At 37.5% G+C, this 72089-nt stretch overlaps 3 protein-coding genes and 1 long non-coding RNA gene across 5 annotated transcripts; 3 read left to right on the top strand and 1 right to left on the bottom strand.

Annotated features, from left to right (window-relative positions):
• The first annotated feature begins 19955 nt into the window (after nt 1-19955).
• LOC143735580 (uncharacterized) lies at nt 19956-21513 on the top strand. The gene is made up of 3 exons (XR_013203237.1): nt 19956-20104; nt 21100-21147; nt 21359-21513. It is a non-coding gene; the product is annotated as an uncharacterized LOC143735580 (long non-coding RNA).
• Nucleotides 21514-25018: 3505 nt separating this feature from the next.
• On the top strand, nt 25019-57485 carry shisa10.1 (shisa family member 10, tandem duplicate 1). The gene is made up of 10 exons (XM_077227078.1): nt 25019-25109; nt 25261-25275; nt 40940-41096; nt 42074-42216; nt 42317-42526; nt 44906-45067; nt 52195-52354; nt 52634-52758; nt 54776-54988; nt 56309-57485. The coding sequence occupies exons 1-10, from the start codon at nt 25055-25057 to the stop codon at nt 56485-56487; spliced, it is 1419 nt and encodes a 472-aa protein (XP_077083193.1). The 5' UTR covers nt 25019-25054; the 3' UTR covers nt 56488-57485.
• LOC143735798 (uncharacterized) lies at nt 26715-46419 on the top strand. Its single transcript, XM_077226054.1, has 4 exons — nt 26715-26917; nt 28679-28753; nt 34593-37647; nt 45785-46419. The coding sequence occupies exons 1-3, from the start codon at nt 26785-26787 to the stop codon at nt 34778-34780; spliced, it is 396 nt and encodes a 131-aa protein (XP_077082169.1). The 5' UTR covers nt 26715-26784; the 3' UTR covers nt 34781-37647; nt 45785-46419.
• Nucleotides 57486-58732: 1247 nt separating the features above from the next.
• On the bottom strand, nt 58733-71877 carry atrip (ATR interacting protein). 2 transcript variants are annotated; one of them, XM_077226051.1, is made up of 14 exons: nt 71635-71877; nt 70847-71159; nt 69464-69540; nt 69108-69278; nt 68917-69032; nt 64745-64845; nt 64571-64654; nt 64359-64485; nt 61985-62635; nt 60106-60248; nt 59746-59837; nt 59578-59664; nt 59126-59384; nt 58733-58947 (listed from the first exon to the last, which is right to left on the bottom strand). In XM_077226051.1, the coding sequence occupies exons 2-14, from the start codon at nt 71145-71147 to the stop codon at nt 58874-58876; spliced, it is 2283 nt and encodes a 760-aa protein (XP_077082166.1). In that variant the 5' UTR covers nt 71148-71159; nt 71635-71877; the 3' UTR covers nt 58733-58873. The 2 variants fall into 2 exon arrangements, with proteins under 2 accessions (XP_077082166.1, XP_077082165.1); XM_077226050.1 differs by having other exon boundaries at nt 69464-69543; nt 71635-71876.
• Nucleotides 71878-72089: the final 212 nt, after the last annotated feature.

Here is a 72089-nt window from a genome sequence, read left to right as displayed (position 1 = left end):
TTCAGATTGACAAGAGTGTGGAGGGCACAGTGTCAGTGGAAGAAATTACAGAATCGGCTTTTGCTATGAGTGAGGTTTTAACTGATGCTCAAACAAATACCAGAGCTTCACACGAAAGGGTTAGGCAACAAACAAAACAAAAGAAAGCCCTGAACAAATTCAAAGTGGGGGACAGAGTGTGGAGGCAAAATATAAGGACCCAACAAAGAAAGGGTGGCAAACTGGAGGCAAACTTTCTTGGCCTCTATACAATCCCTTATTGGAAGGGAAAAGTGCAGACCTGGAAGATGACGGGTGGGGGGGTGAAATTCCCAAGAATAAATGTAGATCATTTGAGGCTACATGTTGAGGAACAACCCTGCATCCCACATAAAATAAAGTCTTCATCACCATCAGTTTCAGTTCCTGTGGTCTTTGCATCCCCCTTCTCACCAGCATCTCCACTACCAGTACCACCACCCCCATCTCCACCACCAGTGCCACCACCACAATCTCCACCACCAGTGCCACCACCACAATCTCCACCACCAGTGCCATCACCACAATCTCTGCCACCAGTCCATGTGGTCTTGTCAGCCCTCTCCTCACCGGCATCTCCACCACCAGTGCCATCACCACAATCTCCACCACCAGCATCTCTACTACCAGTGCCATTACCACAATCTCCACCACCAGTGCCATCACCAGCATCTCCACCACCAGTGCCATCACCAGCATCTCCACCACCAGTGCCATCACCACAATCTCTTCCACCAGTCCATGTGGTCTTGTCAGCCCTCTCCTCACCGGCATCTCCACCACCAGTGCCATCACCACAATCTCTGCCACTAGTGCCATCACCAGCATCTCCACCACCAGTGCCATCACCACAATCTCCACCCCCAGTGCCATCACCAGCATCTCCACCACCAGTGCTATCACCACAATCTCCACCACTAGTCCATGTGGTCTCGTCAGGCCCCTCCTCACCGGCATCTCCACCACCAGTGCTATGACCACAATCTCTGCCACTAGTGCCATCACCAGCATCTCCACTACCAGTGCCATCACCACAATCTTCACCACCAGTGCCATTACCAGCATCTCCACCACCAGTGCTATCACCACAATCTCCACCACTAGTCCATGTGGTCTCGTCAGGCCCCTCCTCACCGGCATCTACACCACCAGTCCATGCCACAGCATCCTCAGGAGTTGTGATTTTATCAGGGTCCAGCTCTTCAGTTATAGAATCACGTATGTACTTAAACAACAATTTAGACAGTTATAATAATAATAATAATAATAATACATATTACAGTAGTAACACATGGATTCACCAGTTGTGAGTAACACCATTGCATAATTTAAGACAGACATGTAACCTCAATTGCGAGTTTTTTTATTTTTATAGTTTCATATTCTGTCTTGTCAGGACTTTGCAGTTTTGCTTGTTTTTGACATTTTACAGGTGTCAAAGAAGCCTGGGAAGGAAAAAGCTTGTATGTGCTGGTCTCAAAAATAGGGCCTTTCAAATTGTTTTACTCAGACATTCATCAGACTGCACCCACACGATATTTTGAAAGTGAGGTGAGTTGATCCTTTTAGACGCACCAACTCACTAGGAAATTGTTATCTTGCGGAGTTCTAATTTCTATGAAATATTTTCCATGAAACTAATATTATGTGATTTATATGCCTATCCAGTTATATCTTTCATAACTAAATACTTCAGTAATATATATGTCACAGCTTGGCAGATGAAACAGACAGATGAAGGTATATTTCCAAAGGAGATAAGTTTTAATGTTCGTAATTACAATGAAATAATTATTTTATTTTTACCCCATAATCATAAATATTACAGGTACTTCATGATACAGAAGGGCTAAAACGTGCCCAAATGGGCATGTGACACATTACCACATTCATGCCAACAGGATGGCAGTTCCTGTGGGCCTTTTGTCTTGAAAGTAAGTTAAATGGATAATTATGCCATATATGACATTCTTTCCTTAGTGTAACACCAGAGGTAAATATTAATGGATGGTCATCCTGGATGGTAAATGGATGACAATGATAAATATTGAAATGAAAGGTGACTTCCATTGAAAAGCAACACAAGGAGATATTAGTTAGAGTGTTACTGTTGACAATAGAAGTTAAGGGGGACTTTCTTGTAGTTATCATTCTAGTTGTGACATCATTCTTTAGAATTCCCTCACTTCTATTTTATGAAAGAAGGACAGTCTTGCAGCCTTAAAACATCAAGAAAAAATTAAATAGATAACATATAATTCTTAATCACTTTTTTTTTTTAGTTTGCAGAATGTTTCTTAAACAATGAGTCGCTTCACTTTTCCACATCTGGGGAAAGTGTGGCTGCCTTGAGATTTATTATTGCTGCTTCAAATTTCAAATTTCAAATTTCCAATATTCATTAATTCTTTGGTACCCTAACCATTTGACAGTATTGGTAAAAATGTGATTATTAATTTGCTTGTAAAAACTTGTGATGTTTTAAGAACTTGTTTTATAATAACATTGTTTATTCTGCCGCGGCATGATCCTCAACTAGCTAACCTTAAGGACCTTTGCCATCTATGTGGGGACAAAAACAGTGGCAAAAAAGTGACTAACTGGGTAAGTATTCCAAGAAAGTATATTGGCCCTCATTTATCATTCTTGCGTAGAAACGGGCGTATATGTTGGGGTAAGATTATGCTTACACTCCTCTCACCGCCTGATTTATGAAGCTGTGCGTACCTTTGAAATCCAGATGTACGCAATACCTGCCCTTGATAAATGCCGCGGCTGAAAACGATCGTCATTAGAATAACACGCCCCTATATATTCAAGTATCCGCTTCCCACACACCCTCATTTTACGCCATGGACACACGGAAGACGGCAAAGAGGAGACACTTCTCTGGAGATCGAGAATATCACCATCATGAAAAATTATTATTAAATCAAACAACAATATTGTTGATGATAAATTCAAAGTTAATTGTATTTTTTTTCAAAACGCTATAAATCCATCCATTTTTTGTCTAAAAAAAAAAAAAACAAATATAGCTGCAAGCAGCCATTCCGGGGCCAAGCGCAAACGCAGACGACAAGACATGCCAACATGGCTGGAAGTTTCAGACCGACAGCAGCAAGGAGCAATTAAAGACATTTAAAGATGAATTTAGGCAAATGGCTAAAAAATCATATATACAGTAATTTTTAAGATGATTTAATGGATTATCACTTTCGACCAATAGGCGGCGCAGTTACGAAATCGATGTGATGTGGTCAGAGTGAGGTGACAATGACACATACAAAGTTTGGTGTCAAAATATCAAGGCATTGCAGAGATAAAGACTTAATAGTCATTTTGGCAGCATGTCTCAACTTTGCTGCTGCGGTATACGAAAACGGTTTCGTCTATCGTCACGAAATCCATAACTTTTAGTCGGCACGGTATGGAGATGACACGATTCGATTTTGGTGAAAATCGGACGAATGGTCTAGGAGAAGTTCGAAAAAGAAGGTTTTGAAAGTAAATAAAGATGGCGGACAGGAAGTTCGTCCAAACACGTCAAACTTGGTATCTATGTTCTCGGCATGACCCAAGGAATCTATTAAGACCAGTGTCATTACAATAAGCACATTTAAAAAAAAGTTATTAGCATTTTTGGAAATGTAATTTTAACTTTTGACCAACAGGTGGCGCTGTCTTGAAATCTTTTGAGTACCTTCAAGGCAAGGTGCTGGTAACAAATTCTGAGTTTCATAATGTTACAGCAATGTGTTCATTAAGTATAGCATTTCACATCACAAAACTGCATTGAAATCAATGGGATTTTCATGTTTTGTTCTATTATAGCGCCACCAAGAGGCAAAATCCCACAATTTTTTTCATGTGTCCTCAGAGTGAGCCCCTACATATGTGTGTCAATTTTGGTGAAGATATCTCAATTTGCTTCGGAGTTTTAGACATTTATATGAAAAAAAGCATCAAAAATGACTGACACGTGACTTTGATTTGATTTTACTACCCCTTACCATCAATATTTTGGCATTTGGGCTCTCACACATAGTTAACAAGCTATGGTTCCAAACTTCTGACGGTGGTTTCGTCTCGATCGGACTAGCGGTTTCGAAGATATCGGCAAATGTTTTTTAAGCGCTAAATCACAACGCTACACAAACCGTAAGTCGGAACCTAGCATGTTTGGTATCTCTGGACTCGGCTAGGATTCAGGACCTCAACGAGATGACTCCCGTGAAAATAAGTCAACCACAGCCAGAGTTATAAGCATTTGAAAAATACATTTTACCACTAGGTGGCGCTGTTTCGAAACTTCTCAGGCTCCTTCAGGGCATCGTACTGATGACCCATACCGAGTTTCGTAACAATTCGTCCATGCGTTCAAAAAATACAGCATTTTAGCACATAATTCAAAATGGCCGACAGCCAAAATGGCCGATCTGGGAAAATTCGATATCAGTCGACTCGGCATGACGCCCTGAATCTACAGAGACCACTTTTATGATTTTTGGACAAACCGTTCAGAAGTTATGAGCGAAAATAGCCGTTTTTCATATCTCCGGACCAGTAGGTGGCGCTTCGCCGAAACGCAGCATGTAGCCTCAGGTCATGCTTGTGATGACATGTACCAAGTTTGGTCTGAATACGATTAAGCGTTGCGGAGATACAGCCTTACGTCTGTTTTTGCAAGCGCTACGTAAAATTTGTTTGCGTGTTTATCGAAAGTGGTTTGACGAATCGACTTGAATTCCATAACTTTTTGTCGGCACTGCCTGGAGATGATCTGGTGCAATTTTGGTGAGAATCGGACAAACCGTCTAGGACGAGTTCGCAAAAGTAGGTTTTTTGGACAATTCAAAATGGCGGCCATATTTTTATGACGGAAAATGACGTCATAGGGTGCGATCGAATCGTCATGAGCTCAGGAATCAGAGGAAAAAAGAATTTTGTTGATAGGCCTAACGGTTCAAAAGTTATTAGCATAATAAAAGTGAAACTTTGGACAGGTGGTGGCGCTAGAGGCAATGAGTTAGAGACACCAAAATTGGTGCAATTACTGTTGGGACTGTCCTCTATCAGAATGTCAAACCGGAACAACTTTCCCGGACACGGTTCTAGGGGCTGCCATAGACGCCCAGTCGGAAGAAGAAGAAGAAGAAGAAGAAGAAGAAGAATAAATATAGCTGCAAGCAGCCATTCCGGGGCCAAGCGCAAGAAGCGGAAACAGATGCCATCATGGGTGGGATTGGCAGACCAACTGCAGCAAGGAGCAATTAAAGACATTTAAAGATGAATTTAGGCAAATGGTTAAAAAATCATATATACAGTAACTTTTAAGATGATTTAATGGATTATCACTTTCGACCAATAGGTGGCGCAGTTACGAAATCGATGTGATGTGGTCAGAGTGAGGTGACAATGACACATACAAAGTTTGGTGTCAAAATATCAAGACATTGCAGAGATAAAGACTTAATAGTCATTTTGGCAGCATGTCTCAACTTTGCTGCTGCGGTATACGAAAACGGTTTCGTCTATCGTCACGAAATCCATAACTTTTAGTCGGCACGGTATGGAGATGACACGATTCGATTTTGGTGAAAATCGGACGAATGGTCTAGGAGAAGTTCGAAAAAGAAGGTTTTGAAAGTAAATAAAGATGGCGGACAGGAAGTTCGTCCAAATACGTCAAACTTGGTATCTATGTTCTCGGCATGACCCAAGGAATCTATTAAGACCAGTGTCATTACAATAAGCACATTTTAAAAAAAGTTATTAGCATTTTTGGAAATGTAATTTTAACTTTTGACCAACAGGTGGCGCTGTCTTGAAATCTTTTGAGTACCTTCAAGGCAAGGTGCTGGTAACAAATTCTGAGTTTCATAATGTTACAGCAATGTGTTCATTAAGTATAGCATTTCACATCACAAAACTGCATTGAAATCAATGGGATTTTCATGTTTTGTTCTATTATAGCGCCACCAAGAGGCAAAATCTCACAATTTTTTTTCATGTGTCCTTGGAATGAGCCCATACATGTGTGTGCCAAATTTGGTGAAAATATCTCAATTCGCTTCGGAGTTTTAGACATTTATATGAAAAAAAACATAAAAAATGACTGACACGTGACTTTGATTTGATTTTACTACCCCTTACCATCAATATTTTGGCATTTGGGCTCTCACATATAGTTAACAAGCTATGGTTCCAAACTTCTGACGGTGGTTTCGTCTCGATCGGACTAGCGGTTTCGAAGATATCGGCAAATGTTTTTTAAGCGCTAAATCACAACGCTACACAAACCGTAAGTTGAAACCTAGCATGTTTGGTATCTGTGGACTCGGCAAGGATTCAGGACCTCAACGAGATGACTCCCGTGAAAATAAGTCAACCACAGCCAGAGTTATAAGCATTTGAAAAATAAATTTTACCACTAGGTGGCGCTGTTTCGAAACTTCTCAGGCTCCTTCAGGGCATCGTACCGATGACCCATACCGAGTTTCGTAACAATTCGTTCATGCGTTCAAAAAATACAGCATTTTAGCACATAATTCAAAATGGCCGACAGCCAAAATGGCTGATCTGGGAACATTCGATATCAGTCGACTCGGCATGACGCCCTGAATCTACAGAGACCACTTTTATGATTTTTGGATAAACCGTTCAGAAGTTATGAGCGAAAATAGCCGTTTTTCATATCTCCGGACCAGTAGGTGGCGCTGCGCCGAAACGCAGCATGTAGCCTCAGGTCATGCTTGTGATGACATGTACCAAGTTTGGTCTGAATACGATTAAGCGTTGCGGAGATACAGCCTTACGTCTGTTTTCGCAAGCGCTACGTAAAATTTGTTTGCGCGTTTATCAAAAGCGGTTTGACTAATCGACTTGAATTCCATAACATTTTGTCGCCAATGCCTGGAGATGATCTGGTGCGATTTTGGTGAGAATCGGACAAACCGTCTAGGACGAGTTCGCAAAATTAGGTTTTTTGGACAATTCAAAATGGCGGCCATATTTTTATGACGGAAAATTACGTCATAGGGTGCGATCGAATCGTCATGAGCTCAGGAATCAGAGGAAAAAATAATTTTGTTGATAGGCCAAACGGTTCAAAAGTTATTAGCATAATAAAAGTGAAACTTTGGACAGGTGGTGGCGCTAGAGGCAATGAGTTAGAGACACCAAAATTGGTGCAATTGATGTTGGGACTGTCCTCTATCAGAATGTCAAACCAAAACAACTTTCCCGGACACGGTTCTATGGGCTGCCATAGACGCCCAGTCGGAAGAAGAAGAAGAAGAAGAAGAAGAAGAATAATAATAATAATAAGAACCCGAACAGATACAATAGGTGCCTCCGCACCTTCGGTGCTTGGCCCCTAATATAGCTGCAAGCAGCCATTACCGGGGCCAAGCGCAAGAAGCGGAAACAGATGCCATCATGGGTGGGATTGGCAGACCAACTGCAGCAAGGAGCAATTAAAGACATTTTAAGAGAATTTTTGCAAAATGGCTGAAAAATCATATATAAAGTAACTTATAAGATGATTTAATGGTTTATCACTTTCAACAAATAGGTGGCGCAGTTACGAAATCGATTTGATGTGGTCAGAGTGAGGTGACAATGACACATACAAAGTTTGGTGTCAAAATGTCAAGGCATTGCAGAGATAAAGCCTGAATAGTCATTTTGGCAGCATGTCTCAACTTTGATGCTGTGGTATACGAAAAAAAGGGTTCGTCTATCAACACGAAATCCATAACTTTTAATCGGCACGGTATGGAGATGACACGATTCGATTTTGGTGAAAATCGGACGAATGGTCTAGGAGAAGTTCGAAAAAGAAGGTTTTGAAAGTAAATAAAGATGGCGGACAGGAAGTTCGTCCAAATACGTCAAACTTGGTATATATGTTCTCGGCATGACCCAAGGAATCTATTAAGACCAGTGTCATTACAATAAGCACATTTAAAAAAAAGTTATTAGCATTTTTGGAAATGTAATTTTAACTTTTGACCAACAGGTGGCGCTGTCTTGAAATCTTTTGAGTACCTTCAAGGCAAGGTGCTGGTAACAAATTCTGAGTGTCATAATGTTACAGCAATGTGTTCATTAAGTATAGCATTTCACATCACAAAACTGCATTGAAATCAATGGGATTTTCATGTTTTGTTCTATTATAGCGCCACCAAGAGGCAAAATCTCACAATTTTTTTTCATGTGTCCTTGGAATGAGCCCATACATGTGTGTGCCAAATTTGGTGAAAATATCTCAATTCGCTTCGGAGTTTTAGACATTTATATGAAAAAAAGCATCAAAAATGACTGACACGTGACTTTGATTTGATTTTACTACCCCTTACCATCAATATTTTGGCATTTGGGCTCTCACATATAGTTAACAAGCTATGGTTCCAAACTTCTGACGGTGGTTTCGTCTCGATCGGACTAGCGGTTTCGAAGATATCGGCAAATGTTTTTTAAGCGCTAAATCACAACGCTACACAAACCGTAAGTTGAAACCTAGCATGTTTGGTATCTGTGGACTCGGCAAGGATTCAGGACCTCAACGAGATGACTCCCGTGAAAATAAGTCAACCACAGCCAGAGTTATAAGCATTTGAAAAATAAATTTTACCACTAGGTGGCGCTGTTTCGAAACTTCTCAGGCTCCTTCAGGGCATCGTACCGATGACCCATACCGAGTTTCGTAACAATTCGTTCATGCGTTCAAAAAATACAGCATTTTAGCACATAATTCAAAATGGCCGACAGCCAAAATGGCCGATCTGGGAAAATTCGATATCAGTCGACTCGGCATGACGCCCTGAATCTACAGAGACCACTCTTATGATTTTTGGACAAACCGTTCAGAAGTTATGAGCAAAAATAGCCGTTTTTCATATCTCCGGACCAGTAGGTGGCGCTGCGCCGAAACGCAGCATGTAGCCTCAGGTCATGCTTGTGATGACATGTACCAAGTTTGGTCTGAATACGATTAAGCGTTGCGGAGATACAGCCTTACGTCTGTTTTCGCAAGCGCTACGTAAAATTTGTTTGCGCGTTTATCGAAAGCGGTTTGACGAATCGACTTGAATTCCATAACTTTTTGTCGGCACTGCCTGGAGATGATCTGGTGCAATTTTGGTGAGAATCGGACAAACCGTCTAGGACGAGTTCGCAAAAGTAGGTTTTTTGGACAATTCAAAATGGCGGCCATATTTTTATGACGGAAAATGACGTCATAGGGTGCGATCGAATCGTCATGAGCTCAGGAATCAGAGGAAAAAAGAATTTTGTTGATAGGCCTAACGGTTCAAAAGTTATTAGCATAATAAAAGTGAAACTTTGGACAGGTGGTGGCGCTAGAGGCAATGAGTTAGAGACACCAAAATTGGTGCAATTACTGTTGGGACTGTCCTCTATCAGAATGTCAAACCGGAACAACTTTCCCGGACACGGTTCTAGGGGCTGCCATAGACGCCCAGTCGGAAGAAGAAGAAGAAGAAGAAGAAGAAGAATAATAATAAATATAGCTGCAAGCAGCCATTCCGGGGCCAAGCGCAAACGCAGACGACAAGACATGCCAACATGGCTGGAAGTTTCAGACCGACAGCAGCAAGGAGCAATTAAAGACATTTAAAGATGAATTTAGGCAAATGGCTAAAAAATCATATATACAGTAACTTTTAAGATGATTTAATGGATTATCACTTTCGACCAATAGGTGGCGCAGTTACGAAATCGATGTGATGTGGTCAGAGTGAGGTGACAATGACACATACAAAGTTTGGTGTCAAAATATCAAGGCATTGCAGAGATAAAGACTAAATAGTCATTTTGGCAGCATGTCTCAACTTTGCTGCTGCGGTATACGAAAACGGTTTCGTCTATCGTCACGAAATCCATAACTTTTAGTCGGCATGGTATGGAGATGACACGATTCGATTTTGGTGAAAATCGGACGAATGGTCTAGGAGAAGTTCGAAAAAGAAGGTTTTGAAAGTAAATAAAGATGGCTGACAGGAAGTTCGTCCAAATACGTCAAACTTGGTATCTATGTTCTCGGCATGACCCAAGGAATCTATTAAGACCAGTGTCATTACAATAAGCACATTTAAAAAAAAGTTATTAGCATTTTTGGAAATGTAATTTTAACTTTTGACCAACAGGTGGCGCTGTCTTGAAATCTTTTGAGTACCTTCAAGGCAAGGTGCTGGTAACAAATTATGAGTTTCATAATGTTACATCAATGTGTTCATTAAGTATAGCATTTCACATCACAAAACTGCATTGAAATCAATGGGATTTTCATGTTTTGTTCTATTATAGCGCCACCAAGAGGCAAAATCCCACAATTTTTTTCTTGTGTCCTTGGAATGAGGCCATACATGTGTGTGCCAAATTTGGTGAAAATATCTCAATTCGCTTCGGAGTTTTAGACATTTATATGAAAAAAAGCATCAAAAATGACTGACACGTGACTTTGATTTGATTTTACTACCCCTTACCATCAATATTTTGGCATTTGGGCTCTCACATTTAGTTAACAAGCTATGGTTGCAAACTTCTGACGGTGGTTTCGTCTCGATCGGACTAGCGGTTTCCAAGATATCGGCAAATGTTTTTTAAGCGCTAAATCACAACGCTACACAAACCGTAAGTCGAAACCTAGCATGTTTGGTATTTGTGGACTCGGCAAGGATTCAGGACCTCAACGAGATGACTCCCGTGAAAATAAGTCAACCACAGCCAGAGTTATAAGCATTTGAAAAATAAATTTTACCACTAGGTGGCGCTGTTTCGAAACTTCTCAGGCTCCTTCAGGGCATCGTACCGATGACCTATACCGAGGTTCGTAACAATTCGTTCATGCGTTCAAAAAATACAGCATTTTAGCACATAATTCAAAATGGCCGACAGCCAAAATGGCCGATCTGGGAAAATTCGATATCAGTCGACTCGGCATGACGCCCTGAATCTACAGAGACCACTTTTATGATTTTTGGACAAACCGTTCAGAAGTTATGAGCGAAAATAGCCGTTTTTCATATCTCCGGACCAGTAGGTGGCGCTGCGCCGAAACGCAGCATGTAGCCTCAGGTCATGCTTGTGATGACATGTACCAAGTTTGGTCTGAATACGATTAAGCGTTGCGGAGATACAGCCTTACGTCTGTTTTTGCAAGCGCTACGTAAAATTTGTTTGCGCGTTTATCGAAAGCGGTTTGACAAATCGACTTGAATTCCATAACTTTTTGTCAGCACTGCCTGGAGATGATCTGGTGCGATTTTGGTGAGAATCGGACAAACCGTCTAGGACGAGTTCGCAAAAGTAGGTTTTTTGGACAATTCAAAATGGCGGCCATATTTTTGTGACGGAAAATGACGTCATAGGGTGCGATCGAATCGTCATGAGCTCAGGAATCAGAGGAAAAAAGAATTTTGTTGATAGGCCAAACGGTTCAAAAGTTATTAGCATAATAAAAGTGAAACTTTGGACAGGTGGTGGCGCTAGAGGCAATGAGTTAGAGACACCAAAATTGGTGCAATTACTGTTGGGACTGTCCTCTATCAGAATGTCAAACCGGAACAACTTTCCCGGACACGGTTCTAGGGGCTGCCATAGACGCCCAGTCGGAAGAAGAAGAAGAATAATAATAAATATAGCTGCAAGCAGCCATTCCGGGGCCAAGCGCAAACGCAGACGACAAGACATGCCAACATGGCTGGAAGTTTCAGACCGACAGCAGCAAGGAGCAATTAAAGACATTTAAAGATGAATTTAGGCAAATGGCTAAAAAAGCATATATACAGTAACTTTTAAGATGATTTAATGGATTATGACTTTCGACCAATAGGTGGCGCAGTTACGAAATCGATGTGATGTGGTCAGAGTGAGGTGACAATGACACATACAAAGTTTGGTGTCAAAATATCAAGGCATTGCAGAGATAAAGACTTAATAGTCATTTTGGCAGCATGTCTCAACTTTGCTGCTGCGGTATACGAAAACGGTTTCGTCTATCGTCACGAAATCCATAACTTTTAGTCGGCACGGAATGGAGATGACACGATTCGATTTTGGTGAAAATCGGACGAATGGTCTAGGAGAAGTTCGAAAAAGAAGGTTTTGAAAGTAAATAAAGATGGCGGACAGGAAGTTCGTCCAAATACGTCAAACTTGGTATCTATGTTCTCGGCATGACCCAAGGAATCTATTAAGACCAGTGTCAATACAATAAGCACATTTAAAAAAAAGTTATTAGCATTTTTGGAAATGTAATTTTAACTTTTGACCAACAGGTGGCGCTGTCTTGAAATCTTTTGAGTACCTTCAAGCAAAGGTGCTGGTAACAAATTCTGAGTTTCATAATGTTACAGCAATGTGTTCATTAAGTATAGCATTTCACATCACAAAACTGCATTGAAATCAATGGGATTTTCATGTTTTGTTCTATTATAGCGCCACCAAGAGGCAAAATCCCACAATTTTTTTCTTGTGTCCTTGGAATGAGCCCATACATGTGTGTGCCAAATTTGGTGAAAATATCTCAATTCGCTTAGGAGTTTTAGACATTTATATGAAAAAAAGCATCAAAAATGACTGACACGTGACTTTGATTTGATTTTAATACCCCTTACCATCAATATTTTGGCATTTGGGCTCTCACATATAGTTAACAAGCTATGGTTCCAAACTTCTGACGGTGGTTTCGTCTCGATCGGACTAGCGGTTTCGAAGATATCGGCAAATGTTTTTTAAGCGCTAAATCACAACGCTACACAAACCGTAAGTTGAAACCTAGCATGTTTGGTATCTGTGGACTCGGCAAGGATTCAGGACCTCAACGAGATGACTCCCGTGAAAATAAGTCAACCACAGCCAGAGTTATAAGCATTTGAAAAATAAATTTTACCACTAGGTGGCGCTGTTTCGAAACTTCTCAGGCTCCTTCAGGGCATCGTACCGATGACCCATACCGAGTTTCGTAACAATTCGTTCATGCGTTCAAAAAATACAGCATTTTAGCACATAATTCAAAATGGCCGACAGCCAAAATGGCCGATCTGGGAAAATTCGATATCAGTCGACTCGGCATGACGCCCTGAATCTACAGAGACCACTTTTATGATTTTTGGACAAACCGTTCAGAAGTTATGAGCGAAAATAGCCGTTTTTCATATCTCCGGACCAGTAGGTGGCGCTGCGCCGAAACGCAGCATGTAGCCTCAGGTCATGCTTGTGATGACATGTACCAAGTTTGGTCTGAATACGATTAAGCGTTGCGGAGATACAGCCTTACGTCTGTTTTCGCAAGCGCTACGTAAAATTTGTTTGCGCGTTTATCGAAAGCGGTTTGACGAATCGACTTGAATTCCATAACTTTTTGTCGCCAATGCCTGGAGATGATCTGGTGCGATTTTGGTGAGAATCGGACAAACCGTCTAGGACGAGTTCGCAAAAGTAGGTTTTTTGGACAATTCAAAATGGCGGCCATATTTTTATGACGGAAAATGACGTCATAGGGTGCGATCGAATCGTCATGAGCTCAGGAATCAGAGGAAAAAATAATTTTGTTGATAGGCCAAACGGTTCAAAAGTTATTAGCATAATAAAAGTGAAACTTTGGACAGGTGGTGGCGCTAGAGGCAATGAGTTAGAGACACCAAAATGGGTGCAATTGATGTTGGGACTGTCCTCTATCAGAATGTCAAACCAAAACAACTTTCCCGGACACGGTTCTAGGGGCTGCCATAGACGCCCAGTCGGAAGAAGAAGAAGAATAATAATAATAATAATAAGAACCGGAACAGATACAATAGGTGCCTCCGCACCTTCGGTGCTTGGCCCCTAATAATAATAAGAACCGGAACAGATACAATAGGTGCCTCCGCACCTTCGGTGCTTGGCCCCTAATAATAAGAACCGGAACAGATACAATAGGTGCCTCCGCACCTTCGGTGCTTGGCCCCTAATAATAAGAACCGGAACAGATACAATAGGTGCCTCCGCACCTTCGGTGCTTGGCCCCTAATAAGAACCGGAACAGATACAATAGGTGCCTCCGCACCTTCGGTGCTTGGCCCCTAATAATAAGAACCGGAACAGATACAATAGGTGCCTCCGCACCTTCGGTGCTTGGCCCCTAACAAGAGAACATGCAACATATAATCAGGGACTCATACTATAAATGAATATAAATTAGATAAGTGCAACTGCATCAAATAAATAAAAGCCAAACAAAATAAATAGTAAAATAAATTAATTAGTAAAAATAAAATAAATATTTCCAATGTCACGTTCCAATATTGTCCACCACATAAAACAAATAATTTAAAAATAACACACAAATACAGTCCTTAAATACAACAATGTTAAAAATACATTCAAATCATTTAGTAACACATTTAGGCTAATAGTAATTCGTGCCGAACTTGAAAAAAGTAATGATAACAATATTCAGGCCTACTATTAGGCTATGTGTTGTAGCCATTAACTAAGTGCATTTAGTTTCATATTTGTTAAAAAATAATAATGTTATTTTTTCCCCATCTATGTTGATTATGAAAAGTGAACATAGGCTAAGATAGGATGCACAATATATCGGGATTCGGGAGACATGCTCAGACATGATTTTGGCCACTTAATTAAGTTTAGTTTTGTAGAAAGCCTTTCTTTAAAGTGAATTTCGTTTTGTATAAATTGTATCTCAATTTTAATATTTTTTTCATCAACCAATTGCCTGGATTTAATAAATAAGAAGCAAATAGCTGACAATATAATCATGAGTCATGGCATGGAGGCGCGGACGCGGTCCCTTGCATTGCACGTGAACTGGGGCGCATCTCATCACAAATTAACCGAAACTCAGTATATGCCTCACAGACATGAGAAATATATCTATAAAGAAAGCTTGAAATGTCTTTAAACGAAACAATTATAAACGAAAATAAATAGGCTAATCTCTCTATAGGCGCGTTCACTACGGAGATGGTGATCATCAATTTCATCTTTGCAGACACAACACTAGTTTATTTGTGGTGTTAGGAATTGTTTTTCTGCGCATTTCCGCACTAACTCAAAACGTGCGTACATGTACACCACCTCCTGGGCTGGCGTAGGATTTGAGCGTGCCGTGCGCCAACGTCCATATTGATAAATATCAAAGTCACCGTGGTTTAGGGTGTACGCCAGGGGTACGCTGGAAATTTGGTCTACGCACTTTTGATAAATGAGGGCCATTGTCTTTTATCAAACCTTTATTGAATTTGCCATATGAACTGAAGGTGATATAATAATGTTCATGTAGGTATTGTTTGATATGGATTACAGAAATACCTATGCTTGACTTCCAAATTTGTTTGTCAACATGTTTAGATTGGCTGTGATGTGTGCCCACGTTGGTTTCACTGTAAATGTGTTCAACGTTCAAGGAAAAAAAAAACTACATCTGACCAGTTTGTCAACCTTGAAGAGTACACTCAATGATTTATTGTGACCATTCAGTTTATTTAATCAGGGCCGGCCCTGGCCAATTTGCTGCCCTAGGCAAGATTTTACCTGGTGCCCCATGCATAACAGCCCATTTCACCCTGTCATTGTGTTCATGATTATTTATCTTATATATATATATATATATATATATATATATATATATACACACACACACACACACACATTACAGCCTAAACACAAATAGCAAGAGCATTAAACCTAGCATCCAAGTCAAGTACCATTTATTTTTATAGCGCTTTTTACAATATAGATTATTTCAAGGCAGATTTACAGCTTTACAGTTTTGTTGCGTTTATAATTTTGTTCAGTACATATAGCCGCTCTGGATAAAACAGTGATGTCATCGTCCAAATGTCATTCATGCACAAACTATTCATTGAGCGCTAGCAAAAGTGTTTGTTTTGCAGTTGGTGGCAGCAATCTTCCACTAAACTATGGCACGTTTCATGTTTTCACCATGAATGAAACTGCGAAATGTCTTCTTTAATGTTAATTTCACATAAAACGTTGCTACTTTTAATAAACCTGTAGCCTATACAAATATCATTAATAATTTTGGCAAATAAATTTAAAAAATGAAATATCCCCCTCAAAACTGCACAACTGTAGAGTAAAACATTAAAGCTCCAGTAGGTAGCTTTTGTAAACAAATATTTGTTAAAACTCTCATTATGTCCTGAAAGTAGAATATGAGACAGATAATCTGTGAAAAAAATCAAGCTCCTCTGGCTCCTCCCTGTGGTCCTACTGCCATTTGCAGAAATACACCGCTCCCGGTCAGAAACAACCAATCAGAGCCAGGAGGAATGTCTTAGCAGTGTCAATCACGCTCGTGTACGCGCTGATCACCCCTCTCTTGCACAGCGCGAGCGCGTACCGTCGTTCGTGACTCTCCTGTTCAAACTCGTTCATCCAAATGAACGAATCTTTTTTCGAGTCATTTCGTTCATTCAACGAACGAAATGACTCGAAAAAAGATTTGTTCATTTTGAACAAGTCTTTTTCGGAGTCATTTCGTTCATTCAACGAACAGGATTCGTTCGAACAGGATTACGAACGTGCATCACAGAACAGAGCAAGGCAAGCATTTGTGCTTATAAAACTTAAAGTTTTTTATTTATTTTTGAAATGACCGATCGTTTCACTAGATAAGACCCTTATTCATCGTCTGGTATCGTTTAAAACCCTTTGAAGCTGCGCTGAAACTGTCATTTGGTCCTCGAAACGTTTGTGTCCTATTGAAGTCCATTATATGGAGAAAAAGCCTGAAATGTTTTCATCAAAAAACTTAATTTCTTTTCGACTGAAGAAAGAAAGACATGGACATCTTGGATGACATGGGGGTGAGTAAATTATCAGCAAAAGTTTTTTTTTTAAGTGAACTAATCCTTTAACGTTATCTTAGTAGCTATAACTTATAGAAAGAGTGCAACCTTATAAAGTTACATGTATTGCAAAATACATAATGATTTGAGGACCAAGTTTGTAGTCAAAGTATGGGCAGGCCATAGTCAATGTAAAGCATATTGTTGATGTTTCGTCCCTATTAGTGAATGTTCCATAACTGTTTATAATCCGCCGTCATCGGTGGTCCTGCTTACTAGGCTGCGCGTTTACGGCGGGCTCCGCTGTGGGGGAGGAGCTGTGAGGGAGGAGCTGTGGAGGGAGGAGCTGTGAGGGAGGAGCTGTGGAGGGAGGAGCTGTGGGGGAGGAGCTGTGGGGGAGGAGCTGTGGAGGGAGGGCTGTAGCGCAGCAGAGAGCAAGGGGGTTGGACCTGTAAGTTGTGCTTGTTCAAATTTTCAGGCTAAGTCAACATTTTCTCAAAACTCCCTACTGCAGCTTTAATTAATAAAAGTGATAGTGAATGCATCTAAAAAAACTGACGTGATTGTTACAAATCACACTGTCTGAGGCCTCTGGAGAACAATTGTTAGCTTAAAGTTTAAGGTAAAAATAACTGCCATTAAATTATATATCTTACTACTATGCAATTAGATAAACTGTTCATTCATTACATTACCTCTGTCTTTATCCCCTTTTATCCTCTTCTCTTCCGTTTGGCACTGTATCTATTGCAGACTATAATGCCAATCTAAACATGTCATGTAAATTTGGCCATCCGTCACAATCAGGTAACTTTCACCATGTCTAAACCTGGCGCGAGCTGCCAGGCCCGTTTCTACGGGATGCTTGAGTGTGTTAAGTGCCCTCAAACGAAAGAAATGCTGTCTACATTGGATGCAGCGAGGGGCGACGCTACACAACAAATTAACAAAAGTAAACTGATTGCGCGCTCTGTTTCTGACGCACTTCAAGCACTCGCTGGGCGGGGGAAGATTGATGTGCCGGACCGGAGTCGGGGACTTGGTTAAGTTTTTGTGGAGTTTTTTACTTTATTTTGTAGTATTTTGAATTAATGTTTTTAAAATAGTATTAGTAAAAAAAAAAATCTAAAAAAAAATTCACTCGTTCACTCATTTTGGCACCCCTATTGACTGGCGCCTCTAGCATTTGCCTAGTCCGCCTATGCCACGGGCCGGCCCTGTATTTAATGTAAGGTTTAAGTTAATTTTTCTTTTTTTTTCCTGAAATCTACATTGTACATTTCTTAACCTATACAATTTGTTTGCCAGGTGATTTAAAGATCTTTATTGTAAGTAATCTCATCCTAAAGACTACCTGCAAAAAAGCACAAGTGTTCAGATTCATTCATAAGTATTTTACATAAGGGAGTATGATGTTGGCAGCACTGTTGTTATAAAGAAAATGTGCAGGCAGTAAAGTCAAATGACAAATTTTTCTACATCCCTTTAGTAATGATGTTCATGTTTAGGTGTAGGCTACCCTTACGAAACTAAACCATTGTTTTACTACAAAAAACACTGTAGTGTTTCAAAAACACTGTTTTAATACTGTAGTAAAAACACAATACAAGCGAAAAGTCACAGCTAGACAGTCCAAGTTATAAATCATAAGAGTTTGGTCAAATACATGATCAAAGACAAATAACTAATAAATATATGATCAAAGATCAACACACAAATATTGCTATCATGTAAAATTTCTTACGTCGTCTGATGTGTGTGTGTGTTTTCGCAACTGGCGGTACGAATTGACGTCATGCGCGTGCTCGCGAGGGCAGTCAGATTCTGGCAGGGAGTCGGAATTCGGCACAACACGTGTTCGGCCGGGTCTGAGTCTTTCGTTCTTCCTGTCAGTCCAATAGAGGCTATGCTGTTAGTACCGGAAAGAGAAATGATTAGTTCATTTTTTTCGAGTCTTCGAGTTTGAGTCCTTTGTTCTTTTGTCACGTCACGTGACTTGTCACCGTATTGAATAGCCTACTTATTCACAACCTTTTTACAAACACGCACGTAGTAATGTATAATAGTTAATTAATGTATGATATAATAAAACACACCATGATGCACAAGAAACATTCAGAAAAGAGACAGATAGGGACAATAGGCTAAGATGGAACTTTTATTTGTCAGATAATGTTTATTGCACATATTTTGTATTTTAATTCCTAAATATAAAACAATATACATTCAGACGCAGTCAATAATACGAATCTAATGTTGTATTTGATGCGAGATACCAGCGGTCACGTGAAAAGAGAATGAAGATTTAAAACCCGAACTCGAGACTCGAAGAAAATGAACTAATCATTTTTCTTTCCAGTACTGACAGCATAGCCTGTATGGACTGACAGGAAGAACGAAAGACTCGAACCCATCCGAAGCGAACCCGAACTCGAGACTCGAAAGATGAACTAATCATTTCTCTTTCCGGTACTGACAGCAGCCTCTATGGACTGACAGGAAAAACGAAAGACTCGGACCCGGCCGAACCCGAACTCGAGACTCGAAAGATGAACTAATCATTTCTCTTTCCGGTAGGCTACTGACAGCATAGACTCTATGGACTGACAGGAAGAACGAAAGACTCGGACCTGGCCGAACTCGAACTCGAGACTCGAAAGATGAACTAATCATTTCTCTTTCCGGTAGGCTACTGACAGCATAGCCTCTATGGACTGACAGGAAGAACGAAAGACTCGGACCTGGCCGAACCCGAACTCGAGACTCGAGAGATGAACTAATCATTTCTCTTTCCGGCCCTGCTGTATCACACACGGCACGGTCGGCCCAGCAGACAGATCAGAGTCAGACACTGGCGAGTCGACAACTAACGTCTCGAGACACGAGAGGAGAACTAACGTGATAAACAGGGGCGTCACTACACTGTTAACTGTCGCTGTAGATGTAGCAGCACAGTACTGTAAAAACCTACAGTACAATACTGCATTTCTATAGTACAGTAAAATACTGTAATTTGCCTTGCATTCTGGGCAATTTTGTTTGAGCGGGAACATTTTACAGTAGGCTACATTTTAGTGTTGCTGTAAGTGTAACCTAGGTGTAACCTGGCTGTAATATGCCAGGCAAAAATACAGGGTTGCTGTAAACAGAGAGCGCGCGCGCCGCCTGACTGACGTCAGAGCACAACTGCGGCAGGTCACTCACTGGATGGATATCTTACTCTGTGGATATCTGGAAATTTGGTAAGTTAATTTTTACTTTTATAATAAGGTTTTAGGATTTTACGCTATAGTGTACATGGCTTTTAATGTGAAATGACAGTGGAAGTTTAGCCAGCGACGGTTGCAAAAACACAATCAATCTGCTCTTTTACCCCGCTGCTTGTTCTGACATTTTCAAATCTAACTCTGGGAATTAACATTACCTTACGGTTTATTTCGACCAAAACAGACTTGATGATTGTTGTAAGGGTGGAAAGACAAATCGAAGGGGTCTTTTGTGAGTTTTATTTAGTTTCTATTGAGTTTTAATTAAATGTGTTTTACGATGGTCTGCGAGATAACATTGCTGCATTTGACATAGCCTATACGGAGGACATACAAACAAGGTTTGAAGGATCTTATAATAACAAAAAATATCTAACTGTTATCTCTGTAGGGATGCTTTCCATAACATCCGAGCCTGTCAGTGGTAAAAACAAGCACTTATAATAGACATAACGTTATTTTGCTCAATCTGCGTTGCAGTCCGTTTCCCGGATGACGAACTTGATGATTTTAGGATTTTACGAACATGATCAATACTGGACCAAATTGAATAAGTCGTTTAGACACAAAAACGCGTGAAAATAAGGCTTAAAAATACTGCACTTTCCTTTGCAACGCAAAATGGGCGATTTGGGCTTAGAGAGATTGGCTATTGGTACCAGTTTAGCCTTTTACTTCATTTCTATTTAGGCGGGAGGCACAGTTATAATGATTATTATAATAGGGCCTAATTAAAAATATGAATAAAGGTGTAAATTGTTGAAAAAGTTTATCAGAGTTAATGATCTGTTAGGCGACAAAGACAAGTAAAATGCATGCCAAAAGTGCAAGTTAGAATATATAGAGAGGTCAAGTGAAGCTTATTTTTTATTAACCTACCTTAGATGTATTGTAAGCAGATTTATGAGATATATGTCCTCAACAAACAACACAGCAGGTAACTGAATAATATTTATTTTGATTTCTTACAGCTCTACAGTGTGGGGCAATTTTATTTGCAGCCTGGAAAGGAGTTTTCTGTAAGTATTAGCCATGTTATTACAATGTTTTAAACTTAAAGTTTTAAAATCTAAAGGTTAATTTTTTTTATTATTATTGAATTGTCTGTTTTTGTTATTTCTACAGATTTTTCTTTTACAATTTCTCTCTTCAACTGTCTGTCTGCTCATCTTTGGTGCTGTGGCTAACAGGCTTTGTCATATGTGTTTTTGTGTGTCATGTCTTTTTCAGTTTTGGTCATCAGTCCAATTTTCGCCAGGTTCCAGTACCACCTCAAAGTCCCAGCTAACCCTTGCACTTTTCAGATTTTTCAAACTTTTAAGTCACATATGTATCGACACCATGGCAAGGCAAGACTAATTTATTTGTCTAAACCAATCCTGAAGTTCACACAAAAATGAAATTTGTCAACACAACTCACCCTCATGTTGTTCCAAACCTGTATGAGTTTCTTTCTTCTGCTGAACACAAAAAAAGATATTTTGAAGAATGTTGGTATCAAACAGTTGATAGTAGTCGTTGACTTCCATAGTATTTTTTTTCCTACTATGGAAGTCAATAGCTATTTTCAACTGTTTGATAACCTATTTTCTTTAAAATATCTTCTTTAAAGGATTAGTTCACCTCAAAACGAAAATTTCCTAATAATTTACTCACCCCAATGCCATCCAAGATATCCATGTCTTTCTTTCCTCAGTGGAAGAGAAATTAAGTTTTTTGAGGAAAACATTTCTGGATTTTTCTTCAAATTATGGACTTCAATGACAACCAAAGGTCTTCAAAAAAATTTATTTGCCTGTAAAAAACAATGAGAAGAACAACATCCAACCTTTGTTAGAGTGCTTGAGTGATCTCAAAATTTGGTTAGATCAGAATTTTCTATGTCTTAATGAAAAAAAAAAAACGATATTGTTGTGTTTGGTCGTGCGGGAGATTTATGTGAATGTGCAGATGCTCTTGGTACTCTATGTTCCCATATTCGACCTTTTACCAGGAATCTGGGTGTAATTTTTGACAGTGCTTTTAAATTTGAAAGACAAATTAGTTTAGTTGTTAAAACTAGCTTCTTCCATTTGAGACTTCTGGCGAAGGTCAAGCCATACATGCTACGTAAAGACTTTGAAAGAGTCATACATGCTTTTATTACGTCGCGATTAGACTACTGTAACTCTTTGTATGCCGGATTGGAGCAATCATCACTTCGACGGCTACAGTTAGTGCAGAACGCAGCAGCTCGACTTTTAACCGGGACCAAAAAATGTGAACATATTACACCCGTATTGGCCTCATTACATTGGCTTCCTGTTTGTTTTAGAATTAAATTTAAAATTGCATGAATTGTTTTTAAAAATCTAAGTGGGTTGTCGCCTTCATATTTAATGGAGCTTTTACATGTCCACACACCTGTCAAAGTACTGAGATCTTCCGACCAGATGCTTCTCGATGTGCCTAGATCTAGGCAAAAAAACAGAGGTGACAGAGCGTTTGCAGTGGCTGCTCCTAATATTTGGAATAGTCTGCCAATTTATGTAAGAAAAGCGCAGACTATTGAAATATTCAAGTCCTTGCTTAAGACGCATTATTATACTTTGGCTTTCAATCCTAGCTGAGCTCTGATATCTTGACCTGTGGGTTATTTCTGTTTGTACTTTGTGTGATATTGTTTGTTTAATAATTTGTTTTTGTTTCTTTGTTGGATCTTGTGAAGCACTTTGGTCAATTATGATTGTTTTTAAATGTGCTATATAAATAAAATTGAACTGAACTGAACTGAAAGCTCTTTGAAGTGCTTGAAACAGCTGTGCACGATCGCAGCTGAGGAGGGGGGTCTTATCTCGCGAAACAATAGGTAATTTTCAAGAAAAGAAAAAAATATATATACTTTTTAACTACAATTGTTCGGATTGAGCTGATCTGCAACACGCCGGGAACTACGTCATCACGTTGAAAGGTCACTGTTGATGTCACGGACAATTGATGCTCAATCCGAACAATTGTAGTTAAAAAGTATGTATATATATATATATTTTTTTTTTTTTAAATAACCTATCGTTTCGCTAGATAAGCCCCTCCTCCTTAGCTGCGATCGTGCACAGCTGTTTCAAGCACTTCAAATACCTTTGAAACTGCATTGATTTGGACTTCAAAACGCTGCTTGTCATTGAAGTCCATTATTCAAAGAAAAATCCAGAAATGTTTTCCTCCAAAACGTATTTTCTCTTCCACTGAGGAAAGAAAGACATAGATATTTTGGATGGCATTGGGGTGAGTAAATTATTAGGAAATTTTTATTTTGAGGTGAACTAATCCTTGAACTATCCCTTTAAAAGCTGTTTATACCTGTAAACTGCTGGTGTACTGGACATGCAATGTTCTTAAATGGTTTTAATAGGGTAATTTATGAATAATTGTTTTTTTTGACAAGAACATTGTTTGGATTGTCTTTTGATCTGCAGTTATAATAAAAAAAGACAGGGCTTTATAATCAAAGAGGTCCTAAATTTGAGGTTGGTAGGGGAATCAACAATTTTTTTTCTCTGATATGTGCATTTCAAGTCGTTTTTAAGACCAAAAAAGGATAAGAAAAAGCTTTAAAACCATGTCAGTGGGCAGTAGATTATTTGTCAATACCTGCTCTCTACTCATCTCCATCACTCTTTCTTTTTTTCTCAGTCTCTTCATCCCTTTCTCTTTCCATCCTAAAGCTGAGCTTTTTTAATTTACTAAAGGCTACAATTTGTATATATTCTTAATATGTACACATTCATTATTAATTTTGTACCTAACATGATGAAAACGGCTTTGTTAATGTTTCTTGTCCCCTCACAATGACAGTGAACTAATTATTACATTAGCCTACATGTCACGTTACATAGGTCTATTTTCAGTTCAAAATGGCGAAATTAGACAAAACTATATTAGTTTGCCTGATTTTTTTTTAAATGTCACATATGAAATGTTAAGTTTAGCTACTTATCTCGCACTTGACCGTACGCCTCGACTCGCACTGTTAAAATTCGCGCTCAGCATCGTCTGTGAACATAAAGGCCGCCTACTTTGATTTGATTGGTCATCTCAAATATTCTGACATTGACGATCAGTGACAGACCAATGAGGATCAGATGAACACACACACACACACACACCCTGTCCTCTGTTTCTGACGTGCTCTCTGCTCAGTGCCGCTGCGGATTGAAGATGAAGAACGCCCTGAATCTGATTATAATAAGACTGAAGCGTACACGAATTTGTGTAGCCTACATTAATCACAAATTTTTAGGGGGGCTAGGCAGAAGTTTAGGGCCTAAAAAGGGCCCAGCGACGCCCCTGCTGATAAATATGAAGTTGCAAAGGAAAGAACGTCTTGGATCAGGAGGTGAGGTGGTGAACTAACAGCTAGCCTGAACTTGACCCAACAACTAATCAATTAATAAAACATTTCGGTTTCTTATAATTTGGCTTTGGCTGCATTACCCTATAGTTTATTTTTATTCTTTTTACAAATGTAACCAACATTTTCGTAAGTAGGCTACTAGATGTGTTGGGATATTTAACATGCCATTTTAATTAGCCTATATTATGCTGAAATGAACGAAATGACTCGAAAAAAGATTCGTTCATTTTGCTGAACGAGACTCAAAGATCCGAGTCAGTAAAATGATCCGAACTTCCCACTCCTAAATCAGACACTGGATGACATAAGGCCACATCAGACGTATTAATTCGAACCCTAATTCATGTAACATTTCTGTTCTTAAATGTGAACAACAACAAAAAAGATTCATTTAAAATCTTTGTGATTTTTAGATTTACACATTCAGATAATACGTTTTTTCTTCTTCTTTCGCTTTCGGTTCCTTTTTCACCTACTTACTATACACGAGTCTCAGTTAGGGTAATACTGCAGGTTTCATCAGAAGAAGAGCTATGGCCTCCACCGTCGCGTTTCTTCTGCTCGTGTCTGCGGGTTTATTCACAGTCGGTAAGTTAGACGGGGTGTTACAAAATTCTAAAGAAACACTTTAAACTTGTTTTTGGGCGGTTTACAGACAATAAATAGATACATTCTGATACTTTAGAAGTTATCGGTTGTTTGTTTTGTATAAAATGTGTCATTTCCCCTGTTCTTTAAGGTTTTGGGGATGACTGTAGAAGCTACACCACCAGAAGAAACGAGTTCAAGTCCTTTAAAAAATGCGATTATGGGCAGCACTGCTGTGGGACCTGCAATGACAGATACTGCTGCTCCAGTGCTTCTTCGAAGATAACCGATCAAACCTTGTGCAAGTTGTAAGACATTTTAAATCGATTCTGTCTTAATTCAAATGCCTTTTAGACCCCAAATTCCTTTTCCACAAAAGGAGAACAAATTTGAAGTCTTTAAAATTAGAACTACAAACACGAGTGAAAAGTGTTTTAAAAAACTACAGACATGGAGGACGCGCAAGTCTGGCGTTTATGTAGAGAGGTTTAGATAAAGGGGTTTGAGTGATTAATTATCAGTATCTAGCCTGACGACATTATATTGCATCTGCAGCAGCATTGTGAACTTTTGTTAAGATACGTTAAGTCATTACACCTTTTAAATGCATCATAATATTCAAATTGCAAACACATGAGGAGAGTCTCCGCATGAAAGACACACGATTGGCAGATGCACGTGCTCTCTGAAACGGTAGGAAATCAAATTAGATTGAATGGAGGATTTTAACTGAGACAAGATGATTGACAGGGCAGTTTACGGTGACAGGATGCACGCAACAGATCTGGCCATTAAAGATGACGATATTATGTCCCAAAGTTTTCCTACTCTTTTGCTACACACTCAAAAGTATGTAGGCTACTTTTGGGGAGGGCTTGCGCTTCAAGAGGCACACGCAAGGTCTCTCGCTCTCTCACAGTTCTCCGCACAACCATGACGGTAGACGTAGGATCCACTTGTAGATCAATGAGTACAGAATCCCTATGATTACAATGACCGTCATTTGAAGTGTCTCAAAATTCAGAAATTATCGTACATTATGGGATTTTTATCATTATTTATCTACATCGTAAAGAGGTCAAAATGATTGTACAAATACGATAATTATCGTACGTCTGGCAACACTGACTGAAAGACAAATGAAAGAAGAGAGGAGGAGCATGACGCAACATTAAACAATTTTTGTTGAAGGGATTACCAGACAGTCCAAGGCAAGAAAAGGCGGGACCAAAGAAAATTTGTTCATATAAAAGTTTGTTATTAATGATATAAATTTAAATAAACAAAATGATCATTAAAAATAAAAGGATTATATATAAATACAATTTTAGAGATTTATAATGCTTGTTGCTTCATATTTTGTCATAGTCTGTCCATCAGCCGAATCAGTGATGGCTCCACCATTGTTTCAGGAATAATAGGGACTGTGGTCACATGCGTTGTGATCATCATCATCTGCTGCTGCCGCTGCTGCCGGATGTGTTATATGTGCAGAGACCCCAGACGTAAGTGTTTAAGTGTCAATAGAATGTTACAATGTTACATTATTAAGGCTGGTAGTAAAATAAGAATTTTATATGTTTCTTTCTGTCTTGTTTTTCCCACAGCTGTGGCAGGACCGAATATAACCACAGTCTTGAATACACAATCCATTCAGCAGCAGCAGCAGCCGGTCATGCAGCCAGCTCAGTATCCAGCATACCAGCCTGTGCCGACTCAACCGGGCTACGGCGTTCAGTCTATGCAGACGGGACCATATCATGGACAGCCATACGCACCAGGACCCCCACCCTCATATAACATGGCCGGTAAGAAGACCTAGCACTAGATCAGGGGAGAAAAACTGTTTTTGGTTTTGTTTCAGTTTAGATCCAACACTAGTTTTCAAATTAAGCCTAAAGGGTTGAAGCTAAAGGTGCGTTCACGCTATGTCGTAATAACTGTAATGATTCTGAACTGTAAAAAGCCTTCACGTACATGTAGAACCTGTAATTACAACGTGTAAACTGGTAATTTTCTCAGAGCTACGACTTGTAGCATGTGGCCGCTGTACCACCTGACCACTGCAGATTTAAGGTGTGTTCGACTTGAAGTGGCGCTGTGCAGACCAGGGGCGGCGCCAGCCGATTTTGCCTGAGGTTCAGCCCCGAATGTTTTGAGTCAAGCCCCGAATGTAATGACTGTCACTGAGCAAATATGAAACTGGACAATAGCCTATGTGGTAAACACCCGAAATCATAAGTTGCTTTATTGCTCATTGCGCTTTGGCTTTGCATATACTGCATACAGCCTGTAAAAATAGACCTTAAAAATAATCTAGCCTATAGAATACATTTCTTTGCTGTCGGTAGCCTATGGGCTACTCCATTTCGTCCTCTCTGTTGAATATGCAGCAGCAGCAGGAGGAGGAGCTAGCACAGTCAACCGCAAGAGTGCGAGTTAACAACTGAGACAGTCAGCGAGCAGGAAAGAAAAAAATTAAGAAAAATTAAGCAAACGAGACTTCGGGGATTTTTCGGAAAGAAGTCAGTGGGTAAGAATTCAGTTTTTTTATCCTTAAAGTCTGAAGATAGATCATCATCTGGCTGGCTTTCACTGTAGGCCTATTTGTTTAACTAGCTAGTTATTACCATAGGCTAATGTTATACGTTAGCACTTTACTGACATTTTCTAGTACAGAATCTCCTCCGGATAAAAATAAAGGAGAAGAAGAAGCTGAAACAAGTGATAGAAGATTTCTCACTCTCTCAAATATAAAATAACGTGATCATCATCAAACATTAAACCCGCTTAATATTATCAAAGTGGGACCATCTGTCCCGCATTTTTTGAAGCTGTGAAGAATGTGAAGCTGTGTCCCGCGTCACGCAAGCCATAAGCAGTGTGCCGCATTTTAATTTTGTCTGCATCATTTTATTGAATCGTCATTTAAATTACAATTCTAATATTGCCTTTCTTTATGAAACTTACCAACATTCAAGTGTTGATAAAAAAAGAATGTATGAAGCTAATGAAATGTCTTTAAAATTAAAGTACAGTTAAAGGTATTTTTAATAAAAATTATCTACATTTGAACATAATAGTATACTGCACGTGCAAAAATAATACATAGTGAACTATAACAAGTATAAGTTTGTGTTCACTTAAAGAAAACTTGCAAGTATACTTAACTAGTAGTTTACTGAGAGTATACTTCAGTGTGTACTTTCATAAACTAAAAAAATACTAATTGTATTAAAATTGTAAACTACTACTAGTATACTTATAAGTTCACTTGTAGTACAGATGCATTACAAATGAGAAACCTAGTTGTGTACTTAAAGTTTACTACTCTTACACTTATAATACATTTAAACGAATAATACTTCTTCTTAAAATGAACTTTTTCATAAGGGTAGCCAGAAACATTAGTTTTATCCCACCACTGCACTGAATATTTTCCTTGTTTATCAGGTGTTGTTTTCTCTAAGGATAACCAATAAGCATTCACATAACATGTATGTGTGACTTGTTTTGTGTTATTAGTCTGTAGTAAATATACACTTTGATTTGATTAAATGGTTTTTTAGAGGGTAGCAAAGATGAGCTTCAGACTGGGGACGAGCCAACAGCAGCAGCTGTGCCAGGATCAGACATGGAAACTGGTAACAATTAATCATTCATTTTACTTTGGAGAAAGTTAAAAGTGAAACATTGTTTATCCCAATGCTCCTAATCTGAAAAGTTTTTGACAGATGTACATTGAGAATTATATACAGTTCCATGCCATGGTGTGTCAATGAACGTAGACTAAAGTCATTCATGTATTGCTTTAACTTAGGATCTCATACATCATTTTGAATATTTATGTCAAAAAAATAAAAATAATTTATATTAAAGGGCCCCTATTATGGCATTTAAAATGTTCCTAATATTGTTTTGGGAGTCCCCAACAACAGTTTCAGACCTGCGAACCTTGAAAATATTTTTTGCGTAGCATCAGCAGGGGTATCCACTACTATTGAAAACTAGTCTAAAATTAGGAAACCCCTAGAAAACAGTAAAAAACAACAACAAATAGATGAGTACATTTAAGATAGGCAACTTAATTTATTATTCCGATATCCAAATATGATACTAAATCACACAGGAAAAATGACTTTTATTTGTGACGTTCTGTCTTTGCATTTGAACATTGCACATTTTAAACTGCACATGCATTAGCTGAATAAACGTTAGCCAATACAAACATGTTTATAGAAAAAAATTGACAATGAATAGACAGGAGTCCAATAATAGCAAAACGAATCACTTATTCTAAAAAGAACATCAAGTATATAAGTTTAAATGAATCCGAAATATGGGGCTGTGTTAACAGTAAAACGTCTGTCTTTTAACGAATTTTAAAAACACGGATGGATAATACAAAATGCTTTCTGACATTTTGACAGAAAAAAACACAACCTAAAAAAAAATGTAATATAGCCCGTCAATTTACAATTATCTTCTCTCTCTGTGCGCGCGGTCTGTGTTTGTGAGAGAGAGCTCGCGCAGCACTGATACAACGGTACTTTTTAATCCATAAGTAACTAATACGCTAGTATTCATACAAAATAATTATGTAACATAATTAGGTACTTTAGTTATTATTAACACAATAACATAAAACACAGAGCCGGACCGAGCCTTTTGGGGGGCCTAAGCAGAATTTGATTTGGGGACCCCCATCCAACTACGCGGAGTCACCTGAGCTTGACGATTATTGACACAAATGTCACGCAATAATGTTACATTACAAATGAATACAGTGAGGTTATGTATTAACACAAAATAATTACTAAAAAATAGATGCCTACTTAAATAAAAAAGTTTTAACTTTTACTTTACTCTTTTACTAACTCTTTGAAACTTCTTTCAAACTGTCTCAAAACATATAAAATAAATTATTTGCTAAAATAATGACAAAACTGAGGAATCAGAAACATAATAAGAGCAAGGGTTCAACAATGACAATTATTGTTGAAAACTGTAAAAATATTATTATTTCTCAACTGTCTCAATACAGTGTAACTGTCCTCAAAATCTTTTTTATTATTATTATTGTAACAGACTTTGTTGGATTGTACATGACAGAATCCAACAAAGTCTGTTACTATAATACCGGCGGTAATGATGTACTGGCGCTCGTTGTATGTGTGTATGCAATCTATTTTTCCCCTCGGGGCTTGCCGTAGATAGGAATGGGTGGTGCGCACTTGGTACTGGAGTGTCGCGGGTTTTTGGAGTTAGTGATCTGATGTGTGATATAATAAAGTGGAGAAGAGTTCAAACTGCTATGTTTATTATTTATTCAAACTGCTACCCTTACACCTAGAAGGTTAAGTTCCCCTGCGGCTATTTTCTCCAACTTAAACCGATACCGTGACTATGGGCAGTTGCACACGAATTGTCTATGCACTCGCGAGGTGTCTAGATTATGCGCATTACTTAAACGCTGGCAGACACATCAGCATTTGTTGGCAGGTATATTGATCATGAAATCAGAATTGTTTATGAATTATTCATTCATGCATTCATTTGTGTTACCTAAGTCATCAAAAAAAAGAATAATATTTAAACTCGATTGGGGGGCCCCAAGCAGCTGCTTAGTTCGCTTATGCCTTGGGCCGACCCTGATAACACCAAGGGGGTAATTCATCAGCCGGAAGTTGAAGCCTCGCGGGAGCTGCCATTGTAACAGAACTTCACCTGCTGTTAGCATTCCATTGACTCCCATTCATTTTGGCGTCACTTTGACAGCGAATAACTTTACATCTGAGGCGTCCAAAGACTTCATTTGTCCATTATTTATTTCTAAATAAACACAACAATGTATGAAAGGCTCCATTACTTTGTATCTTACGTTATGGCCCCGTAAAAGCCGTTTTTGTTAAAAACAGGCTAACGATTGCGTCATAACCACATGACTTTATGTCGCACAATAGAGAACCGTATAGACAGGAGGAGAAGCTCGCAGGCAATCTTTTACTGTCTATGAGGCAATCGGGGAGACATAGAGGCATAAAGTCAAGGGAGAAGCCCATAGATAGAGAGTCCATAAAAACAACGGGACAAAATATTTCAACAACGTTTTTGAGGAATTAGGTGATTCAGATTTGTTTGCCACAGCTACTAGAAGATTTACAACTGTCAGACTGTCAGTTTGAGCCTGCGCAGTTGCTCGGCCATCAGGTAGGAAGTGCAATAATCGGGCTTCATTCTTCTCCGTTGAAATCAATGGGGTTGCTGTGTCCATTTCTTTTACTGTCTATGGATAACACATGCAGACTACGTTTCTCAACACTGAGAATGAATAAATAAACGCCTGTTTCTCCAGACTCGTGCTTATCAGTAATCCACAAATTACAAAACTTTCATAATCACTAAGCCATAGCGATTTAAATTTTATTTAGATTTATTGTTCATTTAGATTTAAAATGCGTACTTAAGCATTTTATAATTTGCATGGCTGAATGATTATTTCCTCTTATCTGAGTGACCATGAATGAACGAGTATTTTAATCCATGGGATCACTCCCATATGATAATCGAATCCAGATTAAGTTAACTAAAAACAATATTTCAACTTTCCACATCCACCCCAGCCCGTTTACCTTCAGGAGTCAGAAGTGCTGTGACTACTGTACTGTCCTCGCTTATGAACTCCGTCAGACGTCGGGCCGCGGGATTGGAAGAGGATCGAACGGTATTCTTTATTGCTGCCGATTTTCAGTCACTTTTAAATGATAGGCCTTACGCATCTGTCAATCATCCCCGCTTGCTATTTGGGGAATGAACCCAGCGCTATGATTGGTCGAACTCCGCTTCTTTTGCTGTTGCTTGATTTGAGGACTGCGCTTGCACAGAAGCGTCACCAGGTTTTTGCGTAGTTTAGAGTGACAAATCGTACCACCGTACTTTGAGGTCAAAATGCGTACCCACTACGCAAAATGTGTACAGGTTGGCAGGTCTGCAGTTTTACATGCATCCAATGACAAAAAACACTTTTGTTGTCTTATAATATGCATTTATTTTTACCTGATTTGCTCAGCGACTCACTTATGAATCATTCAAAGATACATTTTTCCAAACCCCTCCTTTGCGTGACGCTAATCTACGGTGATCGGTGAATTTGATTTATGTTAGACCATAGCCCAAAGTTTAGTGGTAAACACCCAATTGGTCATGGATTGCATTAGCTCAACGCATAAACATATTGATAAAGCACTGCAGTATTACACCAAGGCTATTGATAATATTGCTCCATTTATGACAACTCCAATATCAACGACAAACATTTCACATATTTCAAAACAAGTGATGAGAGAGAAAGACAATAGCAAGTGGCAAGTGTGTGTGTGTGTGTGTGTGTTGAGAGAGAGAGAGAGAGTATGTGTGTGTGCATAATGTTAAAGATGTATTTTGACTGAAAGTAAATTGTTACTTTAATAAAAATAAAACTCTTCGAGTGATCCCTGTATTTACATAAAATGGTCTGGGCTAAGCCCCGGATGTCCTTCAATGCTGGAAACGCCCCTGGTGCAAACCGATCGGTGTATGACATTAAAATACAGCGAGATTCGAAAGCATACAGAGCTTTATTTATGGTCATCACGACATGGTGTGCAGTGCACGCAGCATAGAGCTGAGTTTGCACCCCTGTACTCGAGATTGCTTTCACTGGTTGGTTGGGTAGTCGAATACTTTCACCAGTAGTCGCAGCTGTCGGAAGCCATCGAGTAATCTAGCGTACAACAATCATAATGATGCGCTTGTTTTTATTCACTAAAAGCAAACCAGCAAGCCATGAATGCGACCAAAGAGAGTTACTGTGTCCGAAATCTCTTACTTCCATAGTAGGCAGAAAACAGTATGTGACAAAAGAAGTATGACCGAATTCACAGTACTCATAAAAGAGTAGGAAAAAAGTACCCGGATGACCTTCTACTTCCAGTGAGATTCTGAAGTGTGAATACGATGGACACTTTACTATCCCATGAGGCCACAGGAGAGGATTTGTGAATGGCAGGGTAGATCACATGATAATGAAGTGAGTGAAAGAATCCAGATTCCACTCCAAGATATATTTTAGAATAAGCTCATCCCCAAAATGGCTTAATTATCATAGAGATGATGGAAGTGAAGTTATATTGTTTCTTCACTATTTTGGTTGATCACATCCAGAGCAAATGGTCATCTTCAATTGTAGAATGGGAATGGGTGTGGGACACAAAGAACCTTCTCAGACAATGGGGTGTCTCGACTTCACTAACATACAGACCACAGCTGTTATAACAGGAGCAACTTCATTTACATTAAGAGTGGTAAACTGTAACAGGATAAAAGGTTTGAGATTTGGATGTTCTGGGTTCAGTCTGACGCCGCTGAACCCAAGGTGCTTTGTGTACTTTCCTCATATTATATTAGCGCGCGCATCATCTGCTCCTCAGATTTCTCTGCCGAAAAAGGAAGCTTGTCGGCAGCGCGAGGAGCTTGGCAGGGAATGCAGCGTCTCGTTCCCTATTCAGAGAACATAGGTTACAGCAGTAACCAGAGACGTTCTCTTTCATAGGTTCACTCAACGCTGCGTAGCTAAGACGCAGTGGGAACAAATGACCAAACTCGCCAAGCTAAGCGCTGCCGTAACTATTACAATGACCAGATAACTTACATGACTGGATCAAGCAGACAAAACATGGGAACCTGGAGCCATGTCGAGATTAGATTACCCTGGTAGTAATCTCTATTAATCTCCAGTATTATTACATTGTTTGATACAATATTGTTTTATTTGATATGTACATTTTTATTTTATATTGGTCTATTTATTATTACCATATGTTACTTGTATTTATATTCTTTAAAGATTTAAGTTAATATTGTGTCCAGTTTGGCCCAGTAAATAAAAAGGTATTATTTTTTGACAAAGTGTGTGCGGTTTCGTTTTCTTAAGTACCGTTACAAGAACCGTTTAAACACCGGAACCGTTTAAAAAATACAGAGTAGGTACTGGTATCGGATAAAACCCAACCAATACCCAACCCTAGCTATGACTGTCTTCTGGAGCTCACTTCAGTGCGGACTCGGCTAAAGTGTCCATCAAAGGCGCATATCAGCAGTAAAGAGGGTGTTTGCAAAGCACCCTTCTGAAACCTAGAATGACAAATGGGACATCCTACGGTCTTCTGGACTGAACACTTGTGGCGGCCATTAGTCCACAAGCCTGTTAGTGCAAATGAAATGTGCCAGCTTTTTAAAATACAAGGCAGACATAATTGTTGGGCTGTCAGTTAATAAACACTTGTTGGCACTTATTATTTTATTTTTTTTACCAAAGGTACTCAAGTAACTATTGTTTTGACTAGGAGAAATCAGAAGTCGTGCAACCCCTACCTAGTATAGACAGATTGAGACAATGTACTGATATTTTCCTTGAAAATAATTTGTGTCTTTTTGCATTTCCAGCAAACCCTGGATATCTCAGTGTTCAGGCTCCATATGACGGAAGTCAGGCCACGTACCCCATGATGCCTCCTGCCCAGCCCGGTAGTGCAAATCTGCCCTCTGCAGAGCCCAGTAGTGCTTATCCGCCCCCTGCCCAGCCCGGTAGTGCTAGTCTGCCCGCTGAGACATTCGATCAGCCGTCCTTATAACCCTGCCCACATGCAGCCACCGAAGACCGGATACTAAACCACAAGCGTCTGTCACATCCGTCACTGATGGATCGTGGAGGTTGAGTACGGCAGTAAGACTAAGAATGCCCCGGATTCTATGCAAGACTAGTGGACGTGTTATAGTCAGAGTTATTTCTGTTTTATTTTCAATCAGTCCTTTCAGTTTAGGTTTCGCTCTGCGACACACTGTAAAAGTAAAGATTTAAAAAAAAAAAAAAATTATTGAAGTTAGTTTTAAAAGAAAATACCGTTCGAAACTTTCTACTTTTCAAAATTAAACTCAATTTGACATTTCTTTGTAATTAATTGTGAAAGTTTTACTAGAGATTTTACGAGTGAAAATTGTTTGTACAAAATTTTCTGTGTTGATTATTCAAGTATTACACAAATATTGAACTGTATAATATATTGCATATCTTTTGATACAATTTGATATACTAAAAAAAGTAAAATCTAAAATAAAACGTGGTCATTTTTAAGTTGTAGTTTAGTTTATTTTCGCAATTTTGCTTTTGTATTTTCGTTTTCGTTACCAGCACAATGCTCACAGTAACATGAATGTCTTCGATTTTTACATTTAAACTAGCAGGATCTGTGATTTTATTTTGAGAAAGTCTCAATGATTTCCATTTTAAATTTTTTCCTTTGAGGGTCTAAAATGCAGTCATATTTGAATAAAATGCAGTCTCGTACAACACCCGCGCGTTGCGAGTAGGACATACTGCTACTGATAGATCATAACGTCTAGTTGTGGATACAATGCTGGAGGAGTGTCACATTATGTGGCTGCAAGAAACCTGGCTGGCGAAACAAGATCTGGATAAGTTGAACACTATACACGTGAATTTCATGGGGCTGGAGAGTCCACTACCGACCTCAGTACAAGGCTGGTTCGAGGTAGGATAGCTGGTGGTGTAGCTATACTGTGGAACATTAAATATGACAAAATGGTGAATGTGGTGCGCCTAAATGTTTACTGGGCCATAGGGCTAGAGATTGACTTTAATGAAAAGAAATGTACTGTTTTAAATGTTTATACACCGTATGAATCATATGAGCATGAGGACGAATTTATGAACAGGCTAGCTTTTATTCAGTCATTCATAGAGGATAATAGCTCATCTTGTGTTTATGTTAAGGGTGATTTTAATGCTGACATGTCAAATAGCAAATCTTTATTTCAGAAAAATACCTGAGCTTTGGCGTGAGCACTACCGGGACCTGTTTAATTGTGTTAAAATTAGCCCAGTTAGAATCAATGAACATATTGATTTCTCAGCAGATATGATAGTTAGGGCAGCAGATATTCATGGTGCCATTGATATGTTGGAGAACAACAAAGCCTGTGGAATGGACTGTATTACTGCAGAAATTTTGGACCTTTGCTGTCCATGTGTTTTAATGGTTGTTTGGTCCATGGTGTCCTGCCAAATGCTATCATGTCTGTGATGTTACTGCCTGTGCTTAAAGACAAGGCTGGTAAGCTCAACAGTATTGACAGTTATCTACCTATTGCATTAGCCAGTATCTTGTCGAAAGTACTGGAGAGAATACTGTTAACAAAGCTAGAAATGTATGTCCTAACGACTGACAATCAGTTTGGGTTCAAAAGAAAGCATGGAACTGACCTGTGTATCTATGCTCTTAAAGAGATTGTGTCCAGATACACAAGCCTGAATATTCCTATGTTTTTTTGATGCGTCAAAGGCATTTGATAGAATTAATCATGAACGATTGTTTGTAAAATTGCTAAATAGAGGTGCCCCTACATTTTTAGTGAGAATTTTAATGTTTTGGTATGCCCATAAAACGTTTCTAGTTAAATGGGACAATGTTGTATCTGCTCCTTTCCATGTAAGTAATAATGGAGTGCGACAAGGAGGAATTATGTCTCCTATTTTATTTAATGTTTATATGGATGAATTATCAAACCAGCTAAACAGGTTAAAAACTGGCTGTCTTGTGGGCAACACTATTGTTAATCATCTTATGTATGCAGACGATCTGGTCCTGCTCTGTCCATATAGTGCTGGGCTGCAAGGTTTGCTCTCAGTATGGCCTTGATTATGACATAAAGTATAACACTAAGAAAAGCCACATAATGATAGTTAGAAGTGATGAGGACATGAAATCAACTTTCCCGACCTTTTATTTGTCAGATAGCCCTCTTGCTGTGTGTGAGGAAGTTAAATATTTAGGTCATGTATCCAATGACTGGACGGATGACAAAGACCTATGCATGTCATCCATGAAATGATATGATATCATGATTCATGATATGCATGAAATATGACGGTCAGTGCTGTAAACTTTATTCTCAAGCTAATATGCTTATAAGGTTTTCTATGTGCTCTGACTTTGTGAAGTGCTCTCTGTTTAGAACCATCCCACCGCTATATACTGCTCAATTGTGGTCTAACTATAAGAAAAAGAGTATGCAGAGGCTCAAGGTAGCACAATGATGCAATGAGGCTGCTGCTTCGTGTCCCTATAGGTGGCATAGTGCCAGTCATTTGTTTGTGTTTACTAGAGTGCCAACTTGTGAGGCACTCTTAAGACAACTGATGTTTACTTTTGTGTGTCGCCTGGACAAGTCAGTGAACCATATAATTGAAGCCCTAGTCAGTCCTCTGAAAAGCTGTTATAGATACACTTCTAGGTTAAGACGACATTGGTGCCATAGCCTGTATATCCGGGCTAATATGGAATTTTTATGCATGTATTTATGTATGTATGAGTTATATGGACCTGTGTCTGCAATAAAGCTTTATATAATAACAGTGAGTGATGCTGAATTTCCATAATTTCGTCATGAGTCTAATGACTTGTTTTGACCAGTTGAAAATGTATTTTATTAAAGGAACACTCTGTTAAAGCATTAGGAAACCACATGTTTTTTGTACAGTCTTTCACAGTTCCTTTTCAGATTATATTGTTTCGGATTACTTTTTTTTTTTTGAAGGAGCCTATTTTTTTTTACTTATAGATTTTGTAAAAGTTAAACTGCTGTTTTATATTTCATCTCTATATGTGTGAGAAATGTAGAAAGCTTGATTGTTAAAATAAATATCTTATTGTCTCTTTTAAAAAAAGGGAATTTTGAGAAAGTTCTACAGGGGAACATCAAAATTGTCAAACTCAACAAAGTCGACAACGGACAGCAAAACTGCTGGAGAAGATTTTGGACTCTTTTTTATGCAATGTTTGGTGAAGTTACACCACTTGAACGTTTATGGGACCCCTTACTGGTGAAATAAAAGAGAAACAATCTAGTGCTTGTATTCATCTAATTGTTATAGAGTATTTTTCATGTATTTAGCTATTTTTTAATTCTGTGTTTGTAGTTTTTAACCTGATTTTTTCACATTAGTAGAGAGAATTTTTTTTTTTACTGTTTTGAATATGATGCTGAATATATGCAGATATACTGAATGTATTGAAATATATTTAATATATTATTCCTCCCTGTGTTCCTGTTTTTGTATGCCTTTTGATACATAGATGTGTGTCCCTCGATCTCGCGTAAAATGCAGAGGTGATCGAGCTTTTGCAGTGGCTGGCCCTAAGTTGTTGAATAACCTGCCATTATCCCCGAATGCTTCTACATTAGCTGAATTTAAATCCATGCTTAAAATTCATCTTTTCTCTTGTCCTTTCAATTCTTTGTAATTCTACTGCGTTTCTTGTCTTCATTTTTATATTATTTAAATTTTTCTATCCATTTTTGCCTTTTCTGTTTTTCTTTCATGTACAGCACTATGGCCAACCAAGGTTGATTTTAAATGTGTTTTATAAATAAAATTTGATCTGAATTGATTTTGATATTCAATAAATCTGTTATTCCTGCAACTGATTCCTCCTCTTTTCCCACCCTGAAAAAAAGTGGCGGTTAGCAGTGATGTAGCCCTCGTAGTGGAAGAAGTCGTTGTTCTAAGAAGTCTCTGTGAAGTACCAAAATATGTAACTTCCATTTTTATCCCTTTTCATTGTTTTAAGTATTGTCACCTTTAAACACTGAGCAATTGATATGTCATTTTATTAGACAAAAAGAGGCCTGCATGCTTTTCCCCCGTTTATTTAAATGTTAAAACGTTGGCTATTAAAACTTTTGGATATTTTACTGTTTTGACCTTTAAATTTGTTCATTTGTAAGGGAAACAGTTGACAATGTTTTTTATATACAGACAACTAGAAAAAATAAGTTTTATTATATTTCAACCTTAAATTTTGTTTATTTGAAATAAGTCAATTTTGAATAAATATGATAGTTTTTCTCTTAACATTGATAATTCCACAGTTTTCCCTTCTCCTCAAGTCAGGAGTTTGGGTGCGATTCTCGATAGCACTCTCTCTTTTCAAACTCATATTAATAATGTCACTCGATCTGCATATTTTCATTTACGTAGCATTAACCGTAGCCTATTCGACCGTCTCTCTCACCTACTAGTGGAGCCATTCTCGTTCATACACTGGTTACATCCCGTATTGATTATTGTAATTCTCTTCTAGTTGGTCTTCCTCTTAAATCTACACATAAACTTCAATTGGTTCAGAACGCTGCTGCTCGTATCATCACCAGATCCCCTTATATTAATCATTTTACTCCGGTCCTTCATCAGCTTCATTGGCTCCCGGTAAAATATCGAATTGATTTTAAGATTCTGTTTTTGACCTTTAAGGTCATTCATAACCTTGCTCCACAGTACCTTACTGACCTTCTTCAGATTTATAAACCGACCCGTACTCTTAGGTCTTCTTCTTCTGTTCTCCTTACTGTACCTCCTGCTCGTTTGACCACCATGGGTTTCAGAGCCTTTAGTCATTCAGCTCCCAGACTCTGGAACTCTCTTCTATCTGGCATCAGTGACAGTGAATCTTTTTCCATCTTTAAATCTCAGCTTAAGACTTAATAAAGGTAAACTATAAATGAAAAAGATTGTGACTGATGTGAAGGGGGGGAGAGAATATCTACGTGCGTCACGTTTAGTCGATAAAACACTTCCGCATAGGATACACCTGTGTATCCTCGCTCATAACTCCTCTGAAAGCCTCCTCACTCCTCGATCCTCGAGTCCTCGCGGTGCAATTAGAGAATTGAGATGTCCTTCAAGATGGCTTTGCTTGATTGGTTTCCGGGTCATAGGATGGAGGACAGAGGAGCGAGGAGACGAGGAAGGATATTGAGAAGCACCTCCTGACTCTATGGTCACAAGCGAGGATCCTATGCGGAAGTGTTTTATCGACTAAACGTGACGCACGTTATATATTCTCCTCCCCCTTCACATCGGTCTCAAATTTTTAATTTACACTTTAGCTTTGCAGTTTATATAAACCACACATCTCACATATTTCAACAGGGTAACTTGATTATTATTATTTATTGAGAATTTCTTAAATAACCAAACTTCAACAACAAAAGGGCAGATCCTTCGAGCGCTGCTGATGACGCTGTGAAGTGACGCTCGAGTGATCAAGTATTCCAATGTATAAAAAAAGCTTTCATTTGATTCCTCCGTCCTCATTTTCTTTCCTTGCATCTTTCCCTCACAACCTACAGGGGGTGGAGCTGAGACGCGAGGAAAGGAAGCAAGGAAAGGAAACAAATGATGCACAAATAAGAATTGAGAAGCACCCTGTATCAAATCAGACACTGGATGACATAAGGCGCTGCAAATTAGACGTATTAATTCGAATCCCTATTCATTATACATTTCTGTTCTTAAATGTGGACAAAAAAAAGATTAATTTGAATTCTTTGTGATTTTTAGATTTACACATTCAGATGAGTTTCACAAGATTTTTCTTCTTCTTTCGCTTTCGTTTCACCGTTGCAGTTGATGAAGTCTAGTCGGTTCCTTATACGCCCCCCTACTTAATTAATATTCACGAGTCTCATTTAGGGTAATGCTGCAGGTTTCATCAGAAGAAGAGCTATGGCCTCCACCGTCGCGGTTCTTCTACTCGTGTCTGCGGCATTCACAGTCGGTAAGTTAGACGGGCTGTTAAAAAAATCGAAAGAAACTCTTTAAACTTGTTTTTGGGTGGTTTACAGAAAATAAATAGATAAATTCTGATACTTTAGAATTTATCGGTTGTTTGTTTTGTATAAAATGTGTCACATTTCCCCTGTTCTTTAAGGTTTTGGGGATGACTGTAGAAGCTACACCACCAGCAGAAACGAGTACAAGTCGTTTATAAAATGCCATTATGGGCAGCACTGCTGTGGGACCTGCAATAACAGATACTGCTGCTCCAGTGATTATTCGAAGTTAACCGATCAAGACTTGTGCAATACGTAAGACATTTTAAGTCGATTCTGTCTTAATTCAAATGTATTTCAGACCCCAAATTATTCTTTGTCAACAAAAGGAGAAAAAATTTGAAGTCTTTAAAAAAAACATCTTTTTTTTTTTGGTCAGCTATTGCTTTAATTTCTCCCTCATGATCTGTAACTATTAACTACCGGTATAGTGATAAATCAGAAAACTGTGAAGTCCATATTAATTTCTTCTGAAATGTTTGGTTTGTAGGCCTATCTAATTGATGAGGAAAATCTCAAATCTGCAACCTAATCAAAAGTACTTTTTTTGTAATTTTTTTGCGATGTGGGTTACTTGGAGGTTTTGTCTTGCTGTGTCGTTCCGCCCATCGTTTCTTATGTGGTCGTTTTTAATAAGCAGCAGTTTGCAAGATGCATCCCCCAGAGATTGAGACGATACAATTGTAGCTGCCACTTTGTGTGCAAGGTGGGAAAATGCTTTGCTTGATATGTAAAGAACAAAGAATTAAAAGTTTTTTGTTGCGGAAGCTGTTGCGTTCACATTTATAAAGTCAACTGAAAGACAAATGAGGCAAGAGAGGAGGAGCATGATGCAACATTAAACATTTTTTGTTGAGGGGATTACCAGGGTGTCCAAGGCAAGAAAAGGTGGGACCAAAGAAAATTTGTTTATATAAAAGTTTGTTATATAAACAAATGTTTTAGTTAATATATATATATATATATTTGTGCCACTTTGCAAATTTCATATTGTTTTAATTATCCAAGCACAATGCAACTATCCAGGGCTTTGTTTCTCAAAAGTATCGTGAGCTAAGTTAATCGAAGAAAGTGTAGAAGAGAATTTGAATGGCCAGTCTCCAAACTAACTGCAGATACATAGGAAAATAATTAATATTTAAATAAACAAAATGATTATTAAACAAAAAATAATTAAATATAAATAAGATTTTAGGGATTTATAATGCTTGTTGCTTCATATTTTGTCATAGTCTGTCCTACAGCCGAAGCAGTGATGGCTCCACCATTGTTTCAGGAATAATAGGGACTGTGGTCACATGCGTTGTGATCATCATCATCTGCTGCTGCTGCTGCCCCTGCTGCTGTATGTATAATATGTGCAGAGAACCCAGACGTAAGTGTTTTAGTATCAATAGAAGGTTACAATGTTACATTATTTAGGCTGGTAATAAAATAAGAATTATATATTTATTTCGGTCTTGTTTTTCCCACAGCTGTGGTAGGAGGAACGCATATAACCACAGTCGTGAATACACAATCCATTCAGCAGCAGCAGCAGCAGCAGCCGGTCATACAGCCAGTTCTGTATCCAGCATACCAGCCTGTGCCGACTCAACCGGGATACGGCGCTCAGCCTATGCAGACGGGACCATATCCGGGACAGCCATACGCACCAGGACCCCCACCCTCATATAACATGGCCGGTAAGAAGACCTAGCACTAGATCAGGAGAGAAAAACTTATTTTGTTTCAGTTTAGATCCAACACTAGTTTTCAAATTAAGCCTAAAGGGTTGAAGCTAAAGGTGCATTCACGCCATGTCGTAATAACCTTAATGATTCTGAACTGTAAAAAGCTTTCACGTACATGTAGAACTTGTAATTACAACGTGTAAACTGGTCATTTTCTCAGAGCTACGACTTGTAGCATGTGGCTGCTGTACCACCTGACCACTGCAGTTTTAAGGTGTGTTCGACTTGAAGAGGCGCTGTGCAGGCCGATCGGTGTATGACATCAAAATACAGCGAGATTCCAAAGCATACAGAGCTTTATTTATGGTCATCACGACATGGTGTGCAGTGCACGCAGCATAGAGCTGAGTTTGCACCCCTGTACTCGAGATTGCTTTCAATGGTTGGTTGGGTAGTCGAATACTTTCACCAGTAGTCGCAGCTGTCGGAAGCCATCGAGTAATCTAGCGTACAACAACCATAATGATTTAACGCTATTAACCATATATATAACCATAACGCTTGTTTTTATTCACTAAAACCAAACCAGCAAGCCATGAATGTGACCAAAGAGAGTTACTGTGTTCGAAATCTCTTACTTCCATAGTAGGCAGAAAACAGTATGTGACAAAACAAGTTTGACCGAATTCACAGTACTCATACAAGAGTAGGAAAAACGTACCCGGATGACCTTCTACTTCCAGTGAGATTCTGAAGTGTGAATACGATGGACACTTTACTATCCCATGAGGCCACGGGAGAGTATTTGTGAATGGCAGGGTAGATCACATGATAATGAAGTGAGTGAAAGTGACATGTGAAGTATGAGACCTATACTCAGAATATGTCCTCTCCATTTAACCCCATTCAAGTTAGCGCACACACACAGTAGGAGTAGTGAGTAGTGTAAGAAATTGTAGTCTGCCTCGACCCAGATTCCACTCCAAGATATATTTTAGAATAAGCTCATCCCCAAAATGGCTTAATTATCATAGAGATGATGGAAGTGAAGTTATATTGTTTCTTCACTATTTTGGTTGATCACATCCATAGCAAATGGTCATCATCAATTGTAGAATGGGAATGGGTGTGGGACACAAAGAACCTTCTCAGACAATGGGGTGTCTCGACTTCACTAACATACAGACCACAGCTGTTATAACAGGAGCAACTTCATTTACATTAAGAGTGGTAAACTGTCACAGGATAAAAGGTTTGAGATTTGGATGTTCTGGGTTCAGTCTGACGCCGGTGAACCCAAGGTGCTTTGTGTACTTTGCCGCTGCTATGCTGTAATAAACTTAATTTTTGAGATCTCCGTCCACATCATTACCTTACAGTAGTAAACACACACACACTGCAAACCCTGCACACACACACACCCAGAGCAGCCATTTTTGCTGAGGCGTCCGGGGAGCGATTGGGGGTTAGGTACCTTGCTCAAGGGCACTTCAGTCATTTCCTGCTGGTACTGAGAATCGAACCCGTAACCTGAGTCTGACTCTCTAACCATTAGGCCACGACTGCATAATGACACCATGGCAAATGTAGTACGTCCAGATTACATTCATACTACACATATTCATACTATACAGAACATTCTTTTATAGGTACTTATTCAAAATAATATGCGATTTCAGACGCAGCCAGTATGTGGCAGGAGGACGATGACAGCAATTAGACTGCATAGATTTTGGCATTCTATTATAAACTCTATTGAACCTTTTGAGTAAAGATCAAAATGATGAGAGTAGTTATTGTTTTTACTGTTGTAGACCTGTGAAATGTTATATGAGGATGCGAAATTTAATTTCGTTAATATATGTATGTTTGTACTATTGTTTGACATTAAAGCTCGAAGCTAAATTTAAGCTAAGTTTATAATGGCCCTGTCCCAAATGGCAGCCTTAACACTCGCGGTCTTCCTACGAGTTTGCACTTTTGTGACGTAACACCGCTATGACTGTCTTCTCGAGCTCACTTCAGTGCGGACTCGGCTAATGTGTGCATCAAAGGTGCATATCAGCAGCAAAGGGGGTGTTTGCAAAGCACCCTTCTGAAACCTAGAATGACAACTGGGACATCCTACGGTCTTCTCGACTGAGCACTTGTGGCGGCCATTGTAAGTCCACACGACCATAAGTGCAAATGAAGTGTGCCATCTTTTTACAATACAAGACAGACATTTTTGTTGGCACATTTTGTCTTTTTTTACCACACGCACTCAAGTAACTATTGTTTGGACTAGGAGAAATCAGTAGTCATGCAACCCCTACCTAGGCTAGTACTAGACAGATTGAGACAATGCACTGATATTTTCCTTGAAAATAATTTGTCTTTTTTTATTTCCAGCAAACCCTGGATATCACAGCAGTCAGGCTCCATATGACGGAAGTCAGGCCACGTACCCCATGATGCCCCCTGGCCAGCCCGGTCTTGCTTATCCGCCCCCAGAGACATTCGATCAGCCGGCCTATAACCCTGCCTACATGCAGCCACCAAAGACCGGATACTAAACCACAAGCGTCTGTCACATCAGTCACTGTTGGATCGTGGAGGTTGAGCACGGCAGTAAGAAGAATGCCCCGGATTCTATGCAGATTATACAAGACTAGAGGATGTGTTATGGTCAGAGTTATTTCTGTTTTATTTTCAATCATTGAGTTTAGGTTTCGCTCTGCGACACACTGTAAAAGTAAAAATTTTATAAAACAAAGATTATTGAAGTAAGTTTTAAAAGAAAATACCATTTCAGTCTTTCTTATTTTCAAAATTTCCAGTTTAACTCTATTTGACATTTCTATGTAATTAATTGTGAATTTTTTACTAGCGATTTACGAGTGTAAATTCTTTGTACACTAGTTTTAGCTTTCAGTGTTAATTATTCTAGTATTATAGTAAGTAGTTTTGATACAATTTGATATACTAAAAAAACGAAAATCTAAAATAATAAGTGGTCATTTTAAGTTTAGTCTATTTTTGCAATTTTGCTTTTGTATTTTTGTTTCATTTTCATTAACAGCACAACACTCACATAAACATGAATGTCTTCAATATTTCATTTCAACTAGCAGGATCTGTGCTTCTATTTTAAGAAAGTATCAATGTTTTCCATTTTGAGTTTTTCGTTTGAGGGTCTAAAATGCAGTCATATTTGAATAACAATGAGTGATGCTGAATTTCTATAATTTTGTCAGGAGCCTCACGACTTGTTTTTACCAGTTGAAAAAGGTATTTTATTAAAGGAACCTCTGTTAAAGCATTAGGAAACCACATGTTTGTACAGTCTTTCACAGTTCCTTTTTTAGTAGATTAGGTTGTTTCGGATTACATTTTTTTTTTTTAATAGATTTTAATAAATTTTTTAATGTTATAGATTTTGTAAATGTTAAACTGCTATTTTATATATTTCTATCTGTGTGAGAAATGTGAAAAGTTTTATTGTTAAAATAAATATTTTACTGTCACTTCAAAAAAAGTGAATTTAAAGAAAGGTCTACAGGAGAACATAAATGTCAACAAAGTCGACAACGGACAGCAAACCTGCTGGACAAAAATACTTTTTTTGCATGGTTTTGCAAAGATTTTGGACTTTCATGCCATGTTTGGTGAAGTTACAACACTTGAATGTTTATGGGAGCCCCTACTGGTGAAAAAAAAAAAGGAAATAATTATTTTACACTAAATTCAGTGTATATCCTTTTAACCTTATTTTTACATATTAGTAGCAAGATTTCTTTTTACTGTTTTGAATATGATGCTGAATATATTCAAATATGCTGGATATATTAAACTATATTGAGTAGGCTATATTATTCCTGTTTTTGTATGCTTTTTGATATTTAATAAATCAGTTATTCCTGCAACTGATTCCTCCTCTTTCCCCACCCTGACAAAGTTTATTTTTTCTGCAAAGTTTATTTTTTCCTGTTTATTTTAAGAAATTATTTTTTCAAAGAACCACTGTCTATTGAAACTTCGATATATTTGACTGTTTTGACCTTTAAATGTGTTAATTTGTCAGAGAAACGGTTGACAAAGTCGTTTATATGTGTATACAGACAACTTGAAAAAGTACTTTTTATATTATTTCAACAAATTGTTTTAAATCCAGGTCACTTGAAATAAGTAGTTGGGTCAATTGTTTAATTATGCAAACAAATATTTTCAAGCTGAAGTCCTTAATATTCTAAGTACATGCAGGGCTTCTTCAATCATCTGTGGGTCTTGTTGATCATATTTACTTTTATATAAAAGCATCAGAATTTAAATTGCAAGTGTGATTTGTGCGATAGTCGCATTTGGTGTCAAAGGTGGCTGATTCACTACGAGAAGTGAGAATGTCCATCTTGACTGCACTTTCACTCCTCCACTGACTGCAGCTGCCTACTCTTGTCTACTTTCACTGCGAGGCGTTTCAAACAAGCCTGATCATTGCTATTTGTGAATAGGTTCACTGAAAAAAGAAATTGGAGCGAAATAATGATTCATGCATCTGCACACCTTCAGGGACTGCGATTAACACAAACAAAGTGTGTTTAGTGTATAGACTTATCTAACTATTAAAATTTAGCCTATATTTTCTACAGTGCTTGCATCATTGTTAGGATAGTTTATATTCTGATCATAACCCTATTTGTTTTTTTAAGCACATTTTACCAATTCCAAACCACATCAATCTTAATAATTACTATTAAGACTGTATTTTTTTGATGAGGGATGTGTCTTACAGTCAAATACGCCTTATATTCAGCATAGGCAGTTTATTCTACATGTAAAATGCAGGGCCAAAAAAAGAGATTAAACTGACCCTGAAGAGTCCAAAATTATGAAATGCCCATCAGGATGCAACGCTATTTCGCAATGAAGGCATGATCATCAGACAATGCAATTCTCACTGAGTCACTCAGCAAATTAATCAGACTTGAGAAGAAAAGCTGAATAATAAATGGAGTACTTTAAGAATTAAGGCAACGAATTAAAGCTGTGATGTAAAAGAAGTAGTGACATTTTTTCTTCTGTAACTTAAGTTTTAAAGTTTGGCATCAGTGCTGGGTAGTAACTGATTATGTAATCAGATTCCAAAAAAATAAGTAGACTTGTAATTAGATTATATTACGTAAAAAATATAAATATTACCAATATGGTATAACATTATCCTATTCAATTTAACGTGATAAATGAGGTAAAATGTGTAATGGATTAACTTACTAACAACATTTTTTGTCATGTAATGCTTGTGCAAAATTCAGAATTGGCCTCCATTCAATTCATGAATTTAAATTGAATTGACACCGCCTCACAGGAAGTTGAATTTGAATGACAGGAAGTGAAATTAAATTCATTACAATTCAAAGAAATTCCACAGAGTCACAAAACAAAAAGAATATGTTGAATTACATTCAGTGTTTGGAAGGTTACTTTGGAAATGTAATTGCTTACGGTTATAAGTTACCCATTATAAATGTGGTTTGGATTGCTTTATTTGGATTAGGTTACTTTATCAATGCCAAGCAATTTCCTTTTAATTTGATTAGTTACTAATTGAATTACTCATTTTACCTCAGTAATAAAACTAAATACAAATACATTCATTTTGTAATTTAATAACATAATTTCATTACACATAACAGTCACTCCTCAACCCTGAATACATTTTGTTCTAAAATATAGATAATGATACAATTCTTGAAATAAATTACCCCCTCAATGTTAATTAGTTTTGTTCCAATGTGAAGTAATCAAATAACACAAAGTCGTTGTAAATGCAGTTATCATTTATTCAAATGCAAAACTCACTGAGCAAAAGTGTTGCATCTAATTCTCAACAGCTCCTCAAATGTTTTATCATTGAGTCTGCACCGTTCTGGTCTGAATATTTTTCCTGTAACAGTATTGATTCTCTCAACAGTTGCAGAGGAAGCTGGTATGGCAAGATAATTTCATGCAAGTTGAGTTAGGGCAGGAAAACGGCTTTGGTTTTCTCTCCAATAGACCAAAAGGATCAGTATCCTCTGTAAGACAAGGGGTACTCAAGTGCACAGGACCTCATGTGGGGCTGTGTCAGCTGGCATGGCAGATGATTGACTTTCCATGTAGGAAAAAAGTCCCTCAATGTAGATCACTCTTTAAGAGAACAAATATTTCTATTAATTCCACAATTGACAAGAATTGTTTTCTTGATTTACAATAAGTAATAAGTAAAAAGTGTGCTTGCATGCTTTTAAACACATATGATATCAGTGTTGGGGCAAACTCCTTACGAAGTAATGCCATAATATATTCACATTTGGCTTTAATTGAAACAACTGTTGTGTTGTGAGTTGAAAGTGTGTTTAAGCCCTTTATGAGCAATATGCCAGGCTCTTGCTGTGCGCTACAGTAATGTAATGAGTAGAGTGATGAGTTACTATCCATTGAGAATAACAAGTAAGGTAATGCATTGTTTTTTTTAAGTGAATAACGTGTATTACGTTACGGTAGTAGTGACCCGAACACTGATGATATCAAATATCAGTATCATAATACCATCAAGACATGGTTTTCAAAATAGAAGACTGTCTGTCTTTTAACTTACTTGTAGATGCCTTTTGAAATTTGAAGTAGCCTTGATGGAGCTACAGACTGGAGCAGTGCAGTGCTTGCATATGACTCTGTGGTTTCCAGGTGTTCTTGTTGGAATTGGTTCCTCAAAATGAACTAGTACAGATGATATTGCTATTATTTTCCATGTCGCTGTTATTAGCTACAGGGGTCAAATCTATAAACGTTTGTAATCTGAAGTTGTAAGGGACTTCTGAAACTTAAAAAGTCCAGTGTTGACCATCAAATTGTGTAGAAAAGAAGCTTTCAAACAAATGTCCACCTCAAATTGTTTGGCAACCATTTTAATTACTTGGTTAAAGTAAAGCATTCTGGGAAATGGAGTCATGTTCCACAAAATTGCAATTACAATAAATAAAACTTCATTATTTGTTCTGACTAGAGCTTTTAACTTCCATGGGGGAAAACATTTCCTGTTAATGTAATCTGTACAAGTAGTTCAAACTTATATCATTTATAGAATATGTAATGCAATCTGACATATACTGTAAAGCTTCATTGTTAAAAACGTCACTTACAATATGTGCATATGAATTTCTTTGAATTTTTATTGAAATGCAATTCAAATTGTAATTCTAGATCCTGTTTTTGACATCAATTCAAATTCAAGAATTGAATTGGAATTCAGGAGTCATTCTCAATTCAAATCTGAATTGTGCAAAAGCCTGGTAATTTGGAATCTGTAATGGACTAAAATGTGTTAGTAATCGCACTGTTTGGGAGGAGGGTCAGCAGACAGCATAGGCTACACTATATTCAACAATATTATTGATCTGACTGTACTGACGCTGCTATATGAGAACTGAACTGAGCTGGACGATGACATCATTTTTTGCAGAGCTGCTTTACAGATGAAATGAACCAATTTAATAATTGATGATCTTTACAGCGGATCTGAATCAACACTGAACTGACTTCAGCTGAACAACAGCCGAAATGCATCATTTATTTATCACTGTAACGCTGCTTTGAAACAATCTGTATCTTGTGCGCCATGTAGTGAAATAAGTAAAGGTGACTTGACAATATAGTCCTGAAATATCCAATAAAGAAAATAGTGGGGTAAAAAAAAAAAAAAAAATTATATATATATATATATATATATATATATATATATATATATATATATATATATATATATATATATAGGCTACATAAGATATTTTAGGCCCCAACTAGCTGTTTTGAAAAAAAAAAAAGGTATTTTGACCAACTATAATCCATGTTCCCAAAAACAGCACATCACCAGATCTTCTAAACTTCGTTTCGTTTTCGTTTTATACAAAAAGGATCCCATTTGGGAGGGCCATTTTATGGATTAGAGACTCACGCTGTGACACAAATCCGGTCTGTTATTCGCCCATTGTTTCCCATTGCTGTAGGTCCAACATCTTCTACGTGTGGTGTGTTTTGTTGTGTTGTGTTGTGTAAGGCTATGGTTTTCAGGGAAACGTTAATCTTTTACCCCGTGTTTATAGTCTTAGGCGTCAGCAGTGTCCTGGTTTAGAGCTAAACCTGAAAGTTTAGGTGGACTAGGCTTTTTTCCTTCCTTTACACAACGCAGGATCGAGGGCTGCCTAGGCGTCTTCTCAAATTACAACATCCGCACTAAAAACACGCTATTGAATGGGAATGGCGTCCACCGTCTCGGTTCTTCTGCTCCTGTTTGCGGGAATATTCACGGCGACAGTCGGTGAGTGTATTAAATACCTAACGAAAAGGCTTCTTAACCTTTAATCTATGTTCTTGTCGACGGTTTGTCCGGGTAAACCGATGTCTGTCAAGTATACAGCTGGATCAGCCCTGACAAACAAACGACATATAGGCTATGTCAACAATCTAATTATATTAATTCTATCGCGATGTATCTGTAAACTGAATAATTTATCTTTTTTATGTGTGATTTTACCGCCCGTCATTTTGTTTAATGGTTTCAAGTGTTGGCTAATTGTAGTTGTTGTTTTCCTTTTTTGTCTTCGCAAATATTGTGTAAAGTAAAAAAATATATATTGTTATTTTTAACCTAGCCTAATTATCTAATATTTTGGAACTATTTTGTTTGTTGAATGTTTGATCAACATGTTTCCAGAGATTTGAAAACATCTTAACAGTGATGTATTTCCCCATAAGGTCTAAAATCTGCTCACAACAAGTCATGTTGTTCCAATGAATATTCTTTTCTTCCATGAAACACTTGAGGAGACATTAGGAAGAAAGTCTGTGTTGCTCTTTTACATACAAGAAAAAAAAGGATGGTTATTTAGGGATGTCCTGGTCAAGTTTTTGCGCCCCATAGTCATAGAATATTATTGAGTATCTGCCGATACCGAGTCCCAATCCGATACTTATTTTCCCAGTGCTTGGTGCACACGTCAAGTACATTAAAGTCAATCCAATGTGTACAGAGAGTTTCTCAGGGGCTCACGTGTGTGTGTTTATATATATATTCCAATAAGATTCTCTCTCACACACACACACACACACACACACACACACACACACACACACACACACACACACACACACACACACACACACACCTGTTAAAATGATAGTGGTCACATGTATGACTATGGGACTACTGATATATAGTCAGCCTATATTTTATCTGTATACAAGAAGCAGAATAACTGAAATAAAAAAAGTGGAGTAAAGGAAAGCATGAAGCTTGCAGTGTCAGAAAGCCAATCTGTCAGTCAATTGCGAAGCAAGACGCAACTCAACACGGTATGGCAATAACGTCTCAGGCAGTATGACCGCAGATAAAAATAAACAGTAAATAAATAACTTTTGAATGATTCATTACAAAAGTAAGCATCAAATATGCGCATTGTGTGTGAGGCGCTAGAACAGATCTCATTGGTTCTCGTGTGCATATTTGAGCTTCTTTTCCTTTTGATGGCAGTTGGCAAACCTGCTTGAAGCGATCAAATCCGTGCAGAACTACTTGGTTTTCTTTTGTGTGAGGTTTTCAACTATTCCGTAAGATACTTTTGGCCAATATGTTTTATTTTTCTCATCTTCTTTGCTTTGTCTAGCTGATGATGACTGCATGGGCTACATGACCAGCAGTGGTGTGTGGAAGCCATCCGTTGATTGCGGGATGTTTACATTCTGCTGTGGGACGTGTAATGACAGATACTGCTGCCTCAATCCAATCATGAAGTTATCCGAGGATGCACAAGAGGACTGCATTTTGTGAGCAGTCTTATTTGTCTCATTAAAAATAATGGCTTTCATAGTTTTATTCTGATATCAGCACACCAGCTTCACATTTACAACTCTTTCTGTGGCATTAGCATCCCCAAACAATGTTTTGAAAATGACTTCCCAAACACAATCCCTATTTTTGTTTAAACAGATAGCCATGCCACAGATTTGTTGTATTTACATTTTAACATTCTAACTGCAACCAGTCATATTCGACATAATAAAGTGTGTTTCTAATGTGATTATTTTTCATAATCTCTCCTAAAGCCACGATAGCACGTATATCGCTGTCGGCGTGACCGTAGCGGGGCTTGTGATCCTCATCATTATGTTCATCGTCTGCTGCGTCTGCCCCTGCTGCTGCATCTACAAAATGTGCAGAAAACCCAGACGTAAGAGTCTACACTTGCATATTTTTAAATAATTGTATCCATTCTTGTTCCTGTTTCCAATTTGAGATATGTCTTTCTTGCCAAATATTTTGATTGGCATCATATTCCACATTCAAATGTGAAGCCAGTAAAAATAAATTTGGCAATTTCTCAAGCTGAAACTCATCACAGACATATTTATTGTGACATAATGTCCATGAAAGTTTACACATCATTGTAGTTGTTGTTGAATTGGATTTTTATGCTGATATAAATGAATGTTCTTCAGTATGATTTTTACTGAAATAATACAGTAAAAAAAATCACAATCATAATATAGTCTGTTATATTATATTAGTTAGTCTAGTATATTATACTAGTTAGACTATGATAATATAGTCTGTTAAAAAAAATATTGTTTTCATTAAATAATCTGTTATAATATAGAAATATAATAATGTAGAAAAAACAAAAGTCAAAGTCTAGATGTGTTATAATGAGAAGGTTTTTATGCAAAATATATTAATTTCACTCAGTCAAAGTTTAATTTTGGTCCAAAATATGGACGACCTGGACGTGTTTTCGTGAGACTGACCCGTGTGTAAAAATGGCAGAAATGAATGGCAGAACCTTTTTTTCCACAAGTTTAGGCTTTCTCTGACCTTGTAGCCTTTGATACAAATGGTGGAATGTGAAATTTGAGAGTGGAAAAACTGAATACAGGTTCACTCTGGGATTCCCCACCCAGTCTGACTCAACCACACACAGGAAGAGTGCTACAGTGTAGCTATGTGCTACAGAAAGACATGAACCATTGTCACAAGACACTCCTAGACAGCTGCAGTGTGTAAAATTTGTTTCAAAAGTATAGGTTTGGCTTCCCTCTCTGGGAACTGGGAATGTAGTGCCCTTCTTAAAGCGACAGTGCGTCCTAAAAACCATAGCTCTCCCGAATAAAATTTTTTGAGTGCACCAGGAGGCTATGTGTCATATTCTGCTCTTCTGGCACTTTGCAACAACACACCCCGTGTTTCTGCTGCAAAATGTTTCCTATAAAAACGTCTGACTTTTACGTCGCGTGAGAAAGTCTGAACTGATTTAGCCAAAAATCTGATTAGAGTGGTCAGACTGAAATGGATTTCCAGAAATACGATTTGAATAGGATTTCAAACATGCATGTAGCTCGAAACGGATTTGTTATATTTGCATTTCATTCGATTCTTTTGACGTTCATACTTGCTAAATCTGATTGGATTTTTATATATGCACAAAAATCAGATTTAGTCCGACAATCTGAACGAGGCTAGTGCGTAAATGCAGACAGAATAGTCAACGGAACTTAGAACAGGTGTGAAACTCATGAGTAACTATGGAAACAAACTGGAACATGCAATGAATGAAACCGATACCAAAACAGAATTAGACCTTAACAGATACTTTTATTTTAATTAATTTTTATATTTGAATTAACGTTTTAGTAATTTTGTTGTGTTTTTGTTATTATTAGTTATTAGTATAATTGAGATATAACTTACCATTTTTCACAGATAGCTGATGTGGTCGATGCTGATATCTGTAGAGCAGGGTTGCCAATATAATTATGATATTTAGGTAATGCAATTAAATAATATCAAATGATTTGCATGCCAATTTTGTAGAAACTGAAAAACATATTTACACAATATATATTTAAAATTAAAACATATGGTTGGTTGATTAATCGTGATTTTTAAAGGTTTTAAACAGCCTGATTAAGACACAGCAGGAAGTTGCTATCTAGTGCATCTTAAATTTAGCCATTTAACTACGCCATAAAGGAATTGCAGCTGTCTGCGGTGGCAGACGTTATCAGACTGTCCTTGTTAATTTAGTTTAAAAATAAATAGTGTTTTAAAGTTGGCTTTGAGACCCACATTTATAATATTGAGGACAGAAAGGTTCCAGAGAAGTTGTGACAGACCTATACATACATGTATATAGCGAGTCCTCCATCAACTGTCTATTATTCATGTTGTTTTTCATTTGATTTGTTCAACAGCTGTTATGGGAGCAACAACAACTACAGTGATATCCACACAATACCCTCAGCAGCCTGTTGTCCACGGAAGTCAGTACCCTCCGTACCAGCCAGCGAAACCACCTCAGTTTGGGTACAGCGGGGCACCAGGATATGGAGGGCAGCCTATGCCCACTGCACCATATCAGGGACCGCCATACGCAGCGGGACCCCCTCCACCATATCAGGAGGCTGGTAAGATAATGAGCTTGAACAGCAAAAAGTCCAGTCAGCCTGAGTTGTAGGGCTGGGCGATAAGTATGAATATTCGTGATGATTTTGCTGGTGAATGTTGAAATTTGAGTGTGCTTTTTTTTGTGTCATTATGTTGTTTTGCAAAGATTGAACACAAAGTGCGCACATTATAACCAGCAAAAAAAAAGCACAATGAGGTGCTCAACCACAAAAAAAAAAGAAAAGAAAAGAAAAGGGAAGTAAAGCTTATTTTATGTTCTCACCACAGGTGAAGTTTCAGCCCAGTGGCGTTTCATCATGCCTAGTTTTGCAATCCTTTCTTGTCTCATGACTGGCATGAGTCATGAGTATGAAAGGCAAGGCCGATGTTTAAAAGAGTCTGTAGCAAAAATGATTCATTATTTTGGATCAGTTCAGAATGTTTTAGTGAGTCGATTTAGATTGATTTGTTTGCATTTTCACTCAAAAAGTGTTTTAGGGAAAATAAATTGTCGGTAATTATTGCTGTTAAAAGTTTTGTTTATTTAATAAACTGTTTACTTTTAGTTCTTGCACTAAAGATTTTTTAATCTATTTGGCTACAACGGTTGGTTGAATTGAAAATAACTTATTTTTAAACTATTTCAGAGCACATATTTAAGATTTCTCATATCGCCAAAAGCAATACAAATGTTGTGTTTTTAAATATACTGCTGTTTAAAAGTTTGGGGTATGTACAATTTTTTTTAAATGCTTTTGAAAGAAGTCTCTTATGCTCACCAAGGCTGCATTAATTTGATCAGAAAATGCAGTAAAACAATAATATTGCGAAATATTTTGACAATTTGAAATAACTATTCTCCATTTTAATATCTTGTAAAATGTAATTTATTCCTGCAATGGCAAAGCTTAATTTTCAGCATCATTACTCCAGTCTTCAGTGTCACATGATCCTTCAGAAATTATTCTAACATGTTGATTTGATGATCAAGAAACATTTATCATCATCAATGTTGAAAATGCTGCTTATTATTTTTGTGGAGGCTGTGGTAGAGTTGATTTTTTTCAGGATTCTAAGATGAATAGAAAGTTCAAAAGGACAGCATTTATTTGTCACTTTTGATCCATTTAATACACCCTTGATGAATAAAAGTAATAATTATTTATATCTTACAGACTCCAAACATTTGAACAGTATGTATTTACTCAGCCCTAATAAGTTAGGGTTAAATTAGCTTGCTACAATAAATTTGCATTAAAAAAAAAGTGCCAACAGAGTGTTGGGTAGGGATCTCAGTGACTCAAGAGAGGAGCTGTAATTCTGTGTGTGTTTGTTTGCAGGAGGCCCAGGATATCCTGCTCCCTACAGCCAGGCTGCGTATGACGGGGGACAGGCCGCGTATCCCATACAACCACCAGCTCAGCCTGGTTTCGCTCAACCGCCTCCACCGACAAACTACAGCTCAACCCAACCAGCTTTCAACCCCGCCTACGTGGAGCCACCAAAGACCGCTTACTAAAAACAAAAAGCTGATGCAATTCCATGACCTGGTCTCCTACAATTGTGCATTGTACAGCTACTGTGGACGGCATATTCCAATCGGCTCGGGAATAAAATGATCAGTGTTTATCATGATTGCTTTAAGGTCTTCTTGCGTGCCAGCATTGTTTTCCTAACACTCGCCTTTTACACTTCATTTTATATAAATATATATTTTATCTTCTGTGATTCCAAGCCATATTACTTTTACACTTTGTTTGTTTCTGCAAAAGGGAATATCTTTGTTTTTCATCTTGAAATGCCGTTACACGCCTTTAAGATCGTCAGATTCATTTTATCCTGGGAATTTGCACAAAATACTGACATTTTATCAGTTGGGGAATTGGAATCAAGGTAGCATGCTGTTTAGATGTTTTCACAATTTTTGTACCATTCAGGTTTAAGCATCTGTGAATGTTTGTAACAGTGTTCTCATGCACAGAGATCCAGAATATGCCTTATTTATGCAGCTTATGCAGCGAGTTACACGTGGACACTTTAACTACTACATTCTCACCGTGTGTTTGGAGAATTTTATGGATCTTGGGTTCTGTATGTTGCAGAAATTCTGCATTCATGGAGTCAACACATTTTATAAATTTCCCTTTCCTCTTTCCTTGAACTAAATGACTTTGCCATCAATTTAAATAATGTGAAATTATTTTTTTTAACAATCAATGACAAAGTCACTCAAGGTCAGAAAGAGGGTGAACATGTAAGATGCTTGACCGGTGTCTAGTTATCTGGAAATTCTTCCAACAGGCTCTTCCGTGTTATGAAGTTAGCTCATATTTGATCATTTCTCTCCACAATATTCCACTAATTCCTGTTGGCTGTGTCGGGGTCATATTTTTGGTTATTAACTGTATTAATGTTCAACTAATTAGTGTTTTATGTTCAAATGTTTATACTCAAGCATCTCCATGTTTGCAACTGCAAATAAAAATAAATCTATCTGGAATCACTGTTAAAGTCAAATTCTCTGCCTACAAACATTATTTCTCTAATTTTAGATTTTACATTTTTCAAAACCTACACAGGGCAAGTTAAATGGTGTACAGGAAGTGAGCTCACTCATGTGTTGACTAATGACAAATAAAAATAATTTAAGCTAACTGCAAAAAACATGACTGATGGTAAAGTATACCATTCCATGTCGTAAATAACATCTGGAAATACTTCGTCACATACTGTTAACGTACATGTGTCTTATTTTATCATGCAGGTCTCTGAATCAGCTGTGAGATATTTCCTCATATTCACCGTAGTCAATAACAAAGCTCATCCGAGTTAAGTAAAACCGCCACTACCTCCCGCGCGCAAATCCGCAAACTCGCGCTCTCGTTTTACAAACTGCCGCCATTTTGCGCATTACTCGTCGATAGTGTAACTTATCTCAAAGGACTTAACAGTAATATTGTTGTTAATTTTGTTGCTATCCCAATTGTTTTGTACATTATAATAATGTACTACTTTTTTCCTGGCGTAAATTTGGGGATAATATACAACCGAGATTATTATTTTGAAGGGATAGTTCACCCAAAAATTGTCATTATTTACTCACCCTCATGTTCCAAACCTGTATGATTTTTTTCTTCTGTTAAACACAAAAGAAGATATTTTAATGAATGTAAGTAACCAGACAGTTGACGGACCCATTGAAAATCCTACTATATTACAGTCAACTGGTTACCAACATTCTTTAAAATATTCATAAATGTTTGGAACAACTTGAGGGTAATGACAAAATATTTGGGTGAACAATCCCTTTAACTCAAATCAAAATGACATTTCAGTGAGTAGCAGCATTATAAGCTAGATAATGTAAGCTGGCTGGTCATTAAAGCAAAATAATCATACACGTGTATAATGGGGGTGTATTCTGTAAAACAGCTTGCATCGTTTCTGATTCTGGTCTTTTGTATGTACTTTGATAAATATACTGTAGAACTGGCATTAAAAAATTACTAGCCACCAAAGTCCATATATTGCAGTCGGTTCATGCTGTTAACACTTTCTCCGACAAGTGGATGTGATGAGATCTGTTTTCCTGTTTGTTCATGTGACGTTCGACAAAGCCTATCCCTTGCCTCAAAGCTGAACCCCAATAAATATTACTCTATTGATAGCAATTGTCACTTGTTGTTAATTATCACAAAAAAAATATTTTGACTCGTCTCTCGGTTTATAAAAACTGTAATTCATAAAGAATTAAAATACCTCAGTGACATAGAATTAATTCTTTAATTCGGGTCATTAGTGCTCAGTCTTAAAAAGAATGACAAAATCTGAGGACAAGAGACAAACAGAATGTTTTTGAGGAGACACACTGAACATTTTTCATTACAAGACTTTATATTAGATTATTATGGCCCCGTCTCCATATCCATGTCTTCAACGTACTCCGTTTCAGATCTGCAGATCTCCTCCAGAGCCAGTTCTGGAGTGAAACAACAATATAATACCATTTAATGCATCACAGTGGACCAATTTTAAAACAAATATCTTTAAGGACAGTAAATGTCATACATCAGATGTTACTCAGAAGTCAGTTAGCCAATCAAAATGATGTTGGCATTAATTACTATAACTTACTGAATATAGAGATGTGAACCCACCTTCGCTCTCGGACAGATCGGGGACCAGACGGAACGTGTCTCTGATGGCGGGAATGACCTGATCGTACATGTGCAGGACGTCTAGGCAGTGTTCGGAAAAGGACGAGTCCTTCAACAGCAGCCAGTGCAGTAACATCAGAGCTTCTCTCAGTACCTGTAATCCAGGACTCGTCCAGGTCCGATTCCACAGCGTTTGACTTCCTCTGCCTTTTGTTTTCAGCCACTGCCTGTGTAAAAGCACAACGATCGTCCGCACCACCTGAAGATGAATAAAATACAGTATGGTCAGAACCAGACCATTTTGTTTCATAACTGTAGAGAAAAATGCAAGACTCAAGAACAATGATCATTTCCATTGTGCTTCTGTAGTCAGTTTGTCCAACTTCGTTGGTTTTGCTTCAAAACTAACAGATATGGAAGGTGAAAAGTTTTAGTGTTTGTCTGAATCAAACCTCATTAATACACTGGCAGGATGATTCACAAAAAGCTGTCCATGTTTCTGCCTTCTGTGTGAACAGTTTGGTTAAAAACCGGATGACCTGTTCACAGAGGAATCGGATTTTTAAAATTACAGTTTAATACAATGCATTTCAAAACAAACTACAGCAACGATAAATCACCTCAAGTTCAAAACGACTCCACATATCTTCTGAGGCGGATTTCTGCGGTCTAGAGGTGACGTACTGGAATATTTTGAGAAAAGGACATGGATCTGAGGGAAGACAGAGGATTTGTGTTAAAGGACAAGTTCAGTATTTTACACTTAAAGCCCTGTTTTAAGATCGTTTCTGATGAAATAGAACGGTTAACACAGAAACCCGAAAATTCTCGGGACAGCAGCATGTGTCCAAATTTCAATCTTAACCGGTCTATTTAATCAGAAATGATCTTAAAACAGGGCTTTAAGTGTAAAATACCGAACTTGTCCTTTAACTCAATCCAACAAAAAGACACTTTATGAAATGCTAAAAGACACTTACATTCATGCGAGCAGAGTTTTGTGGCCATCTCTTCATTATAGATAATAAACGACAGAAATCTCACAGACAGATGGACTATTCTGTAGGACGTCTCCAGAGTCATGCATTTGGACAACACTTGACTCGACATGACAACCTGGAGTCTACATTTGAGAAATCAGACAACAGTTTAATTGGTATATAAAAGAAAATGAGGATGATTATAGTAATATGCTTATTTACATTACAAGCTATGTCATTTTACTCTCTGGTCATATAAATATCAGAAACTTCACCAAACTGCATATTTTTGCTCAGTCTGGATAAAGTTGAGGTGATATTCTTTCTCAAAAAACAAACAACAAAAAAACTCTGCATGCAAACTTTCTTTAATCTGCCTAACGTTTTGATAAAACGTTTTTTTAAAAAGCAGATTGTTCTATGATTTCAGTAACACTTTAGTTTAGGGTCCAGTTCTCACTATTAACTAGTTGCTTATTAGCAAGCATATTAGTAGGCTATTGGCTGTTTATTAGTACTTATAAAGCACATATTAATGTCTTAGTGCATTCACACAGAATGCGTTTTTCCATTGTAAACACGTGCTTGACGGACGTCTTAAACTGTTGCGTGATCGTCTTGCGTCTCTTTTGCAGCGTCTCAAGTGTGACCCTGCATTTATCGGGGTGTCTGAAACTTGCTGAAACACTGCTGACTCGACCGTCACAGTGACAACAGCCAATCACATTACTTTTCCAGGTAATTTGCATAAGCGATCTGATTGGCTGATGCCTGTGTTGGCGCTTGAAAAGTTGAAAACTTTTCAACTTCTGCCGCAAGCAACACCAGCTATGTGACGCAAGGAAACCCACAATTCTGTTCGGCAATGCATGACGTCAGAAAATCAAAGTAAATAAAAAGCGTCAAGGCCGATGCCCCGTGTGAATGCACCGTGACACAGCATTCTAAAAACTCGGCGCTAAAATAAGGGCTCATGAAAAACTCTTTTCTAGACCTTGCACTTTTTTTTCGCTCCATGGCTAGCAATTTTTCCAATTGTTTTCAATGGGAGCTCCGCTTTTTAAAATGCCAGCAGCGTGACGAGGGGCTGAATGTGTATTTCACGCTAAGCGCGAAGCATTTTTTACCGGTTGCAGAGAGTTGAAGAATGTTCAACTTTAGGTAAAATGCAGCACTCAATCGTTTTAAAAAAATGTCCTGGAATGTATATGAAGCGTTCTGTATAGTGTGGTCACTGTCACTGTCACTGTCACTTTTTACCCAGCCGTCCAATCACAGTAGAGGAGGGGCGGGACAAATACCACAATGACCAACCGCCACATCCTGCATGTACAACGGTAATTTTTATATGGAAATACTATCTGTGAAATGAAATACTAGTACACTGCTTGGCACTCTTTGTGAAATAGACGCTCAGCTCCTAGTCACGCTGCTGCCGCGAGGTGCTCCCATTGAAAACAATTGGAAAAATATGCTAGCCTTGGGAAAAAAAACGTTTGGTGGAAACACGGCCTTACAGCAAAAATGTGTTCGGGGTGAACCAGCCCTATTTCTGTATGATCATATTCTCCATCCCTTAATCCTACACAATATCTAAACTTAACTACCAAACTAACTATTAATAAGCAGTTTATTATAAGGAGTTTATTGGAGGCAAAAGTCATAGTTAGTAGTTAGTTAATAGTGAGAATTGGACTAAAGTGTGACTAGAGTAAAGTGTGACCATGATATCATATGTCAGGCTTTACAGGGTTAAGATGTTGCCACAGTATTTCTTTCCACTTCTAAATGTAAAGTCATCTAAATGTAAAGTAAGAGTCAGAATCAGACTACGAAATGGGAAAAGAGCATGACACTCATGTAGACACATATACTATACCTCAAGAGCTGGTTCTCCTGCGCTCTCTCGGCCAGCATGCTAAGAGTCTTCAAACTAGTGTTCACTAGCGCATCCCTCTGGCCAGCGGCGGCAATGAACGCTGGATCGGCCAACTGTAGGAGTCTTCTGACAAGAGGCAGCTGGGTTTGCACCTCCCCGGTGAGATGCTCAGTGGCGCTGAGGAGATACTTTGAACACTGCGGCCGGTTAAGACAAATCTCTCCATCCTGATGGCACAGAACCATCTCCAAAGCCTCACAGCTGTAGCACACTATGTGATAGAGAGCTTGCATGGCAGCCAGGGCGAACTCCTCCTGACCGCTGAGAGATTCCTCCAGACTCGAGGCCAGGCTGGAGTCGGAAGATCCCGACAGGGAGCTGCCATGGAGCGAGGCTTTCGCAGAGCTCTCGACCGACTCCAGCGACTGACAGTACGTGCTGATGTGGAAGGTGAGCAGGGGGAGGAAGTGCACCGCGGCGGGGCAGGTTTGGAGAGCAGCATCTGGGTTATGTGGGGCACTCGTGGAGGGCTGGAGAGTTAATGCGGTGAGAGCGGACATAGCGAGACTCTGCAGCTGGTGGAATCGAGCTTGAGGACGATGAAGCGATCGGAATTCTGTGGAGGACGAGCTGGAAGTCGTCAATGATCCCCTGAAGCGAAGGGGGAAAACAATTCACAACAGTCCGAACTTTAACACGGAAGTTTAAAGATGCAATAGAAAGTAAACATTTAATAAACAGTTACTAATACTAATAGGCATAATTAGGGATGCACCGATACCACTTTTTAAGGGTCGAGTACGAGTACCGATATTTTTTTCCTGGTACTCGCCGATACCGATACCGATGCCTGTTGTACTGGGGGGTTTTCTCGTTTTATGTGGCAATTTTCTAAGAACAACACAATGAGACCAAATCAGCATCTTTATTTTCAACAACTTAAATAAACTTAAAAAAATAAATCATTCTTATTGTGCTTATCACAAATTTTCAAAGCCCAAATTTCACAGTGTCCAATAACCTCCAAAGGGCAAAACCAAGGACATAATGAATGTAATTTTTACCTGCCTGTCACAAAGTTGTCAAAGTTCTAAAGAAATCACAGACAACAAGACAATCAAATTTGTCATAAAGTGCCAAAGAAATCACAGAACAAATGTTTAACATAACACTGAGTAACAATGTAATCACAGCCGAAAGTGTAAAGTGAAATATTAGAGTGTACTATTAAATCTAGCAACACTATAACTGCAGGAAGAGTGTTCATAAGAATTAAGAAATATAAGCTAAGGATATACGTGAGGTATCGGTCTTTGGTATCGGGGTATTTTTACGAGTACGAGTACAAGTACATGAGCTTGGTATCGGGCCCGATACCGATACTGGTATCGGTATCGGTGCATCCCTAGGCATAATGCTAATAGTTATTTGTTCATACATGTATACTATTTCCACAAATAACTATCACATTCCCACAAGTTTTCCAGGCTTAAAAAACAAAACAAAAATCAAGGTTTTCCCCATATTTTCCATTTTTTCTACTTTCAAAAAAGGAATAATTTGTTATTATTATGGATACATTATTCTATAATATTTAATTTAATAATAAATACTAAAATTCAACAAATAATATTTTAACAATTATGCTTTAAAATAAAAAAGCAAATGTCATGGTGTCCTAAATAGTACTAGTAACAACAATAATAATTGTTATTGTTGTAATTAATACAATATTCTGTTTAATTTAATTAATTTAATAAAATACAACATAATAATGTTTTTAAAATGTAAAAAACAACAAATATCATGGTGTAAAAATGAATACTAATACAACTAGCAATAATAATTATTATTATAATTTTTATTATATTTAATTTAACAATAAATGTAAAAAATATTATTATTAACGATAAGATACATTACACAAAATTCTTTATTCTATATATTATTATTAATACATTCAATAATTCAATAAATAAATAAATAAAAGCCAGCCAAACCAGCAAATGTCATGATGTACTTTTTTGTCTCTGGAATGAACGTGAAGTGAAGTGTTCTGTATAGTGTGCGCTTTATGAACCGAAAATATCACTGATCATGTGACTCAAAAAAAAAAATTAGATCATCATTTCCTATGTTGACATTGTTCAAAATTTCCAATGGAAAATACCACCATCTACAAATGTTGCAATGGAAATTTCCATTCTTTATGATTAATGTTGTAAAAGTGGGCCAACGATTTCCCAAAACAAACAGTTGTATGTAGTAAAAGCCAATGTTTACAGTATATTTCTCAGGTTTCAGGACATTTCAGACACACAAACACATGGAGACGGTGTAAGTGTGTTGTATGGGATGTCTTGTTGATACTCACGAGCTGACGTAGCCGTTCTGTAACAGGACGTTTGGTAGAGCGGCAGGACTGATGGACAGCAGGTGACACAGACCCAAAGTGCTCGGATCCAACGGTTGTTGCAGCAGGAGGTTCAACAACACACAGCCTACAGCATCACAAACACAAACTCACAGCAAACACACCGAGAGAACAGACTGTAGATAAACGCTACAGATTTGACCAGCCGGTACCTTCCTGTCGATGGTCAGATCTGAGGGTTTGGTCTGACTGCGGCTCTTCTGTTTGGAAACGTTTGGGCTGCGCGGGTTTCCCATCTGATAAGAGTTTGAAAATGTGATGTTGAGGATTGAATGATAACGGAAAGACCTCTGGAAAGGAAATGTGCATAAAATGTGAATCCCTACCGTCCAATAGATGGTCTTTTTTGATAGGAGACGTTTTCTTGGAGAGCTCGGCTGCAAAGTTTTCCTTAGTCATGAACGCTCGACTCACAGGAGAGTGAATACTGTGTTAACACGACAAAACACAAATCAACTATTTGTCTAGAGCGGTTTTCAGGTAACATTCTAACCTTTTAATACAAAAAAATGTTATTATTTATAATTTGTATTAATTATAATAATAACAATGATCACTAATATAAATATTAAATTATTATTTAACAATACTTATAACAATAATCCTATTAACAATTATTATAAAAAAGTAATAGTGATATTTTTATTATTTTTTAATAATAATAATATTGAATAATACTACCACTAATTCATATTATTATTTAAAAAAATCAACATGAATAATAAATATAGTTATTATTTAAAAACAACAATACATTATTACAATAACTTGATAATAATAAATACAACAATTATTATTATTGAAATTTTTAGTAAGATTTAATGTTAACACTTTTCAATGAGGTTTTATTTGTTAACATTAGTTAACTAAATTAGTTAACATGAACTAACAATGAACAATACTTATTTTAAACAACATTTATTAATCTTTGTTAATGTTAATCTAAACATTACTAAGGGTGTATTCACGACAGGAAAGTCCGCTAGTTTACGTGATTTGGTCCGGACCAAATACAATGTTGATTTTTTGTTTGTTTGGTGTGGTTCGCTTTCACACTGCCCTTATTGCAAGTGAACCAAAATCTGAAAAACAAAACCACACGTGTGCTAAGGCCATCCATTCATTAGACAGAAATTCTCAAGCAGGGAAAAGCAGGAAGTGGAAAACAGGCAATTCATGGAGATCTTTCGTATTGCAATTTTTTATTATTTTACTGATTTGGTGTTATCAGCTACTAACGCAATATGAAGAAACTTATGAGCATCATATGATGTCATCTATACGATGTTATAATTAGGATTTTGCGAAGACGAAGATGTGGATGACGAGAGCATGCTCTTAAGGCGAGACACTACAGGTGAATAGGGTAATTTTTTTAACTAGCAGATATCACCATGAAACTTTGCCAGTTGACTACCTACATTAAGATGAGAAAAAAATGTATCTAATTCTAAATGTATCTGAATCTAATTAAATATGCGCTAATCTGCATATATTTTAAAAAATGAAATCTGAGTATTGGACAAAGCCAGGTTCAAAATGATTTTTTCATTGTGTTCACATATTAGATGGGGAAAAAATTACAGAGGGATTTATGGATATCTACTTTTGTTATCCTGTAAATCAGAATATACTGCCAATAGCCTTAAAAAAATATTTTCGACTTGTTTTTTTGGAATAAAATGCTATATAAATCAGGCTAGGAATAATATATTTACAAATCCCTCTGTAAATGTTTTCATAATATAACTAGGTACAAGACTGGAAAGTTTGGTGTGTATAGGTGCTACTGAAGTGGAGATTTCGGACTTGGAGTATGAGAGAAAGGTCATTTTGAGAAAAAGGGCTTTAAAGATTTAGCATCAGCCAATGAGATCGCGCATTTAGAGTAAAATCCCCCCTTTTACTTTCGCGATTGGTTGCTGATAAAAAGGAAATGACCATCATATTTGGATCCGGCTGTATTGTACAGGAGAGAGAGAGCTTTCTAACGGTGTGACAGGGTGTCGATTGCGATCGCGGAGCAGAAGGATGATTTATAACGACAACTTTTGATGAATTTATGAGAAATCTACAGACGCAAACAGACAAAGTGTAGTAAAATAAAGACCTAAATGTGTATTTCGGACTTTTTTTCACCACAAGTCTGAAAGAAGACTTGTTATTGAAGACAAATATCCCAAAATCTCAAAATTGACCAGAGAAAAAAAAAACGATGTTTTTGCCTGCCGTGTCTCACCTTAACTGATAAAGTTCAAACATTATTAAAACAAGTGAACAGTCAGTAATAAAATAAGAACAAATTACAAGCAGAGATGAATACTAAATAACAAAGTTACAAAGTCTAACAGTAGTATTCAGGTACAGAAATAATAATTAAGCCTAAATGTAAAATAACACTATTTGTTCACTGTAGAAATGAAATATAGTTGCATCTTTGTTAAAGCTGTATTTTGTTGTTTAATTAAAATTAATGAAAACAGTAGGAATATTAGGTGTCTGCTGTCACTTTAAGACCAAATGCACAGACCTCTGGTTTCTTTCTCAACCGTAACATAACCGAGAGAATACTTGCCTGAGACGGGATTTTTAGTTTTTTTACATAATTTTGTGTGCATGTGTCCATTCAAGGGCAAGGAAACGCAAAAGAGGAATCAATTCGGCTTTCGAGCGCTGTCTGAAACACTCCTCTCTCTCTCCCTGCGTGTGTGCAGCTGTGCGCACAGATAACGCACAAGTCCTTATTTTCGCCTCTTCTTCTGCGTTTAAAATTGTTTGAATGTGTAAATTGGCAAAACACGTCCAAATTATAAACTTTCACTCTATTATGGTTAAATTTAGTAGTTCATCCAAGAATCATGCGTGCCGAACCGAGTTACATAGTAAAAATCTGACCCTGACAAAAAAGGCGCAGTGCATTGTGCAATTGGGTCGGGTCATGTTCACACCTTAAACGAACCGTACCCAGAGTTGCTTTGGAACCGGATCGAGAGCACCTCTTCGGCTGGGTCTCGGTTAGGGCTGAACGATTAATTTGATTTGCGATAAAATAGCGATATGATGAAATGCGATTTTGTAACCGCAAAAGCTTCGATTACACTGGTCACGTGACACGCGAGAGAAAAGCAGTCTGCAGATCAAATATCAACTTGGCACGCTACGTATAGGTTTGGCATACAGGAAAGAACAGTTTCTTTTTATGTATGTGATATTGTGTTATTTATTCTCTCTCCAACAATTCCGGATCGATTCAGAGAATTTCACAACCGTATTCTGCTTGCTTCTAATTTCTCTCTCTCTCTCTCTCTCTCTCTCTCTCTCTCTCACACAAACACACACGACACCGCTCGAACCTTCCGAAAAATAAGCTTTCATTAAGTTCGGGGTTTAAGCGAATTTTGTGCTAACACAAAAACCTAAAATTCTCGGGACAGCAGCATGTGTCCAAATTTTAATCTTAACCGTTCGATTTCATCAGAAACAATCTTAAAATAGGGCTTTACTTGTAAAACGCCTAACTTACCCTTTAAATGTACTTGCATCTCAAAATGCTTTTGACGCGAAATTAGTGTAAACACGGTCAGTTATATCTTAAACCAACAGGACAAACCACATTTACAATTTCAAAAGAGATATGTGCATTAGTGTGAATGCAGCTTATCGTATAGGGGGAAAATCACTCCAGCTTTTGAATGGAAAACGTTCAGACAGCCTACTTTAATATACTGAAAGCACTCTTTGTTTATTGCTTGTAATGTTTTTTTTTGCTCCTCTTTATTTACTAGCTTTTATATTTTGAAGCTATATTAGTTTATAGCCCATTTAAAATTCTTAACATGTAATTATATATTTAAAGTATGTATTTACACATGTAATTAAATACATATTTTAAGTGTTATTAAGATTAATTAATAAGAAAAAAATTAGATCGGATCATGAGCTGCCTAAAGATTCCCATCCCTACTGTACAATGATTTATTGCTTGTCTTTGTCGACTAATACAGAAGGTAAAGAACTTAAAGTAATCGCATATTAAATCGCAATCGCAATATTGGTAAAAAAAAAAAATCGCAATTAGATTCTTTTCCATAATCGTTCAGCCCTAGTCTCGGTACGGTTGTTTGGTCCAAACCAGAGTGCGATTGCTGTATTTACACCTGCCCAAAAGATCCGCACCAAAGGGGGAAACGAACGTGAGTTCCATAACAAAGGTTAATAAATGCTGAAAAATATATTGTTCATTGGTTTATGTTCATTTACGCATTAACTAATGTTAACAAATGGGACCTTATTATAAAGCGTTACCAATTTAATTTAATAACAAAAAATCCAGTATAACATATGATACACTGGAGTGGAGTGCATGTAAAGAGACATGCTTATGTGAACAAAGAAAAGGAAAAAATGCTGTAAATGCTGTAACAGTGCAGACAACAGAACAATCGTTTCTCATTACCATTTCCTCTGGAAGACACACAAAAATCGAAGTTGTATTTACATGTTTCGCGCAGGTGTGCCGGGCTGTTTTCCTCCACGCTCAACGCTGCGAAGTTTCCCTTTCATTTCATTCATCTCGGCTTCTTTAAAGTGCAACTCCGACTGCAGCGACTGCACCTGCGGTAAATCCAGCATTTCCATGAGTTCACACAAAACGTTTCATCGGACGTCAGTCAAGCTTGTGTGCCGTACCTTCCTGGACAGCTCCTTCTCCCGTTCGCTCTGAGCCTGAGCTTTCTCTTTCTCCAGGGCGAGTTGGGTCTGCCGCTGCTGCTCCTTCTCCTGATTGGCCAGTTTCAGGGAGTCCCGCAAGACTCGGATCTCTCCGTTCTTCATCAGGATCTCCTCCTCTACCTCCTTCAGCTGAGTGTGAACAGAAATGCAGACACATTGAACTGGTTTTTAAATCCTAAATCAGGAGAAACTAAATGATGGCTGTTTTGGTGTAGGAAGCCTTGTCTAAAAAGTGGAGTTCAGGAAAAAAGGGGTCTCTGAGAGCAAATAAAGTGATTTTCTACTAACTACAACCGACCAAATGAAGAACACACCTTTTTCTTCAGGTCTGCTTGCTGTTCCTCTAATTGCTTGTAGTACAGATCTTCTCCATCTTTACTGGAATGACCATCTGCTGTGTGACACACAAACTGGTTTAATTTCTAGATTATCCCATACATAAAATTCTGTGCAAAGACCTGTGGGAAAAAGAGTTATAAAATATTTCAAAATAATGTGATGATAATGCATTTAATTGTATAATAATTCACATAAAAATATTTATTAAATGTAATTAAAATTTTTATTTTTTATGTTATATTTGTAAATAAATATTCAGTAATAATACAAATAATTATCATTAATGATAATATTAATTTTTGCTTTGTAAAAAATCCAATATAACATAATTCGATTTTTTTCTTATTACATTTAAAGAGTATTATTAACATTATTATTGAAATATTTTAAAAGTCTAATACCCACAGTCTTTTGCTCAGTTCATGTTTGCATTTTATAAAAATCCAATATAACATAATAGTTTGATTATTTGGTTATTAAATTAAGTAAGTATTATATTAATCTTACTAAATGTATATTATTATATTATTTTTGAAATATTTTATAAGTCTCTCAGTATTTTGCGTAGTTATTTTTTGCATTATGTAAAACTCCAATTATATATGAATATAATAATATTTAGATTATTTATTATTTAGACTTAAAATAATACAATAATAGTAGTGTTATATTGCATTTTTATACAATGCAAAAAATGTAAAATTTAAAAAAATATTTAAAATATTCAATAATAATAATACTTAAATTTGATTTCAAATCATTTAATTAATTTTAAAAAAATATAATAAAAACTCTGAATATCATTATATATAGTATTAGATTATTGTATTAAATTAAATCTTATTAATTAATAAATATAATTTTTCATTTTGTAAAAATCCAATTATTTATTAATATAACATTTAGATTTGTTATTATTTAGACTTAAAATACATCAATAATAATAGTGTTATTGCATTTTTTATACAATGTAAAAAATATATATTTCAAATATTCAATAATAATAATAATAATACTTAATAAATTTGATTTCAAATCATTTAATTAAACAAAAAAATGTATAATAAAAACTCAAAATATCATTATATATTATAGTATTAGATTGTTGTATTACATTAAACCTTATTAATTAATAATTAAATCAAATAATAAATTATCATTAGCTGTTGTTGTTATTAGTATAAATCTGCTCTGTGAAACACAAAATATCATATCCAGAGTCCATAATATAATGCAAAAATGAGCTATGCAAAGAACTTTAGGGAATAAGACAAAATTCTCAGTCCAAAAGCAGAAAGAGGGAGTGTTTGGGAAACAAAAGACTTGTGGAATGTGTATCCAAAACATCTTATACTAACCAAACACATCTTTTCTTGGAGGTTCTCTGTTGTTATATGTGCTACTGCTGCAGCCGTCTCCGATGGCAAATGTTTTACGGCCTGATCTGACAGGTGCTTTGCTTTGCTCATCAGTGCAAGCGAACACAGAACCAAACGTTCTCTTTGACCCACTGTTCTGGACGTCTCCTGTGACGGCCTGGGATGCGATGATGTCAATCTGGTCCAGGTCATCCTGGGTGAAATCGATGTCATCATCAAACGGGTCGGGTCCGGCTGACACCTGATGACCTTTCAGTCTCTTGCTTGGCGGGAAGTCCATGACAATGAGATGCTTTTGGGAAATCAAATAATTATTATTCATTGATGATCAATGATGAAAACAGTCAAAATAGAAAAAATCAGTAGGTGTCTAAACTTTTGACAGGACTGTGTATACACATAGACACATACACACAAATATACATATACATACACATATATATATATATATATATATATATATATATATATATATATATATATATATATATATAATACACACACTATTCAATTTGGGCGGCAAAGTGCCTTTTCCGATATAAAAGTTTGTGCACGTTGTAAAATGTCATTAATGTCAGCAGTGCAAACTAAAAAACAGTTGAATGTTATTTACAATCGTAAAAACTAGATGTTCAGAGTAAATAATCCAGTTATTTTCCACCCAAAGGCGGAAAATAATACCTAACCTATATACAATAGTCTTGTAGAGTCACATACTGGGTTTATTATGGTAAAACTGTGGTAAAGTGCTCAGGTTTATCAGTTACCTGCTTCAGTGTCCCTCTCAGACTCCTGCATTAACCTGCTACGACTCGTCAAACACACACCATGCTGGACAAAACACTAATAAAGCGCAACTCTGAGCTGTTAACATAAACCTAAATGACAAAACAAACAAAATAACAGAAAACTTGTAAAGCTGAAAGCATTTCTGAGCTCTGCCTCTCATTCGGTGTGGACTGGAGGAGGATCATGCGTCCAGACGAAAACGCATGTGGTAGTAAAACCTCACCTGATTGGCTAAAGCGTGGCCCCAGTGTCCTACGGTGCGCTATGATTGGTCCATTGACCAACGAATGTACTACGGAGACATGCATTAGACAAGTGTTATGCACAAACGCGTTATGAACATGAACGATTTGCCCCCCCCCATTTAGAAAATACGTAATAAAACATTTTTTATTTTTTAAACAATTAAATTAAAAGTTATCTGAACGTGTAT

Source organism: Siphateles boraxobius, unplaced genomic scaffold (assembly GCF_051911475.1).
Source record: "Siphateles boraxobius isolate OS27281-9 unplaced genomic scaffold, OSU_SipBor_1 13, whole genome shotgun sequence".
Lineage (NCBI taxonomy): Eukaryota > Metazoa > Chordata > Actinopteri > Cypriniformes > Leuciscidae > Siphateles > Siphateles boraxobius.
The sequence above is the reverse complement of the archived record's forward strand: the minus strand, read 5'-3'. Positions and strand labels throughout refer to the sequence as shown.

Bases quoted from the DNA above. Each gene is read 5' to 3' on its own strand.
- shisa10.1 (XM_077227078.1), top strand. From the start codon at position 25,055: ATGGCCTCCACCGTCGCGTTTCTTCTGCTCGTGTCTGCGGGTTTATTC. The intron at 41,097-42,073 runs GTAAGACATTTT...ATTTTGTCATAG, and splicing joins GATCAAGACTTGTGCAATAC to TCTGTCCTACAGCCGAAGCA. The intron at 52,759-54,775 runs GTAAGAGTCTAC...TTTGTTCAACAG, and splicing joins AATGTGCAGAAAACCCAGAC to CTGTTATGGGAGCAACAACA.
- LOC143735798 (XM_077226054.1), top strand. From the start codon at position 26,785: ATGCAGCCAGCTCAGTATCCAGCATACCAGCCTGTGCCGACTCAACCG. The intron at 26,918-28,678 runs GTAAGAAGACCT...ATGGTTTTTTAG, and splicing joins ACCCTCATATAACATGGCCG to AGGGTAGCAAAGATGAGCTT. The intron at 28,754-34,592 runs GTAACAATTAAT...TTGCATTTCCAG, and splicing joins AGGATCAGACATGGAAACTG to CAAACCCTGGATATCTCAGT.
- atrip (XM_077226050.1), bottom strand. From the start codon at position 71,147: ATGGACTTCCCGCCAAGCAAGAGACTGAAAGGTCATCAGGTGTCAGCC. The intron at 69,279-69,463 runs GTGTGTTCTTCA...GTTCACACTCAG, and splicing joins AAGCAGACCTGAAGAAAAAG to CTGAAGGAGGTAGAGGAGGA. The intron at 64,486-64,570 runs GTACCGGCTGGT...GTGATGCTGTAG, and splicing joins ATCTGACCATCGACAGGAAG to GCTGTGTGTTGTTGAACCTC.